Source organism: Nicotiana sylvestris, chromosome 2 (genome assembly GCF_000393655.2).
Source record: "Nicotiana sylvestris chromosome 2, ASM39365v2, whole genome shotgun sequence".
Lineage (NCBI taxonomy): Eukaryota > Viridiplantae > Streptophyta > Magnoliopsida > Solanales > Solanaceae > Nicotiana > Nicotiana sylvestris.
In genome coordinates, this window is record NC_091058.1 from 59,595,120 (window position 1) to 59,667,208 (window position 72,089).

At 37.4% G+C, this 72,089-nt stretch overlaps 1 protein-coding gene across 1 annotated transcript; it reads left to right on the forward strand.

Moving 5' to 3' along the window:
- Positions 1–27,465: 27,465 nt before the first annotated feature.
- LOC104245953 (vacuolar protein sorting-associated protein 54, chloroplastic-like) lies at positions 27,466–43,756 on the forward strand. The gene is made up of 20 exons (XM_070167919.1): positions 27,466–28,539; positions 29,775–29,837; positions 30,213–30,292; positions 31,646–31,763; positions 33,193–33,267; positions 34,002–34,158; positions 34,307–34,395; positions 35,117–35,373; positions 35,957–36,128; positions 36,237–36,320; positions 36,398–36,661; positions 36,731–36,816; positions 37,207–37,360; positions 37,937–38,018; positions 38,607–38,686; positions 39,738–39,899; positions 40,799–40,866; positions 41,642–41,722; positions 42,648–42,886; positions 43,399–43,756. Exons 1-19 carry the CDS (start codon positions 27,748–27,750, stop codon positions 42,778–42,780), a joined length of 2,997 nt encoding a protein of 998 aa, XP_070024020.1. The 5' UTR covers positions 27,466–27,747; the 3' UTR covers positions 42,781–42,886; positions 43,399–43,756.
- The last annotated feature ends 28,333 nt before the right edge of the window (positions 43,757–72,089 follow it).

Consider the following 72,089-nt stretch of genomic DNA (forward strand, 5'->3'; position numbering starts at 1 on the left):
AAAGATAAATTTTATACATTCAGATGTTAAAAATCAAACAGTCTTAATTATTTCTATTGAGATCTTAATACACATCTTAATATATTCAGATGTGTATTCAGATTTAGATGTCTTAATCTTAATACACATCTTGATATTCAGATGTGTATTCAGACTCGGACGTCTTAATCTTAAAAAAACAAATTAGGCCTTCGAGTTATATATAGTGACATGGTGCAAAGACTTTTTGCACTATCAATGTAGCTTAATTAACTTATGATAATATGTTACTCTTACTATTTTACCAAGTTACTAATTAATATTTATTGTAAAAATTTACTTATAATTACCTTATAAGTGACAGGATTGTCTAAATACTTTCTAAATCATAGGACTGTAAGCACGTGATTTTTGCCCTATGAAAGAATTACTCCCAAAAATTCAAAATAAAATGATTTTCATTGGTGTGCAATTTTGAGAATTTTTGTGACATTTTTGTATAATTATTTGTATTTTTGTCTGTGCATGTTTATTTGTTTAAATTAATAAAAATATAAAATATGTTGCATTTTCATTTAGTATTTAAGTTTGTTTTACAAAAAATGAGAAAATCATAAAAAAATAATGTAAGTTGCATTTTAGCATTTAACGTCTAAATTGTGCGATTTTATTGTTAATTGCTATTTAAATGTGCGATAATAGTTATTGAGAATTATTTAGTATTTTAATAAGTTAATTTAGTTTATAACTTAATTTAGAATTTTAGTTTTATTAATTAGAAAATAAAAGAAAATAGAGAAAAAATAAAGAAAATCAGAATTGGGTTCTTCTTCAAATTCAAGCCACAGGCCCAAAAAAAACCATCCCTACGACCCGGTCCATTCCAAACCGGGTCGACCCAGTCCATTAACCCAAATACCCAACACCCCTATCTTCCTACCTTACACTTCACAAAACAAAAAAAAAGGAAAAAAAAAACCCTAAACCTAACACTAACCATCTGCCCCCTCCGTCCATCTTCTTCTTCTCCAAAACCAAACCACCCCAAGCTCCCCTCCCATGGCTGCTGCCCTTCTCCCTCACACGACCTCCCCCTCCCCATCGACAACACACACACACACACACAACACAAATACACAACAGAACACACACACACACACACACACACAGCAGCCCGTCCATGGCTGCTGCTTCTTCTTCTCCTTCCAGCTTCACCATAACCATGGTGCTGCGTTGATCCGTCTTCTGCTTCTTCTTCTTCATTGTCCTCACGATATCCCAAACCACCACCACCACCACCCCTCTCCGTCGAACGAGCTCCAAACGATCCCAGTTGTTTCTTCCTCTTCGTTTCAGCTGCGCCGAGCTCGAGCTCAAGCTGCCATGGATGTCCCTTTGCTACTGGGTCTTCTTCCTCACCTTCAGTCAAGCTCCAAGCATCTGCTTCAGCTGCTACTTCTGCGTGGCTGCGTCTTCTGCTTTACCTCCAGCTGCTTCAACTGCTTGTGCTTCACCTCGACGATGGCAGCAACGAGACTCCTGCTACGTCCAAACAGACTGTTGCGTCTCTGTCTTCTTCAGCTCGTGCTGCTGCTGTTTCTTCTCCTCTGTTGTTGCTGTTGTCCGCTAATTCTTTCTTCAAGTTCTTCGTTTGTCCGTTCGTGATCGTCTTCGGCGTCAAATGGTTTTGGTGCGATATTTGTTTCCGGGCAGATTTGTTTTCGTTCGAGTTCATCATCGTTCCGATCCGGTTAGTTGGTTTAAGTTTCGTCCCCGTCCGTAATTTGTTTGATATTTTTCGATTTTGAAATCAAATATGTTTGATATTAATTTCATGTTCATCGTTTTTTTTTATTTTTCAGTTTGTTTTCATTCATTTTTCTTGTTTATTTTTAGGTAGAAATTGATTAGCTTAATCTTAATGTTGCTAATTTTTCAGTTTGTTTTATTAATTTAAAAGGATTTAAATTTAATATAGAAGAGTGTTAGTTTAAATCGCTTGAATCCGTTGTTTGTTGTTTAAAATAGATTTAATTCGTGTTCATTTTGTTTAAAGTTCGTTTTTAATTCAGTGATTTAATGTGAAGTTATGTTTTGGTTTTTAATTTTTTTTAATTCAATGTATCTTTGTTATAATTTTGTTGGAATTAAAAGATCAATTGATTATTTAAAGTTTAGTGATTTGAATATGTTTATTTGTTTTGTTTAAGCCTAATTCGAGTTTAATTCGAATTTGAATAAAACTTGCTTGTTATTGTTGTTGAATCTTTTCATTTATGTCCATACTTTGTTTGATTGTTCTTGAATCCGAAATTAGTATAAGTTTGATCTTCTTGTTTGTTGATTATCATTTTTGATTATTTCTTCAGTTTGTTTCATGATCTTGTTTAGTTTTAATATAGAAATTGTTGGTTGTAATGTTGTTAGATTTAATTTTAAGTTCAAATGATTATTGAATTTAGAAATCTGAATATACTTGTTTGTTGTTGTTGTTGTTGAATCTGAAGTAGGTTTGTTTGTTGTTAAAAAATATTGTTCAATCAAAATAATTTTAGTTGTTTCTTTGTTGTTCATCATTTAGTTTGAATTTGTTGTTGAAAATTGTTTAGAAATTGGTTGTATTTGTTGTATTTTGGTTGGAATTGATTAGGTGAATTGGTTATATATGATGGGGGTAGATTGGTCAATTGCAATATTTTTAGGGGTAAAATGGTAATTTCAGTAAAGTCAAAGGGGTATTTTTGGAATTAAAATTCTGAACAATTATTTATTTTGAGTGCTCTGTCCATTAAAATTAAATAATTTGTTAATATTAAAATAATGTAGACATTGGGGACAAGACATAATGGTGGTGAATAATGTACTTGTTTAATCAAAAGTGGGGAACAAGACATAGTGGGATTGTGGGGCTCAAGAAAAGTTTGTTTAAATAAATAATAATTGTATTTTTTAACTAGTAGTGGGTTTGGTAGGAGAAAGTGGTTGTTTTATTAATTGATTAAAGGGTTTGGGATGGGATATAAATGAAAGGACTTGATCAAATTTTTGGAAGGGAGAGAATACAGAAGAGAAAAAATTTGAAGAGAGGAGACAGAAAAAAAAAAGATAGAGAAGAAGGGAAGAGAGAAAAAAAAAAGAGTTGGATATTAAAGAGAGAGAAAATTCCGAAAATACTAAGACTCCGAAAATAAAAAGAAAAACATTCTGGAAATTCAAAAGAAGAATAGTATACACCTGATATACAATCCAAATATTCTGATATACGGATTCAGAGATTAAGGGTTAAACACTAACTAGTCTTTCAAAATCTGAAAAGATTCCCTTTGCTTCTGTCCGTTGATTGTTGTTGGTGTTTCTGGATTTTTGTCTTGATTTTAAAATCTGTCACTAAGTTTCTCGTTGCTGGTTGTTACTGGTTGTTGGGGTTGCTGTTGTTGTATGCTACTGAATTTCTGCTGATCTCCCATTCTTTTGCTTCCAATATCAGGTACACAACTGATACGTTGATTATTGTAAACTGAAACATGTAGCATGAATACGAAAATGAAGAGTTGAAGTTCCAGATTTATTTTAATTATATTCTGAATTTTATTTGTAGATATAAATTATTTAGCTTAATCTAATCAGAATCATGTAGCTGTTTAATATATATAGTGAAACATCTGACGATAGCTTAACGGACGAACTATCTATATATTGCCTAAATATAAATAAATGATGTAGTAACTTCGTCTAGTTAATTCGTTATTGTTGGATGATTACCATGTCTCAAAAAACACGTTAATTCATCAAGCGAATAGACCATTTTGGAACTTGTAGGAATGTTGTTTAGTTAAATACTATTGGTTAATTTCAGCATGTAAATGGTTTAGAATTAAAATTAGATTGCTAAGTTATTTTTTTTAATTTGATAAACTGTAAACATGCCTAGTATAATGTAACTAGGTAGTAACATGTGAATAAGATGGCCCAGGTCTAGTTTTATGCCATACATGTTGGGTCTGGGCCCGCATTGGCAACGGACTGTCCTGTTTGCATCATTTTTAGATTTTATGAATCATATTCGAAACCCAACTATAATAACTCAAGCATGTAAATAAATTAAGACATTTTCTCTTTTATTTTGTAGAGACAAATTTAATAGAGAAAAATGTAGGTATTTTAGGATTGTCCTTTAAAAAATAAATGAGATGAGTCTCGCCCAATAAAACGCACCAAATGTGGGGCCCTCAATAAACTTTTAATTGAATATTTAGAATTTGGGATGGACTATTTAGTGAATTTCACTGTCTTCCCCAAAGATAATAACGTGTTAGACTCTTTAGGCGCATTTTAATAATCTTACCTTCTTAAACTCGGGTGTGCATTTCATGCGACCCAAATCCAAATTCCAAAACATTGAATAAAATATGTTCCGGATTGCGGGTGCATTTCATGTGACGCAATCCAAAGACATGTTTTTTAAACGATGTTCACATTCCTTTAAAAATATAATAAAAGCGGTAAAGAGTTAAAATTTGCACATGAGCTCATAATTGTATAAAATCAGATAAACAAGCCTAATATGACAGTTGAGCGACCGTGCTAGAACCACGGAACTCGGGAATGCCTAACATTCTCCCGGGTTAATAGAATTCCTTATCCGGATTTCTGGTCCGCGGACTGTAATACAGAGTCATTCTTTTCCTCGATTCGGGATTAAATTGGTGACTTGGGACACCCTAAATCTCCCAAGTGGCGACTCTGAAATAAATAAACAAATCCCGTTTCAATTGTTCTTTAATTGGAAAAACTCCTTCGCCCCTCGCGGGGGCGGAAAAAGGAGGTGTGACTGCTCTGGCGACTCCGCTGGGGAATTGAGAGTGTGACCCAGAACCACTGGTTCAGGGTTAGAAATTCGAGCTTATATAAATTGTTATATTTGGTTTTATCTGATTTTGTTACATGTTTTGGCTCAATGTGCTAATTGGTTGCCTTTTATCGCTTTGATATTACGTGAACTATATATAAACTGTGCCGAAACCCAGCTCCTCTCTGAGTCTTCTGAATCATGAAGAAGGGTGTACTTCGTACGACTTCTTTTCTGTATAGTGTCAAATCCCAATTTAGAACGAGGTTCGGACAAGTTGCTAAGCCGGTGAAGCTTCTGTATTCCCGGTACGCTGCCCCCCCTCGGCTCGAGCTGTCCGCTCGGGTAAGCCAGGTCTAGAACAAACACCCAGGTTCTGAACCTAGAATAACTCAACTTCATGTCGGATCCCTAGTAGGAACGCTTATCTGCATCATGTGCATTTTTGACTTATGGGACTCAACACAGGGGTTGGGTCCCTCTAGGAATAGCAACCTGAAACAGAAAAGACCATCCTGATGCATCCTACTTACTGCTTGTGCATGTTATTTGCTTTGGACTTGCATGTTGACCGGTTTTGAATATTGGAAAATTTTGAAGAAAAAAAAAAGAAGAAAAAAAAAAGCAGAAAAAATAACAGTGTATAGGGTTAATCTTCTGCTTTGAAAAAATAACAATGTCCAAATAGTGTCGAAACTCTAAAAAAAATATTTTATTCTTAATAGTTTGTTTTACTAAAAGCAAAGGAAAAATCAAAAGAGTCTTTATTTTTGGAAATTGTTCGTAGAAAAAAAGAAAAAGAAAAGAGTCTTTATTTTAGTTTGGGAATATGTTGTTTTATTATTTGTTGAAGATGAAAAAAAAAAGAGAAAAGGAGAAAAATAGCAAGTGGAGAGTTAGATGATTAATTTAGAAAAAAACCAGTGTCCAAGTACTGTCGGAACACTACCGAAATTTTGAAAAGATATATATTTTTACTTTTAAAATTGTTTGTTTGCCTAAAAAAGCAGAAAGTGTGTAGGAATGAGTCTTTTATTTTAATTTGTTTTGTTTTCAAAAAAGAATAAAAATGAAAAAGAAAAATAGTTTTTTTTTGCTACAAAAGAAAAAAAGAAAAATATGTTTGTTTTCAAAAAATTAGTTAGTTTATTTACCGAACTACGTGGGTTTGATTCTCACCGGATGTGAGATACGTAGGCAACCCTCATCGGGTCCAACCTCCCTTTTTGCTAAATAGCCAAAAACAAATAAATAATAAAAAAAAAACATGTCAAAATTTTAATTTTGTCATAAATAAGTTATGTGATGTCCAACCTCCCCTTTTGCAAAAAAAAAGTATATATATGTCAAATTTTAGTTTCATCATAAAGAAGTTGGGTGACGCTGTTTTGTCAAGACATAGCCGAATGTCCCGAAAGGAACGCCGGAAGGTTGACTTTGCATAAATAGCCACCTTTTGGGTCATGTTTAAGATTTGGTCCAGTTGACCCACACTGCCTCAAAAATCTTCGTCCCCGAGGTGTTGAAAGGCCGTGTTTGCAATATTGAGTTTTCTATTTTGAAAAATGATAAAAAGAGTCATAAATAAGTTGGGTGATGCTGTTTTGTCAAAAATAGCTGAATGTTCCCGAAAGGGACGCCGGAGGGATGACTTTGTATAAACAGCCACCTTGGGTCATTTTTTTAGATTTTTTTGGCCTAGTTGACCCACACAGCCTTAAAAATCTTCGTCCCCGAGGCGCTGTAAAAGAACGGACGAGTTTGTAAAGTGTCATAAAATAATCTCCCCCGACCTCAAAATTCATGTGAGATTTGGAAGGGGCCACATTTGCAAAAATAGCCATTTGGTTGCATTTGTCAAACGAGGAAAGGAAGCTGGCCGTTTGTTTTTGAGTTTGTAAATCTTTTGATTAGAATATGCGGGTTGTTTGGTTTCAAGTTTGTTGGTCATCTTTAAACCTTTGAAACCTAGTTTGTTTTACTATGAAAATTGATAATTCCAAAAAAAAATGTTTCATTGTTGTTACCTTTCGTTTTGTCCGAACTACGCAAGGTCTGATTCATGCGGGGTCATGATATGTAGGAAATCTCCATAAGATTCGACCACGACAAAAAAAATGAAAAAGAATGAAAAAAAATGAAAAAAGAATGGAAAAAAATGAAAAAAGGAAAAAAAATATTGTTAATAATGAGGACCGACTGAGTCCATTCTAACCTGTTTTGCTTTGAATCACAAAGAAAGTTAAGGTGGTTGGTTTGTGGTAAGCCGGTACAAGACCCAGAAGCACACTTTGCGGGGATCAGGCCTGATAACAGAAGCACTCGAATCCTATTGGGACTTGTTGACTAAAGTTGATGATATTGAAGTTGGCAATGGTCTGGGCAATACTGATGCGAAGCTCAATGGCTAAGATGCCAGTTTTGATAAAGTGGGAGGATGCTCCGTTCCTTGGTTAGCAAGAGAGAAGTTTTTGGTGGTTTATTTTGTTGTTATTTCTGTTGTCCGGATTGTTAGGGTTGTAATTCGGATGTTGTCTTGTGTCAAACTTTCTTATCTTTCCATTTTGTCATAGCGGTTTGTTTAAGTTTTGTCCAGGTTGTTTTAGGATTTTATTCTGGTTTGTTTTTACCATTTCACCGGTAGTCTAATGCAAAATTCGGTCTTTTATTATTTCCAGTCATCTTTTTGTTTAGTCCTTTTATCATTTTTGTTCAGCGCCGATTCTCGTGACATGACATACGCACACAGTTTGGGCCTAATCTTAAAAGTTAATCATAAAATCTCGGAAAGATGATCAGAACGTTTAAAGGAAATAAGAACGGTTTGAGATTATTCGGAGCTCGAGTCATGTGGAACTAGGGAAAGTAAAACACAAAGAAAACCGTTAAAAGAAAGATTCGCCAAATTGGCATGAGGGTCGTTCATGATAATGAGAGTGAGAGTGTCTCCCAACGGTGATTTAGAATTGACAAATGAAAAAGCAAATGTAAATATAATTGTCAAGTCCAGCACCATCAGAAGAGGCTACAAATCTTTGTTTAATTGTGTTGTTTGCACTTGGCACGTTTTGAAGACTGGAATGACGAAGGCATTTTGTTCTGCTACCTAAACACTTTATCCTTCGTTACCCCTTTTGAGCCTTATTTATTTTTCTTTCGTACCCCTCTTTCAGAATCAGTAGCAAAGAGTAGAAATACAAACATAAAAAGATAAGAAAAGAAAAAGGAAAAAAAACACAAAAAGAAAAAGAAAAAAAAACAACACAAAGAGAAAAGAAAAACAAAAAACAACAAAAAAACAAAACAAAAAAAGAAGAAAAGAAATGAGAAAAATGATAACAGAAAACAAAAGAAAGTCAGAAGAAAACAGAGGAAGTGGGAACTACGTTCGACCTGATTCCTCAAAGAGGATACGTAGGCGCCTCACGGCTCGGTCATGGTGTAATAAAAATTAAAAAAATAAATAAATAATCCCCAAGCAAAAAATTGGGGAAGGGTTGCGCTTGTTGTAAACAAATATGGTTCTGAAGGTTGTAATTTTGAACCTCAAATTGATTTGTTTTTGAGCCTTTAATACCCGTTCTTTCTAGCATGTCCAAAAACCCACATTACGGTCCAAAGAAAGACCTTCTGATCAGTCTTCAAAAGATGCCAAGTCAGACAAATGAGAGTCTTACCGATGAACATAACACTTTGATCCACAGCAGAAAAGACTCTAATCCCTAGCAGAGAGAGAGTCATATCGGCAACACTCCAAATCCCCAGCTGGAAAGTGATACAAATGAGAGAGTCTTATCGGTGAAAATCTTTACGGACACCATAAGGCGATGAAAGCTGAGAGAAAAACCAAAATGAGAGAGGCTTGATAGTGAAAACCCTTCGGGCACTACAAGTCGAATAAGATTGAGAATCAGATGGGGAATCTCCAAGTGAAGATCTTGAAAGACGATTGATGGTAGAGGATAGGCCACATGCGCATGTCATGACCATTAGAGTCGGTATCTGCGTTTGATAGGTTTTTATTTATAGTTTCTCTTGTTAAAGAGTCATCTTTTTCCTTTGTCTTTTATTCGGTTCCCTTTTTGTTTATCTTTCTCCTTTCATAGAAAAATTCCCCAGTAGAGTCTGTTTGGTCAGAACAAGTGAGAAATGACTTCAAAATCTGCCATCAGCTTTCCAATTATGCAAGATGAGATCTGACTAGTACATCCAAGGGGTATAGTCAGCAAGGAACAAGCGCGAGGCCAATGTCAAGAAAGATATCCCCAGCAAAAGGGAATTGACAAAAGGAATGACGAATGTCAAGAGGGATATCCTTGCCGAAATCAAAGGTTATAAAACCTCAAGGCCAAGGCCCGGGGACAAATCAAGAAGAGTAATGGGCATGATTTGGGAAATTCATACGAGACTAAAAGGTCGGGAAAATGACAGTTTCCGAACTATGCCACAAAAGAAAAGGGATATCCCCAGCAGAAAGGGATCATTCCCAGCAAATAATATCGTCCCCAGCAAGTTTTTGGAACGCAGAGCAGGGAAGGAGAAAGGGAAAAGCCATCCCCAATAGGAGTATCCCAACCAACCACCACAGTCGAATCTTAAAAAGAAATGGCATTGATGGCGGAAAGGCATGCCATAAGGAAGATTGTCAAACTGGGGCAGAAAATTTTCCTTTTATTTAGAAAATTTTCTGGAAGTCAAATACCCATTCGGGGAAGAATAAAGATAGCACCAGTCTCAAGGGAAGTGGTCTTTGAACCAGTTTTACCCCCAGCGTAACAAGTTTTAATAAAGGAAGTTGTTCCCCAGAGGACAAAACAAAAGGATGAAACTTGTGCTCGGAAAAAGCAAAAGGCCAGTATCATTCCCAGCAGCCTTCAGAAGAGTGAAGAACTATTTTTGAAAGAATCAAAATCTCCCAGTAGTGTTATCCTCAACAGCGTTATCCCCGGCTGATAACATTTTATCCCCAGCGATGTTGAGAGAGAAAAGTTTTAAAGGAAGTAGAGAAAAGGGGAAGAAAGGAGACTCCCCAAAGATATCATTCCCCAACAGGTAAGTAAATAATTCCCCAACAGTGTTATCCCCAGCAGTCTCGGGGAAAGACAACACGAGCTTTTGAAGGAGATAACCATCCCCCAGCAAGGCCACAAATCGGCCACCATAAAATAAAAAAATAAAAAAAAACTGATAAAATTTTCTTTGCTTGAGAGTTGAAACAGGAACAAAGCAGCGCAAGAGAAAAAGAAAAGAAAAGAAGGAATTACGAAGGTAAGTTTCTCAAACCTTTGATCTTTACATTTTCCTCCTAGGATAAAAGTCCTAGTCTGATGAAATTTTCTCCTGAGATATCAAATCTTAGTCCAATGAATCTTTCTCCAAAGCTCAAAAGAAGCTTGATTTATTTTTAAAATATTAGAGTTGAAGTCAGGAGCCCGCCTGGAGAATGGAGGTGTTAAAATTTAAGAAATTGTTGAAGTCAGGAGCCCGCCTGAAGAGAGGAAAGGCGTTTTGTTTTTTGAAATATCGCTAGCCTGAAGAAAGGAATGACATTTTATTTTCAAAGTTGTTGTTGAAGTCAGGAGCCCGCCTGAAGAGAGGAAGACGTTTTATTTTTCAAAGTTGTTTGTTGAAGTCAGGAGCCCGCCTGAAGAGAGGGAATACATTTCTGTCTTTTCATTTCATGTTCTAGGTCGCCCACCAGTATAATGCGGGAATACATTTCTGTCTTTTCATTTCATGTTCTAGGTCGCCCACCAGTATAATGCGGGAATACATTTCTGTCTTTTCATTTCATGTTCTAGGTCGCCCACCAGTATAATGCGGGAATACATTTCTGTCTTTTCATTTCATGTTCTAGGTCGCCCACCAGTATAATGCGGGAATACATTTCTGTCTTTTCATTTCATGTTCTAGGTCGCCCACCAGTATAATGCGGGAATACATTTCTGTCTTTTCATTTCATGTTCTAGGTCGCCCACCAGTATAATGCGGGAATACATTTCTGTCTTTTCATTTCATGTTCTAGGTCGCCCACCAGTATAATGCGGGAATACATTTCTGTCTTTTCATTTCATGTTCTAGGTCGCCCACCAGTATAATGCGGGAATACATTTCTGTCTTTTCATTTCATGTTCTAGGTCGCCCACCAGTATAATGCGGGAATACATTTCTGTCTTTTCATTTCATGTTCTAGGTCGCCCACCAGTATAATGCGGGAATACATTTCTGTCTTTTCATTTCATGTTCTAGGTCGCCCACCAGTATAATGCGGGAATACATTTCTGTCTTTTCATTTCATGTTCTAGGTCGCCCACCAGTATAATGCGGGAATACATTTCTGTCTTTTCATTTCATGTTCTAGGTCGCCCACCAGTATAATGCGGGAATACATTTCTGTCTTTTCATTTCATGTTCTAGGTCGCCCACCAGTATAATGCGGGAATACATTTCTGTCTTTTCATTTCATGTTCTAGGTCGCCCACCAGTATAATGCGGGAATACATTTCTGTCTTTTCATTTCATGTTCTAGGTCGCCCACCAGTATAATGCGGGAATACATTTCTGTCTTTTCATTTCATGTTCTAGGTCGCCCACCAGTATAATGCGGGAATACATTTCTGTCTTTTCATTTCATGTTCTAGGTCGCCCACCAGTATAATGCGGGAATACATTTCTGTCTTTTCATTTCATGTTCTAGGTCGCCCACCAGTATAATGCGGGAATACATTTCTGTCTTTTCATTTCATGTTCTAGGTCGCCCACCAGTATAATGCGGGAATACATTTCTGTCTTTTCATTTCATGTTCTAGGTCGCCCACCAGTATAATGCGGGAATACATTTCTGTCTTTTCATTTCATGTTCTAGGTCGCCCACCAGTATAATGCGGGAATACATTTCTGTCTTTTCATTTCATGTTCTAGGTCGCCCACCAGTATAATGCGGGAATACATTTCTGTCTTTTCATTTCATGTTCTAGGTCGCCCACCAGTATAATGCGGGAATACATTTCTGTCTTTTCATTTCATGTTCTAGGTCGCCCACCAGTATAATGCGGGAATACATTTCTGTCTTTTCATTTCATGTTCTAGGTCGCCCACCAGTATAATGCGGGAATACATTTCTGTCTTTTCATTTCATGTTCTAGGTCGCCCACCAGTATAATGCGGGAATACATTTCTGTCTTATTTAGTATTTTGATAAGTTAATTTAGTTTATAACTTAATTTAGAATTTTAGTTTTATTAATTAGAAAATAAAAGAAAATAGAGAAAAAATAAAAAAATCGAAATTGGGCTCTTCTTCAAATTCAAGCCACAGGCCCAAAAAAATATCCAACCATCCCTACGACCCGGTCCATTCCAAACCGGGTCGACCCAGTCCATTAACCCAAATACCCAACACCCCTATCTTCCTACCTTACACTTCACAAAAAAAAAAAAAAAAAAAAACCTAAACCTAACACTAACCATTCGCCCCCTCCTTCCCTCTTCTTCTTCTCCAAAACCAAACCACCCCAAGCTCCCCTCCCATGTCTGCTGCCCTTCTCCCTCACACGACCTCCCCCTCCCCATCGACAACACACACACATACACAACACAAATACACAACAAAACACACACACACGCAGCAGCCCGTCCATGGCTGCTTCTTCTTCTCCTTCCAGCTTCACCATAACCATGGTGTTGCATTGATCCGTCTTCTGCTTCTTCTTCTTCATTGTCCTCACGACTCCCAAACCACCCCCCTCTCCGTCGAATGAGCTCCAAACGATCCCAGCTGTTTCTTCCTCTTCGTTTCAGCTGCGCCGAGCTCGAGCTCAAGCTGCCATGGCTGTCCCCTCGCTACTGCGTCTTCTTCCTCACCTTCAGTCAAGCTCCAAGCTTCTGCTTCAGCTGCTACTGCTGCGTGGCTGCATCTTCTGCTTTACCTCCAGTTGCTTCAACTGCTTGTGCTTCACCTCGACGATGGCAGCAACGAGACTCCTGCTACGTCCAAACAGACTACTGCGTCTCCGTCTTCTTCAGCTCGTGTTGTTGCTGTGTCTTCTTCAGCTTCGTGCTGCTGCTGTTTCTTCTCCTCCATTGTTGCTGTTGTCCGCTACTTCTTTCTTCAAGTTCTTCGTTTGTCCGTTCGTGATCATCTTCGGCGTCAAATGGTTTTGGTGCGATATTTGTTTCCGGGCAGATTTGTTTTCGTTTGAGTTCATCATCGTTCTGATCCGGTTAGTTGGTTTAAGTTTCGTTCCCGTCCGTAATTTGTTTGATATTTTTCAGTTTTGAAATCAAATATGTTTGATATTAATTTCATGTTCATCGTTTTTTTTTATTTTTCAGTTTGTTTTCATTTATTTTTCTTGTTTATTTTTAGGTAGAAATTGATTAGCTTAATTTTAATGTTGCTAATTTTTTAGTTTGTTTTATTAATTTAAAAGAATTTAAATTTAATATAGAAGAGTGTTAGTTTAAATCGCTTGAATCCGTTGTTTGTTGTTTAAAATAGTTTAATTCGTGTTCATTTTGTTTAAAGATCATTTTTAATTCAGTGATTTAATGTGAAGTTATGTTTTGGTTTTTAATTTTTTTTGATTCAATGTATCTTTGTTATAATTTTGTTGGATTTAATTTAAAAAGATCAATTGATTATTTGAAGTTTAGTGATTTGAATATGTTTATTTGTTTTGTTTAAGCTTAATTCGAATTTGAATAAAACTTGCTTGTTATTGTTGTTGAATCTTTTCATTTATGTCCATACTTTGTTTGATTGTTCTTGAATCCGAAATTAGTATAAGTTTGATCTTCTTGTTTGTTGATTATCATTTTTGATTATTTCTTCAGTTTGTTTCATGATCTTGTTTAGTTTTAATATAGAAATTGTTGGTTGTAATGTTGTTAGATTTAATTTTAAGTTCAAATGATTATTGAATTTAGAAATCTGAATATACTTGTTTGTTGTTGTTGTTGTTGAATCTGAAAGTAGGTTTGTTTGTTGTTAAAAAATATTGTTCAATCAAAATAATTTTAGTTGTTTCTTTGTTGTTCATCATTTAGTTTGAATTTGTTGTTGAAAATTATTTAGAAATTGGTTGTATTTGTTGTATTTTGGTTGGAATTGATTAGGTGAATTGGTTATAGCTGATGGGGGTAGATTGGTCAATTGCAATATTTTTAGGGGTAAAATGGTAATTTCAATAAAAACAAAGGGGTATTTTTGGAATTAAAATTCTGAACAATTATTTATTTTGAGTGCTCTGTCCATTAAAATTAAATAATTTGTTAATATTAAAATAATGTAGGCATGGGGGACAAGACATAATGGCGGTAAATAATGTACTTGTTTAATCAAAAGTGGGGAATAAGACATAGTGGGATTGCGGGGCTCAAGAAAAGTTTGTTTAAATAAATAATAATTGTATTTTTTAACTAGTAGTGAGTTTGGTAGGAGAAAGTGGTTGTTTTATTAATTGATTAAAAGGTTTGGGATGGGATATAAATGAAGGGACTTGATCAGATTTTTGGAAGGGAGAGAATACAGAAGAGAAAAATTTTGAAGAGAGGAGACAGAAAAAAAAAGATAGAGAAGAAGGGAAGAGAGAGAAAAAAAGAGAATTGGATATTAAAGAGAGAGAAAATTTCGAAAATACTAAGACTCCGAAAATAAAAAGAAAAACATTCTGGAAATTCAAAAGAAGAATAGTATACACCTGATATACAATCCAAATATTCTGATATACGGATTCAGAGATTAAGGGTTAAACACTAACTAGTCTTTCAAAATCTGAAAAGATTCCCTTTGCTTCTGTCCGTTGATTGTTGTTGGTGTTTCTGGATTTTTGTCTTGATTTTAAAATCTGTCACTAAGTTTCTCGTTGCTGGTTGTTACTGGTTGCTGGGGTTGCTGTTGTTGTATGCTACTGAATTTCTGTTGATCTCCCTTTCTTTTGCTTCCAATATTAGGTACACAACTGACACGTTGATTATTGTAAACTGAAACATGTAGCATGAATACGAAAATGAAGAGTTGAAGTTCCAGATTTATTTTAATTATATTCTGAATTTTATTTGTATATATAAATTATTTAGCTTAATCTAATCAGAATCATATAGTTGTTTAATATATATAGTGAAACATCTGACGATAGCTTAACGGACGAACTATCTATATATTGCCTAAAAATAAATAAATGATGTAGTAACTTCGTCTAGTTAATTTGTTATTGTTGGATGATTACCATGTCTCAAAAAGCACGTTAGTTCATCAAGCGAATAGACCATTTTGGAACTTGTAGGAATGTTATTTAGTTAAATATCATTGGTTAATTTCAGCATGTAAATGGTTTAGAATTAAAATTAGATTGCTAAGTTTTTTTTTAATTTTATAAACTGTAAACATGCCTAGTATAATGTAACTAGGTAGTAACATGTGAATAAGATGGCCCAGATCTAGTTTTATGCCATACATGTTGGGTCTGGGCCCGCATTGGCAACGGACTATCCTGTTTGCATCATTTTTAGATTTTATGAATCATATTCGAAACCCAACTATAATAACTCAAGCATGTAAATAAATTAAGACATTTTCTCTTTCATTTTGTAGAGACAAATTTAATAGAGAAAAATGTAGGTATTTTAGGATTGTCCTTTAAAAATAAATGAGATGAGCCTCGCCCAATAAAATGCACCAATTGTGGGGCCCTCAATAAACGTTTAATTGAATATTTAGAATTCGGGATGGACTGTTTAGTGAATTTCACTGTCTTCCCCAAAGATAATAACGCGTTAGACTCTTTAGGTGCATTTTAATAATCTTACCTTCTTAAACTCGGGTGTGCATTTCATGCGACTCAAATCCAAATCCCAAAACATTGAATAAAATATGTTCCGGATTGCGGGTGCATTTCATGTGACGCAATCCAAAGACATGTTTTTTAAACGATGTTCACATTCCTTTAAAAATTTAATAAAAGCGGTAAAGAGTTAAAATTTGCACATGAGCTCATAATTGTATAAAATCAGATAAACAAGCCTAATATGACAGTTGAGCGACCGTGCTAGAACCACGGAACTCGGGAATGCCTAACACCTTCTCCCGGGTTAACAGAATTCCTTATCCGGATTTCTGGTTCGCGGACTGTAATACAGAGTCATTCTTTTCCTCGATTCGGGATTAAATTGGTGACTTGGGACACCCTAAATCTCCCAAGTGGCGACTCTGAAATAAATAAACCAATACCGTTTCGATTGTCCTTTAATTGAAAAAACTCTTTCGCCCCTAGCGGGGGCGGAAAAAGGAGGTGTGACAAGGACTACTAATCACCCACGACTTATGTGGCTCACTAGTGCCATAAAGGTATTCGGTGGTCTTATTGGCGCATATTTTAGTGGGGTCTTCATGAAAATGCACTCTACCCCTAACTTTCCAACACCATTGTGCTTGTTTGCTTCATAAAACTTTAGCTCTTTAACAAAATATTCTTTAGGTCTTATTGGCGCATACCATGATACTCAGCTACGATAGGTATGAGCTAGACTTTTGTGTAACTATTTTCTATTAAAAAGCTTAACACTAGTGTTATTTGTAAATGAATTTTGTGAATACGCAATTATCTTAGCTGTAGTGGCAGTGATTCTTTTGTCTTGCCATGGTAGCATTGAATTGTTTCAGGCTGTTTCAGATTTATGAATTGGCTAAGCAGTAGTTTTTGTCTTTTGAAAATGGAAGAAATCCTTCATTTCGTTGCTTGTTGCCCAAGATTAGTTTTGGAATAATTGAGAATGTTTATACTGATTGTTGTTCTGGTCCTTCATTTCACTTAGACCACACTAACTCTTCGACTAAACTAAAAGAAATAGAAAAGCCTAACAAAAGTCCAAGATTATAATTGTAAACAAAATTTTATATTGTTTTCAAACCAAAAACAAGTTAAACTTATATATTGATGTTCAATTTTCAATACAATGAACCAAACACTTGTATAGGGTAAAATCGGTTCGTATTAAATACTTGAATAATAGAGCGACACATGAAACCGGAAACAGACGGAAAACGAGGTAAGTGGAAACCAAGATCGGGAACAACAACTTCAGTTGACACCGGGTAGAACCCGAAGGGAATATTGCTAACGAAGACAGACGAATGTTTGCCACCTAATGGCATTCAATGAAGAATATTCTTCAGTATTAAATACACAATCCGTTACAGAGAATTTTGGCATTCATAGACTGTTGCTACACATTCATCAATGACCCTCATAATTATCATTTAAGAGGGTTGATCTTAGGACCTTGTTCCCTAGGTGCAACGATAAATAATGACTTCAACAACCATTGCGAGGGACGAATTTTCGGACAAACTTATACTACACATTATTCTAAGCTCAATAATACTTTTTTTCCTTTCTATTGATATTTTTATTAATGCCATCGGAAGTTTTGCTCCCGGAACCAAGTTATTTGTTGTCTTATCTCGATTTCAACGTTAAGTCTTGCATTTTATTTAATTTATTTATTATTTTATGATCAAATCAATTCGCTTGTCTATAAATCACGTTACAAATTCAACTGTACCGTTTTACGGTTAAACAGGTTGGCGCTCACCATGAGACTTAGATAGTTGTATAATTGAGTTGATCCTTGCATCTATTACTAATCTGTTTAATTCTTTGTTTCTTAGCGAAAAATCGTAAAAAATGGCAGATAACGATGTCAACATCGCACACAACATTGAGGCCCAAGGAAATCTGCCTCAACACGAAGATTCGATCAGTGATACCAACAATAAGGAGGATGTAGCCACGCCAGTCCATGGCGGGCAATATCTCCACGACACATTTGGGAGGCAACTCCTGGTGATGCTGAAGACAAGCACATTGCGGAAACGGTGAGAATCCCGAGGAAACAACAAAAGGCTATTATGAGCCATCTCTCATCAGGCCATGAAAGAGTTGAGACAAGCATTGTCAAGTGTTTCCAACAACGCGAATGGAAGAGGTCCAGTTCCTCCCAATGCTCTCGCAAACCAAACACACACAAACGGTTGATAACAACACCCCGAGGGGTGAGGTCGGCTTCGATGGGGCCATGGGAAACGACAACGGATCTGGTAAAAATAATGGGAATGATCCCTTTAAAACCGAACTTATGCGGTTTATGAGGGAAATAAACGCTCGAATGGACCAAATCTCGGGCACACTGCCAGTGCTGAAAGGGCCTGACTCAAAGAAATACACATAGTTATAGTTCAAATCGAGCGTTGCACTAGAGTTAATCCCAAAGCGGTTCAAAATGCCAGACGTGCCAAAATATGATGAGGCTTCAAATCCTCAGGAGCACATTACCACCTACACAATAGCGGTGAAAGGAAACGACTTAGCTCCGTACGAGATTGAGTCAGTCTTGCTAAAGAATTTTGGGGAGACCCTCACGAAGGGGGGCCTGACATGGTATTCACTTCTACTCGAGCACTCAATAGATTCCTTTGAGATGCTCACAGATTCTTTTATCAAGGCCCATGTCGGGGCCAAGAAGGTGTAGGCCCAAAATACCGATATATTCATAATTGCGCAAGGGAAATCCGAATTGCTGTGAGAGTTCGTGACCAGATTTCAGAAGGAAAGGATGCTGCTACTAGCCGTGCCAGATGAATGGGTGGCTAAGGCATTTACTAAGGGGCTGAACTCGAGGAGCTCAGACGCTTCCCGGAAACTGAAAGAAAGTCTGCCCGAGTTCTAGAAAATAACAGTGGCAGATGTCCACAACCGCTATGAATCAAAGATAAGAATAGAGGATGACCAGCTCAGTTTTTCGGCATCAAATAAGGGTCAGGATCAAGAGAAGAATAAGGAAAAGCTGAAGGATGATTTCGACACAGATCGACGATCTTATCAATGTTGGTTTTTGCCCTGCGAAAGGGTCGAAGGACGCGATAGAGGTTTCTGGTAGATGGATAGGTTCGCTACCGATGGGAGAGTTGATCATGGCCGGAATAACATATCGTTGCAGGACAAAGAGATATCAGGCTCTCGAGATTCCACCTATCCCAGATTGTCCGAGTATAATTTAAATGTCAGCATGGTGGAACTGGTATCGACAATGAGGAATATTAAGGAAGCACTATTCTTGAGGCCGATGAGATCCGATCCCAGTCATAGGGATCCCAATCTATGGTGTGAGTATCATGGGATTAACGGCCACCAGACTGGGGACTGCCGACATCTACGCGAGGAGGTAGCGATAATGCTGAAAAACAGCCATCTTAGAGAGTTTTTAAGCGGCTGGACTAAAAATAACTACGGTTGCAACTGGGATAATATGGAGCCCTCGAAGATAGAAGAAGATACTGCTTGTCTCACGATCAACATGATTTTTAGAGGGAACGAGATTAATGGTGTAACCTTTTCAGAAGCAAAAAAAACAAAAGTATCGGTGACCCATAGCAAAAGACGTCGGAAAATCGCCGAGGACGATATCACCTTCACGAAAGAGGACACTGATGGAATCCTACTACCACACAACGATGCCCTGGTAATTTCCCTTAATGTTTTAGATTTTAAAATTAAATGTATTTTAGTGGACCTAGGGAGTTCAGCCAATATTATCAAATGGAGAGTGCTAGAACATGCCAAGCTAACCGAAAGCATCATTGCAGTCACAAAGCTCCTCGTCAGGTTCAACTTAGCAAGTATGACAACCCGAGGGAAAATCTCGTTGCCCACAAACGCCGAAGGGGTCATGAAGACGACCCTGTTTGAAGTAGTAGACGGCGACATGGGCTACAACATTATTTTGGAAGACTATGGATACACGAGATGAAGGTTATGCCATCAACATACCACCAACATCTGAAATTCCCAACTCTAGAGGGAATTAAACAAATAGGAGGAGATTAACCGGCTGTAAGGGAGATGACGATCTCGGTTTCCAGTAGTAAAGGAAAAGAACATGAGGCATAGCAATTATAGGAACCAACGCTTGCTCTCGAGACAAACAAAGTCAACAAAGGGGAGGAGTCGTCGGAATCATATTAGGTACCAAGATATTTCCAGGCACCAGAAGAAACAGGCGCAACCAAATCCACATCGGAAGAATCGAACAAGTACCATTGTTCGAGAAGTTCTTAGAGTGGAAGTTCCACTTGGGGACAGGATTAAACCCCGAGCTCAGGTCAAGATTTATAGAATTTTTTAATTATTTAATTTTGATTGTTTTTCATGGTCGTATGCAGACATGACATGTATTCCGCTATAGGTGGTCGTGCACAAATTAAGCCTGGATCCCAATATCCCTCCTGTAAGGAAAAAGAAATGCCCTATTGTCAAGGTCAGAAACAGGTTTGTCAAAGAAGGGGTAACTCAATTGCTTGATACCGGTTCAATCTGGGAGGTAAAATATCTCGACTGGCTAGCTAACATAGTTGTAGTTCCAAAAAAGTATAATAAATTTCGTATGTGCATAGATTATAAGGATCTGAATAAGGCGTGCCCAAAAGACTCGTTCCCATTGCCAAACATTGATCAAATGATTGATGCCACAGCCGTCCACGAGTTAATGAGTTTCCTCGATGCCTATTCTGGGTACAACCAAATCAGAATGAACCCGGAGGATCAGGAAAAGACTTCGTTCATAACGAACTTTGGCACATATTGCTACAATGTGATGCCTTTCGGGCTTAAGAACACTGGAGCCACTTACTAGAGGCTTGTGAACAAATGTTCGAAAAACAAATAAGGAAAACAATGGAAGTTTACATAGATGATATGTTGGTTAAGACTTTGAATGTAGGTGATCATATGAAGCACCTCCAAGAAACCTTTGACATCCTAAGGTAGCATAACATGAAGCCTAACCCCGAAAAGTGCGCATTCGGTAAGTTCTTGTGTTTCCTAGTGTCACATAGGGGGATTGAAGTCAATCTCGATAAAATTAAAGCCATCAAAGACATTCCCGACCAGCTATAAAATGTGAAAGATGTTCATAGGTTGACTAGAAGATTGGCTGCTTTAAGCAAGTTCATTTCCTGGTCTTCAGAAAAATGCCATTATTTATGAAAAAGAACGTCAACAACTTTAAATGGATGTCGTAATGCCAGTAGGCCTTGAAAGATTTGAAAAGGTATTTATCAAGTCCTATGTTACTATCGAAACCAGAGAAAGGCGGACAATTGCTAATTTACTTAGCGGTCTTGGAGGTAGTGGTAAGTGCCTTGTTAGTCCGCGAAGACGAAGGACTTGAACTGGCCCGAAGACTAGACTCTGATGTCATTGAAATCAAATGTGATCCCCAACTAGTAGTAAATCAGGTATATGTTATCTTCTACACCTAAAAGGAACATATGCAAAAATATATAGTAAAAGTCCAGACTCTGCTTGCACGATTCAGGGAATGGTCAATCACCCACATCCCGAAAGAAGAAAATGCAGAAGCAGACGCACTGGCCAATCTAGGCTCGTCCACGAAAATGAAGGGATCAGACTCCAGTACGATCATACAGCTCATGCATTGGGTATTGGATGTGGACGGTTATTATAAAGTAAATGCAACCAATTTGGCCTGGGACTGGAGAAATGAGACCATATCGACTATCTTGAGCACGACAAACTACCCGAAGATCCAAAGGCATCCCGAGCACTCGCACCAAAGTAGCTCGTTATAGCTTTTGGGAATGCCAGTTGTATAGAAAATCTTTCCAAGGCCCGTTGGACCGATGTTTAGGAGCCTCCGAGGCTAATTATGTCATGAGAGTAGTTCATGAAGGAATCTGTGGAAATCACTCAGGTGAAGACTCATTAGTATTAAAGATAATTAGGGCAAGATATTACTGGCCCCGGATGGAACAAGACGCTAAGGTATTTGTTCATAAATGCGACAAATGTCAACACCACGTGCTACAGTGCATCAACAGGTAGAACTACTGCATTCGGTATTGTCACCTTGTCCATTCATGAAATGGGGGATGGACATAGTTGGTCCACTGTCACTGGCTCCCAGTAAGGTAAGATTTCTTTTGATTTAACTTATTAATTTTCTAAATAGGTTGAAGCAGGTCATTACCAGAAAATCGACGAGCGCGAAATGCTCGATTTCCTATGGGAGAACATAATTTGCAGGTTCGGAATACCAAAGGAAATAACATGTGAAAATGTGCCACAATTTATAGGCGCCAAGGTCACAAAATTCCTTGAAGACTTGAAAATCAAAAGAATCAAAAAAAGATATTGGAAGCAGCCAAAGGCAAATGGCCCGAAGAGTTACCGAGAGTGCTATGGGCATACCGAAAGACTGCCAAATCAACCACATGAGAGGCACCTTTCTCTCTTGTATACAGAGCAAAAGCCCTTATCCCGGTAGAAGTAGGAGAACTTACCATGAGATACTTTTGGGCAGAAGAAGATGCAAACAACGAAGCATTGCTGGTTAGATTGGAGCTTCTTGACGAATGTAGGGACTTGGCGCATATAAGGATGGAGGCCCATAAACAAATAATGGAAAGATACTATAATGGAAGAGCCAATTGGCATTATTTTAAAGTGGGAGACTTGGTTTTAATAAAAGTGACTCAAAATACCAGAATAGATCCACGCAGAGAAGTTGGGTCCGACGTGGGAAGGCCCCTACCGGGTTTCAGCTGTCACTGGGAAAGGATCATATGAACTGGAAAATCAAAACGGAGTAAAATTGCCGAGCAACTAGAATGTGTTACACTTCAAAAGGTATTATTGCTGATGAGCACTGCCTATACTGAAAGTATGTGCTACACTCTTTTTCCCTTCATTCAGTTTTTGTCCCAATTGGATTTTTTGGCAAGGTTTTTAACGAGGCAACAATGGAAAGCATACTACGAAGGAAGCGCCATCTGCAGAAATAAGACCTTTAAACGTCTAGGCATGGAAACAACAAACCAGTACGGGATGTTTAGGTAGCCTTTGGCTCGATAGCAAAGATCCTAACGGGAAACAAATCTTGCTATCAGACCAAAAGCTACTCGACCATTCACGAGTGCCCCTTCACCACAAGCCACTGGGGGTGGTTAGATAATCTTTTGCTCGGTAACAAAGTTCCTAATGGGAAATGAAGCTTGCTAACGGACCAATGATTATCTAATCATTCACCAAGTGGAATCTTCAAAGGAGCAAGACTTCCAGTGTTCCAATTAGCATTAGAACACTAGTGGTGGGATGATATGAGAATATAACAACCCGATTGCCATAGAAATCGGGACTATAAAATCCGAGAACAAGAATATATCATCAGGACCGGGGACTATACGGTAAACCCCGTAGAAACAAGTTGTACAAATTAGCCATAAGTAATGGCAATTTTTTTCAACACAACGAATGCTTATGTACTTTTAAAAATGGGAGGAATAAAGTAGAGTCCTTTTATTTTTATCTTGTTTCTTGTCCAAACGATGAATTAATTTATCATTTGAAAGTTAATCAAGTACTTCAAATGCTAGTGTTAGAATGAATAGGAGATGTCCTCTTCAAGAGCACCATAAACATAAGGGGGCCCTCTATTGTGAAACCCTCACAGTAAAGGCTTGGTTCCGGAAGAATGTATGCCCAGAACCCAAATGTTATCGGGGAAAAATTCACCAGAAGCCTTGCATAATTCAATGCAAAAAAGTAAACTTTGTCCAATGCTTAAACGAAAAGCACTTTTATATAACAAATGTGCCAAGCAACACAAATACAAAGTATGAAAAGAAAACAACAAAGGAAAAAAGAAAGAAAAAAAGTAAACTACTGCATCCCCAAAACTTGGGGGAAAAGAAGCGTATGCACCCCCAGGAAAAGTAGGTGAATATGCCGTCGACTTGGGATCTTGGCCTTCATCATCATCCCATTCAAGTTCCTCCCCAGTTCCAGAGAACTCATAACCAGAACCAGTTTTATGTTTGGTTTTGAATTAGAGTAACCGGAAGAGTTAGTTGCATCGGGTCGAACCGGGAGGCACCTCCGAGCGGTAAATTCCAGCTCACGGGACTTGGCGATATAGGCATCAAAATCGATGACGCCTGCTTTGGCCTTTTCCAAGATTTTTCTCCTCATGCTATACATAGAATGTGTTTTCTCCACAGTGAGGGAATCAGCTCAGTACTGAAGCTCTGATTTAAGTTGATCAACCTCGGTTGAAAGGCTATAACGCTTAGATATGTGGACCTAAGGCTGAGATCAATGTCACATATAGTAGAGATATGAACCTTATTGTGTTCCGTGACCCTCTTATACTTCTCCTCCATCTGGGAACGCTTATCCTCAGCAGCAACAACTTCTTCAGCTTTGGAGTTTAAGGCTGCTTCCAAGTTATTCAGTCTCTCAATAGAGACAGCCTCACGCTCGGCAGCAACAAGAACAACACTTTAGACCTCAGACCATTTAGCCTTGGCTTCATGAAATTGTACATTTAACTTAGAGGCTTTTTGGTTAAGGGCCATCACTTCCTGCTTGCTCTGCTGCAACCGAGCCTCCAACTCTCCTTTCGGGCATCTACGACTGGTAGGGGTGATGTAGCAATTGTTGGTGACGAAGATATGACCAGCGTGGAAGGAGATGAAACTGATGGTGTTGTAGGTTGAGAAGCATATGCGGCAAAGGCAGTGCTGGTTGTAGGTTGCTAATCATCCAAGGACATAAGAGGCCCGATTTGGGTTCGAAAGCGAGAATTTACATTCTTCACTATATCACACTCTCCTAGAGTTCTTAGACGTCGTCCTCGGTTGGTGTTGTAAACTCCTTCAGATTGAGTATTCTGTTGAGCTGATGAAGGTCGTTGTCTCATCTGTAGGGAAGCCCCTTCATCAGTGGCTTCCCCATCATCATTAATCACTATAGTAGCGCGATTGGCTCGGGAGTGGCATTCTTCACCTTTTTACTTTTGCTCTCAGCCAAGGAGAAACGCCTCCTTTTTGGTTGCTTGATCTCCGTCCGGGGACTCTGATAGGAAGCACTTGCACTGGAAGGTAATCTGATGGCACCTATTTGGATGAATGACTCCTTTAGAAACCTCGCAGCCTCTGCGGGATCAGCCAAAACGTCCTCCCCGGGGACGGTAACAGAGCCATGTGGAAGACTTGAATTCAACAGAAAGAGAAGTTAACTAACCTTCTTATACACAAACACAAAAACGAGATAAAGATAAGATTAGTTTTGCGAATCAACTTACCATGATTTTTGGCCTTCCACCGTATTTCGGGGCCAGTTCATTCCACCAACGAGTCTCAGGCGTGGTAATATCTATAATCTTCTGGACCCACTGGTCCAAGCCTTTAACCTTTGGTAGTATCCATCGAGTTGCTAAAATAATAAAAGAGAAGGATCAGTAACATCATGAAACAACCTTTTATCAGAGAAAAAGCAAACGTTGAACTTAAGCGTACGAGTTCGTGACTTAGGAAAAGATGCAGTTGTGGCCGGGATGATATACCTCGTGGCAACAACAACGAACCGCTCCATCCATCCACGGTCGTTATCATCATCCATGTTGGTGAGCAACATATGGTGGCCACGTTTTCTAAAGATTGTTACTCCCCCACAGAAAATCTTGGGGAGTAAAGGTTTATCAAACGAGCCAAGGTGAGCTCTTTCCCTGTCTCATGGCAGAGCCGTTGTAGACAGGCTACCGTTTGCCACACAGAGGGGCCTACTTGGGCCAAGAACACTTGATACAGATGATAGAACTCTAAGATCATGGAGTCAAGTCCCCCGTTCAATGAGAATGAGTCCAAAGTGAAAGGGTACGTGTGAACATACGTAAAACCCTTCTTAGGAAAGGTTACTCGCTCTACTAGAACGGGAGGAATGATCTTCAGGTAATGGCAACCACAATCCTCCTTCACAATAGGAATGCTAGAAGGACGGATGAAAGAAGGGTACACGCCAACAACCTATGTACGAGAGCTTGTAGAAGAAAACTTCTCTTTGAAGTCCTTGGCTGTGCTGAGTCTTCTGAGAATGATGGTGCTCACCGTAAGAGGTGCAACATGATCAATGCTTTCTTTGTTTTTAGAGAACTTGAGTCCTTGGATGAGGAAGCCATGCTTAGCAGAAGGTAATAAGAATTCTTTGGAGAAGAAGATTAAAGAATAATGAAGGCAAGAAAGAGTTGAATGCAAAGAAGTTGAGAGAGTTTGAAAAACTGTGAAGTGTAAAAGAAGAAGAATGAGGCGTATAAGTAAAGGAATAGACGGCTAAAATCGTGGCCATGATTACCTCGAGAACCGGTAAAAGTATTGCTAAATCGCAGAGTGACACATGTTCGGGGCATTAAATGCGGGACGTGTGTCTAATCAAGCGTCAGTAACTTTTTAGAAGAGATCAGAAAATTTCCCGCCGAGAAAGGTATCTTCACCAACTTCTCGATGACACAAAGATGTGCCACCGGAAAGTAGGGAGAATATCTGTATAGGGTAAAATTGGTTCGTATCAAACACTCAGATAATAGAACGACACGTGGAATTGGAGACAGATGGAAAGCAAGGCAAGTGAAAACCAAGACCAGGAACATCAACTTAAGTTGACACCGGGTAGACTCCGGAGGGAATATTGCTAATGAAAACAAACAGATGTTTGTCACCGATGACCTTCAATGGAGAATATTCTTCAGTATTAAATATACAATCCGTCATAGAGAATTTTGGCATTCATAGCCTGCTGTTACACATTCATCAATGACCCCCATAATTGCCATTTAAGAGAGGCTTGATCCTAGGACCTTGTTCACTAGGTGCAGCTATAAGTAGTAACTTCAACAACCATTGTGGGGAACGGATTTTCGGACAAACTTATACTACACATTATTTTAAGCTCAATAATACCTTATTTCCTGTCTATTGATATTCTTATTACTGCCCTCGGAAGCTTTGCTCCCGGAACCAAGCTATTTGTTGTCTTATCTCAATTTCAACACTAAGTCTTGCATTTTATTTAATTTATTTATTATTTTGGGATCAAATTGATTCGTTTGTCTATAAACTACGTTACAAATTCAACTGTTGTTTTATAGGTAAACAACACCCAGTTAAAAAAGAATACATTACTAATCCTTGTGTAATTTATTTATATACCAAACAACTTATGGCACCAAAATATTTGTCACCTTTTGATCACCAAATATAAATGTTAAGAGTCTTGAGAGAGTTCAGGCAACATACATTTGCTTGTAAATCGTAGTTAGTACATATTGACTTGTAATAAACGGGATTTAAAAATACATTTATTAGTAGCAACTGGTAAATTGCATTTAGTGAATGCGACTTGTAAATGCATATACTTAATTGAACTTGTAAACTCCATTTACAGAATGTGACTTGAAAACCAGGATTTGCTAAGACTTGTCAATCACATTTCGTAATGCAGACTAATAAATCGAATTTAGTGCATAAGGCTTAAACATTGCAGTTAGTGAACATGGCTTAAAAATTATAATGATTGAAGACGGGCTATAATCAGAATTACCGAATGCGAGTTATAAATCGAACTAGCAAATGGGAATTATAAATCGCAATTATCAATGAGACATAAATTGAATGCAATACTAAATGAGACTTATAAAGAGTTAACTTGGTAAATCGGGGAATTGGACGTATAAATTGCAATTTGAATGCGATATCCATTAAACTAATGCTAATCTCACTATCTTATGCGACTTATGTATCTTTATTTCTTATTGTGAATCCGGTTTGTTTGCGTCTTATTTCGTAGTTCTCACTTTCCCGTTCCCCCATTGCTGTTGGCACTTTCCTTCTCACTTCTCAGTCATCTTGCAGAGAGCGCAAGATCCACCTCCATCTCTCTCACCTTTGGCCTCAACACAAGTCCTAATTCTCTTCGCTTGTTTCTCTCTTTTGAGTATCACCACACGCTTTCACACTACAATTACACACACATATGGTCCGGAAATCTTCTTCTTTAGAGAGAAATAATAATGGATTCACAGCCTTCCCGATCTTCGGGAAGGTTCGAAACCAGTCCTACTAACATCACCAGTAATAATTTCTTAACCAAATCAAATTCCGATACCAGCAGCAGCAGCACCCATAATACCCAAAGCTTAGCTTCAATTCTTAACAACCCACATGCCGGAAAATCCGACGGGTTTTGGTGGTGGTCCACGTCACCTTCTCTTCCTACTCCCGACTTCCTCCCTCTATCCATCGTACCCAAACCCGGATCCAATATCCGGCAGCCCGACTTCAAATCCTACCTCTCACCAATTTCCGACCCGTATGCTCGTTTCCACGACATTCAACAGCACACGAGATTCGAGTCCCTCGACAATCAAAATGACCAAAATGCTCTCGTTGCTTGCTTAAAGGAAGTCCCCGCGCTATACTTCAAAGAGGATTTTGAGTTAGAGGATGGTGCTACGTTTAAAGCTGCCTGCCCGTTTAGGACCACTGCTGAAAATTCAGTTATGCAGGAGAAGCTGTCACAGTATTTGGATGTAGTGGAATTGCACTTGGTGAGGGAGATTTCCTTGCGTTCGAGTTCATTTTTCGAGGCGCAAGGGCAGTTAGAGGATTTGAATTCGAAGATTGTTGAAGGGTGTGACAGGATAAGGGAATTGAAGGAGACTATAAGGCTCTTGGATGACAATTTGGTGGGGTCTGCTAGAAAGGTACAGGAGTTGAATGTACGGAGGAGGGAGTTGATTTCACTACAGGACAAGTTGAAGCTTATACTATATGTTGATCAAGCTCTATCAACTCTCAACCTGGTATGTATGATACTTAATATTTTTTCCCATTATTATGTAGTGTATCTTATGATGGTTTCTTGACTAAATGCTGTGAACTAATGATATAAGAACTTGGGGAACATTAGTTGGAATTACAATGAATTAAGTAAGGAATGTGAATAGACCCAAATACAGCAGAAGGTTAGAGTGAAGTTGTTGCAACTCATGCTTTGTGACAAAATTAGCTGGTTATACGAGGCTGATAGAAATAGGTATTGAATGAATCTTTGTTTTGCTTTTTTATAGAAAATACTACGGATCCTGAAAAGCTGAGATGACGGTGTAATCACAGCAAGCAAGTTATTAGGTCTTATTTTTCAATAACCACCTGGTAGAAAAGTTAAGGAGTCTTCTGGCAATTTGAATTCTTATGATGGTGATAACTTCAGTCTACTCTGCTATTTTTAGAATTAAATGTCCTTAGGACGAGAAAGTAGATTAAGTAATATATGGAAGAGAGCTAAGATCGAAAATATTGGGCTTTTACATAAAATCTTATAATTTTTGAACAGTGGCCCTATTAGAGTATTTTTTTTTTTCTGGATGAAATGACCCTATTAGAGTATTTAGGCAGACACATGTAATTCATCTTGATATCCTTTCCACAATAGTATATAAGACTATACAAAACCTTTGTTCTTTCATTTTACGATCAAGAGGAATATTGCCTACTTAGTACCCTATTTCTTAGCTTAATAAATACAATTCTTTTGAGAAGCCGGGATAGAATGATAATACATTGATAAGCACCAAATCCCTTGGACGATTATATTTAAATGCTTGATCAGTCAATAATAATTGGAAGGCGGAGCAAAGGCGACTTGTTGATGGAAGAACAATAAAGTAAAAAGGTCTTTAACACATGTGCTAAGGCCTCAAATATTTTCCACCTCACCAACTGGAATGATCTCAAATGTTCTGAGATTGATCTTTAAACCCAACTCCAGTTGGAACTGTCAAAAGTGGTCTTAGATACATACTCCAACAAAGCCCTTTCTGTATCACAAAACACTAGAGTGTCATCAGTGATTAGTAGTAGGTACTTGTGTATGTCGGGTATCTGGGTTCACCGAGATGTAATCTGCCTAGATAATCATGAGGAACTTAAATTTTCTTACTGCAATTATTGATTTTTCATATTTTATCCTACGTATTGACAAGTCACTGGTTATTGAATTGTATTGATCTGACACATATTCACATATTTTATACAGCTTGTTGCATCTGCAGATTGTGCTGGAGCTTTAGATGTTATAGATGATTTACAAAATTTATTGGTATGTTATAAAAGTCTTATAATTTCTCCGCTCATATTTTCATTTTTAGTTCCTTCTAGCCGTTTAACACCACCTGACTAGTTTTTACTTTGATCAACCTCTGTGTTCATCGAGGCTAAACCTGTCACCATCCTTCTTCTGTAACTTGAAGTTGGAATATATCGAACTTCTTTGTGATTAAGTTGGGTACTATTTTTTTCTTCAGGATAAATAGATATTTGTTTAATATGCTTCAATTTTTATTCTTGGTTTGATGGCTTCAATGAAAAATATTTCGTACAACTATGTGGATTGTCTGTTGCAAAAGTCTAGAAGATGAAGCTGTTATGACCATTGTACTTACTGCAGTGTCAATGCTTAATCTATGCTTAACAGGATGGAGATGAATTAGCTGGTCTACATTGTTTCCGCCACGTTCGAGACCAGTTAACCGCTTCAATTGATTCCATTAACAGGTTAGACTATTCGGATTGGATTTTTGTCTAGGTTCACTCACATTATTGCAAGAATGATATTGCCTTTAAGGTGTTTGAATTTTGATAATGCTAAGTGAATTAAAGCTTTAGCATAGTTTCCATTTGCTGTAGCAAAACGTGATGGCTTATGTTTTTTTTGATAAGGTAAATTGTATTAATCAAAAGGGAGAGAACTCCTGTATACAGGAAGTATACCAAAAAGTAGAGAATTTACATCAGAACATGATTCTCTACAAAAGACGCCCACTCTTCTATACAAGTACGGGCTATATGAGTGCACCAAAAAACGATCAAAGATAAAAGACTATTCTTAAGATGTGAAAAAGGAGACTCAATCCCCTCAAAAGCTCTCCTATTTCTCTCCCCCCAAAACTATCCACATGAGAGCTAACTGGGCAAACTTCCACGCCTTTTGCTTTCTTCTTCTACGGAAACCGCCCCAGCTATATAACATTTCCTTTACAGTGCTTGACATCACCCATTGAACACCAAAAACATTCAGGATTGCCCTCCACAAAGCCGAGGACACAGGGCAATGCAACAAAAGATGATCAACTTCTTCCCTGAGCTTTTACACATGTAGCACCAACTAACAAGTGTGATTCCTCTCTTTCGCAGATTTTGAGCAGTCAAAATCACTCCCCTCGCCGCTAGCCATGCATGATGGCTTATGTTTGCTAATATCTTTAGCGGTTTTGCTAGTAATATCCGTTTCTGAGTTAGTTGGATCAATGGTAACTACCAGAACAAACTATTATCTCAGGGTATTATGGAGTGACCAAACTAGTTGTTTTTTCGTTTTCTTTGAGCTAAGGAGCAACCAAAATTTCCTGTTTGCATATTGCGCAAGGAGTAACCAAGCCTTCCAGTTAGCATGGATGATTGTTTGGGATTTGTGGATGATTTTCTCGTATGATACTTATTTTGTACTGCTTGAGTTTTATACAGGGGTACAAACCGTTTTCCATCAATGAATCTTTCTGGTATAGAAAAATAAGTAATTGAACTTTTGTTTCTGTTTTCATTCTTGAGTTTGTGTATATATAATTCACACAACTAGTAACATGTAAGATTTATCTGATCAGCTAAGATACCTATTTTAGGGCATAGCCATCCAGTGCACGAGCTTGTTGCTAGTTTATTCCACTCTATTGATTGCAAGTTCTATTCCACGTTTTGGCAGCAAAATATTACCATTCTACTTAAACAATGTTCCAGTATTTTGTATTTGCTTAATACATCTTTGGATCCAAGGATCTATATTACCACTGTTTTTTTAAAGTAAACTTTAGTATATATTGGTATTGTTACTTACCGGATCCATTCTTGTAGCATTCTTTCAGCAGAATTTATGCGTATATCTATACACGAAACTGGCGACCTGGATGCTTCAATTACATCAGAATTTAAAGTGGGGGCGACAATTTCCATGAATGGAGAAGGCCATGAAGTAAGCATGTTTTTCTGTATTTGTATATTGATGTACTTGGTCTTAGATAATATATGTCAAACTGAGAAACTTTCTGCACTTCTGGTAGAAGATAGTGGCCACTGGCCCTAGACAGTTTAGATGAAAAACAGTTTTAGAACTGGATATCTCCGGTTGAAAAATGATGATTGGAACACAATATTGAGTTTAAAATTTTAGAAGTTCTTTCTGGGTACTGGTACTTTGGTATTCTCTTTCTATTAGCAGTAGGAGGTTTTCTTGAAAAGGTTTACTGGAATTTACCAAGTAGAAATGTGAAGGAATGTATATGATTATCAGAAACAGAAAAAGAAAGAAAGAAATGTGAAGGTATGCGTGTAGTTTCGCATAGATAGCTGGTGGTTTTGTCTAATTTATTCTCCGCATAAACTATATTTTCAAAATGTCTTTTATAAAGCCCTTGTCCACTGCAACAGGCGAAAATCCTATTCTAATCTTATGACGCCTACAAAATTATGATTTGCCAAAGTTGTATCGGAGTACAGCCATCAAAACCTGAGATAACTCCTTATTTGTTGAGGTGCACACAAGCTGCCATGATCACCACTGTTATAAAAACTAAAAATAGTAGTTCCCTAGTTGTCTTTGCCAACACCAACTTCAGTCATTCCCTTTTACTGCAAATTTCCTTTCTTTTTGATGAGTTTAGTTACCTTCAATCTGCTGGATCCTTCAAACTAATGCTTATTTTCGACTTCAATTCCCTTCCTGAAACAAAAGAAAAAAAAGGAGCTATCAATTAGCGCAGAAGGGGATAAGAGGCTTGTACTGCTTGAAGTAGGCCATTTCCATTTACATGGAGGAAGGTGGACAGGTCATCAGTAACTAAGGATGACATCTCTAAAGCTAAAAATAAGATAGCAGCTTCAATGCCTGATAATCTGCTTATCATCAAAGGCTCGTGGTTTAATACACTTAAGTAATGCTCTGAGTTGTATCACCATATTGTTTTGTGAAAAACATTAAAGTAACAAATAATCTCTGCTATCTGTTTTGCATATACGTGACTTGTGGCACTTGTCTGGTGGAAGTTCTCCTGTTAGTGGTATCTCTCCTATTAGGTTCATGGGTTTTGAAGGTCTAGGAAGATAACGGGTGATATAAGTGTCTGAATCTTTCAAGTTGTATCTTCTTCTGGTTGACCTTGCAGTATATACTTTTCTGCTGATATGGTAATAAGTTCCATGCTTGATTCTAAATGTAATTTATGTATTTTCTGTTGCTCAGTGTTCTAATTGTTGTGGGCCTCTCCCTTTCATATCACCCTTTAGTTCACTGTGCCTATGAAGTGCATCTTGTCATGTGCATGCTTAGTGTAACAATATCTTTGTGGCTAGTCATCGTGCAACTCAATGACCAATCGTCTGAACATGACATTGATGTATTGCAGGTTAAATTGGATGAAGAAGAAACCTCCAATTTGCGAGACCGGCTACTTCCTTTTGTTATTGGGTTACTTAGAACCGTGAGTATCTCTCTTTTGTTACTGAGTAACAATTGTTACACACCTGTGTTGTAAAATGTTGGTGGTATAATGATTTTCTTTGGGTAGTAAATAATGATTGCTCAATGCCATATCATGATCATGATCATGCTCCCTGTGTAAACAAAACAGCACACCTACGAAAAGATGCAGAGTCACTCTTTCTTATAGTTAGGTGAACAAAACTATTCGAGCTAAATACGTGAAGCTTTGGGTGGGATTATACTCTAAAGTATAAATAAAAAATTGAATGATTTCAAGAGCTGAATTATCGAGCCTACACGTGTCATTATCTAAATAGAGCAATATCTTGTCAAGAGAATTTGGCTTGGCGCTGATTTTATTCCAAATTCTTCAGTTTTGTGTGTATACGATTTGATGTAATGAGCTGGCCATGGTTTAATCACTTACAGGGGTGCTACAATGCTAAATAGAGTATATGGGGCCAAGAGGAGATCTATTATGTGGAAACAGGTGATGGTGAAGATAGGCTTGATTAATTATTTGAATCCTTTAGTTTAGAAGAGAATAATGCAGGTGGAAGATTGACTAAACATCGGTCCCATCCAGCTGCACACTATACAAATGAAACAAACTCTATTCTGGGTTGTTTTGTAGTCTATGGATATTGTTTCTGTGAACATTGTTCTGAGTGTTTGGAAGTTACTTGATGTTTGTACTGAAACATCTGTTCATGGTTCACTTTTGATATCCAGGCAAAACTCCCTGCGGTATTGAGAATATATCGTGACACTCTTACGTCCGATATGAAAACTGCCATTAAGATGGCAGTTGAAGAACTACTACGGGTGCTTGGTGCCCAACCTATGGATTCGGATTTTGTTGCAGGAGAGCGAGCAGTTGATGCTGATGGTGGGTTTACGTCATTAAGTTCATCTCATTTTCAAAAGAAAGTGCTTCAGATGCAAATGAATTGGTGATGCAACTTCATCGTTCAAGCAAAAGGGTGGGCTGGCGCATTCATGCTATGGTTTCTGATATCACGTATATGCTGACACAGGTGGAAGCTCATCCCTTGCCGGTAGATTGAGAAGCCTGTTGCCTGAAAGTTTTGTTCATCTTTTGAAGGCTGTTTTCCTGATAGTGCAGGTAATGTGTACCTCAACAAATTCAATATTATCTTTGTTGGTTCTCTGTTGAAGATTCATTTGGTGGATGCACATGAAGTAGATGCTATGTTAGATTTCCTCTTGTTCATTATAGAAATGGTAAAGGAACTGCTTTTTGCCCCTCTTTGTGTTGTATATATCCAGCACACACTTGGTGCCAGACATCTCTTCCAAACTAATCACTAACGAAGGATATTTGGTGGGGCACTAATATTTTTCTATTAAAAGATGTTTAGTTTGTCACTGATAAAAAAGGTGTTCAGCTTGTTGTGAAATGTTGAAAAAAATAAAACGTTTTAAACTAAAGATGAGAAGCCAAATGTATGTGCCGCTAAAGACACCAGTCATTTACTACTTCAGTGGTACCTACTGGCCAGGGTGTCAGTATTTACTGTTTTCATCTATCAATATCATGACTGTCCACAACTCTCCACCAGTGTTAGAGCTGCAAAAGTAGAGTTTTTGCTAAGCACCAGAACTGAAGATAGAACATATATTCCATGGGAAATGTTGCATTTGCATGCATAACCAAACGGAGATAGTTTTGGTCAGGAATCCTGGTTGTTTTGAATATTTTGTTACCCATCCTTGTTGCAGCTGTCTGGAAAAGTGCTTTGTGTAAAATTGTCTTAGTGATTTCTGTCTTTGTTCCATCTAATTTTGGTATGATATGACTTGATTATGTCTTTTAGTGAATGCAGGCACACTTAGCACAGGCATCCCAAGTTAAAAAAGCCATTGAGTGGATTTTGTGCAATCTTGATGGCCATTATGCTGCTGACTCGGTTGCTGCTGCAATTGCACTTGGAGCAGCGGCTTCAGAAACAGCTCATGAAACAGATGATCAGGTGAATTCCTTGCTGCAACTTTCTGCGAAGAGGAACTCTGCCAAGGCTTCTTCTGTTCATGGGAAGGGAAATGATGGTACAATGACGTCGACTTTATCGAGAAATTTCAGGTTATTCACATTTCTGTTGCTTTTTCAATTTTTTGTCTTTTGGGTTTCTCTTTATTTACCAGAAATTTCGTGTCATTGTGTAAAATATTCGCGTCAGAGTTGATGTGGTATAGACAGTGTTTATTACTAGAAGTTCTGCAGCAAGGTGGTTTTCATTACTTTTTAACAAGCCCATGTTGGTAAAACATCAGGACTATTCTGAAAAACATCTTAGGTGATTGACGAGAGACTTTATCTGTACTGGGTGCAATTTCTTGCATGGGGTTAGAGGAGCAGAGGCTTTGCTGAGTTTTAGGTTTTTTACTTTTTCTAACTTGACTAGAAAAGATCTTTATCTGGTTGGGTTCTTTAAATGGTTGGTTTAAAGCGGCTGCATAGCAAGATTATTTGAATCTTGAATGCTGGTTTCTATAATTGCATTTTAGAACTTTTACTAAAAGTGGAAAAAAGTTTCACATTCTAATCTGTAAAAGGCGAAATGCTCTGTCCTGTGTTTTCAATTGTTGGCTTCTATTTATAGGGTCTGCTCAAGTTTTATTCAAAAAATTTCCAGATGTTCATCCCACTATTTTTTCTTTGACAGAGCTGATGTATTGAGAGAGAATGCAGAAGCTGTTTTTGCAGCTTGTGATGCTGCTCATGGCAGATGGGCAAAGGTCCTTGGAGTGCGTGCTCCTATCCACCCTAGATTGAGGTTGCAGGAGTTTCTAAATATATATAACATCACTCAAGAATTTATAACTGCCACTGAGAAGGTGAAATGCTCTGTGTTTTTGTTTTGTTTTTGGGGTTAAAATACATACTGTACTGGTTGTGTATCTGTATTACAGTTGTACTGATCCCTGTTTTGCCAATATATACAGATTGGTGGAAGATTGGGTTATAGTATTCGTGGAACACTGCAATCACAGGCCAAGGCCTTTATTGATTTCCAACACGAATCCAGGGTTAGTTTGTGTACCAGTTGAGCGTTGTATCATTGTGTCTTGCCTTCACAGGCTAAATGTATTGCTGGTTGATTCAGATGGCAAGGATGAGGGCCATTCTTGACCAGGAAAAATGGGCTGAGATTGATGTCCCTGAGGAGTTTCAGGCAATTGTCACATCACTGTTCTGCTCAGAATCTGAGACCCGTGAACTTGCTGATGAGGTTTCAGCTGATATTGCACCAAGCAGCCCCGAGACGTTCCTGAGCAGCGATGGTTCCCCTATGACAGAATCTGGACTTCAAAAGATAGCACGAAATACACAGCACACTGATTCTGTTCCATCAGATAGCACAGCACAGGTTAGTTCTTCATGATTCAGCTTACAAACTGAAAGTACTAATGCTGATTTTGAAGCTAATTCTTCTCAGATTAATGAAACTAACTCAAGAGAGCGTGGAAGATCTTCTCCTAAACTGATTTTCTTCAGGGGCATTGGGTATCATATGGTGAACTGGTTAGTAATTCCTTTTAACTTGTTAACTCATCTGTTCTTTTTTGGTAGAGGTGGCACTCTCAGATTTTCTTATTCATTTCTTAACTGTCGTTTTCTCTCAATTCCTTCTCTTCTCTGTCGTTGGTGGATCGGTTGCTGAAGTACTTGGAAGTTAGAACTACTGGTTTAAAGCTATTTCTTATGTAAATTTTCCTTGGTTGTCTCGACATGTTGCATTTTCTTTTCCCTAGTCAGAAAAGAAAACTTATCACATGGCATGACTTCTTAATCCTGTTTGGTGCTTTTTACATGGGACTTCTCCAAGAGTGCTGGATTGTACTTCCTATTTTTTTCCTTTTCTTACATTAAAATACACCCTTCAAAGATGACAATTCTCCTGTTATGTTTCAGCGGCTTGATTTTGGTAAAGATGTTGTCGGAATATATTGATATGAATAATAGTTTGCCGGGCCTATCTTCGGAAGTAGTTCACCGTGTTGTCGAAATCCTGAAATTGTTCAATACAAGGACTTGTCAGCTTGTCCTGGGTGCTGGAGCGATGCAGGTCTGTGTTGGTTTTCTTAATTATATTTTCTCTAGCTTATTGCTGATATTTTTTTTTGTGTACACAGTATTTTTATTTTTTAACAAAAGATTAGTAGGCTAAGGGTGCTCATGCCACCAAATATGTTCTTGATTTGAATCCCGCCTTCACCCCACACAGTGTAGAAGTTTAACCTTCCTTATCCCTAAGTTCTGATCCTCCTTTTACTAATCATCATCCAAATACCCTGGACTATGGGGTGAGAAAGGAGGTGAAAGAAATGCTAGAAGAGGATTGGTTTTTTATTTCCATATTTGTGGACTGCAGGAATAATTGGGTTTCTTTGAGGTGATAAACTTGCCAGAAAATGTATGGTGGTAGATGTTTGGGCATTAAAAGGTTTATTCTTCTGAAATCATTGTCAAAGATTGGAAGGCAGCTGTAATTATATTTTATAGTTTACTGTTGATCTGACATTGACTTTTTGGTGCATTTTTTACTCACTATTTTACCCCAGTTTACTCTCTCTACTAACATTATTTCCCTAGCCGATGGTGGATGCAATATCATTATTTTTAATTGAGATAAGTTTTACAGGTGTCAGGTTTGAAGTCTATTACTTCTAAACACTTGGCCTTGGCAAGTCAAGTCATCAGTTTGACATACACCATAATTCCCGGTATGTTAAGGATGATAAAGCTGTCAGTTATGGAGTGTCTTAATTATTTGGCTCGGCCGTTTATCCAATTCCTAGTCTACTATTGCATTTCATCCTTTAATGTGGCTGGAGAGACAAAAATTCATGCTTGGACATTCTTCCTTCAGTAACTCCATGTTAAGGTTACTATTTGTGTTGTTTTCAACCTATTGTTCAGGTTTTAGAATTCAAAGGGATTATCATGTGATGATATTGTGCTAATTGACGAAACCAGCAAGGGTGTCCGCCAAAAGCTTGAACTATGAGCACTCTAAAGAATAAGGGGTTTAAAATAAGTAGAAGAAAACTGCATATATAAACTGCAAGCTTAGTCAACATAAGAAGAATGATGTTAAGGTGTGATTAGATAGAATTGTGGTGCCTAAATGCAAGACCAAGACCGCTAAACTAATAAACTAAATTTGTTGATATAGCATGGGCATAAGGAGCCTTCACATAACAAATCTCATCATACTCATCAATGAAAATGGGCCAAAATTTACCTTAATGTAAATACCTTGTGATTTTAAAACTGTACTTTTTCCTGACAAGTTTTGTATTTGTTAAAAGAAATCAAGAGGATTCTGTTCTTGAAAGTTCCTGAGACACGCAAGGGACTTCTGATTCTGGAGGTTGATCGTGTAGCACAGGTATTGGAAATTTTAAATTCTATTATTGGTGCATTTTGCTTAAATCCGCTTCTAACAGAATGAATAATTTTTTTTTGGGGTCTATTTCATGCGATTCTTTTTTTTCCTTCCGTGAAGCATGCTCCTTTTCAAAATAGTTTCCTCCCTGTGTACGGATCTGTTATTTATGCTATGCATTTTTCTCCGCGCTAGTACTCACAAGACGTGTTGTGATGAAAAGAAAAAAAAGCAAATCCTATTGGTGAATCTTTTGAGAAATCACTCTATTGATGTCTCCTAATTGACCATATCGAGTTACAACTGTTATAAGATTAGCTGGAAACCGAAAACAGAATAAGAAGTTCAGGATCTCTTGCACTATCTTCAGTGGCACTTGAACACCAGGTGGAGAGAGATGGCTGTGATTAGTTTCTTCCTTGTGTATTTATCTCATGAATGCATCTTACAAGCTCTCATGACTTAAGAACATCTATAAAAAGTATAGGATGAAATGGAGGATAATGTGGCCCTTCTATTGTTAAAATTCAGGCTTGGAGTATGTTTCATCAAATGCTATTTCCTTATACTATTGCAATATATGGCCAAAAACGAAAAGTTGACGAAAAATAGAGTGCTTAGAAACATTAGTTTTAGCTTTGACCTCAAAAGCATTCAGCCTTGGTGTAGTCTGCTTATATAATAGACTGTATCTAATTCTTAGAAAAATAATAGGATGTAATATTGTAATGTTTTGCTTCTAATAACCACCGGCTTCCTTTTATCCCCAATCATGCATTTTCCAGTTACATGCCATTTTTCATATTTACAGTTTCTCGTATTTCATGAATTTTATTTCCTTTTTATCTCTCACATGGAAGTTGCATTTTGCTCTTTCTCATCCTTACAGATAATCTTAGAAGACTGTTGTTTGCTAGTTCTGTATATAAAGCCAATCAATCTTACATAGTATGCCCCAGTCAAAACATTCGGTGCTGAGATTATCAGACTTTCATAATCCAAGGTTTTGATAAGGAAATGTTGTTTTAACTCTAGATGTTTTCATGAAATGTAGGACTATAAAGTGCATCGAGATGAGATACACTCAAAGCTGGTACAGATAATGAGGGAAAGGTTGCTGGTCCACCTCCGTGGGTTGCCACAGATTGTTGAGAGTTGGAATAGGCCAGAAGATAGTGACACACAGCCAAGTCAAATTGCTCGTTCCATTACTAAGGTACAAGCTATAAGTATTGAGCCTGACTCTTGCTCCCCATTTTCTGCTCCACTTCTTCCTTATGTTTGTGTCCTAAAATGAGAAAAGGGATGGGATGAGGGTGGGTTTGTCACACCTGAACCACCTTTAATTAGCATTTAATGGTCATTCAATGTCAATTTGTGACTTTATTTTCTGGAAACCTAAAATGCTGAAAATGCTCTCGAAAAATATTTAACTGGATCAATAATTAAGCTACATAGTCATACGAGCGTCATTGAGAAAGATACAAGATAGCTTAAGAATCAGATCTTCCAATGCATCTAACAACACACAATTGCACCAAAGAATTTCTTCCTTGGATCAAAATGGCCTATCAAATTCTTCTAACTTATGTATTGGTTCTCTCTTTAAGTGCTATTCTATTTCTTTCCTTCCATATATATTAACCATATGAGATACTGCTTGTATACAGGAGAATTTTCCTATTCTTAATAAAATAATCAACCTTATAAAAAACGTAGATGTGCGATGTGCAACTTGTCATGCTTTACTCCAGCCCTTCTTGATTGTAAAACATGGGGGGTTGCCAAATTATGATTGACCTGAAATATTAACGACTACAAGTTCGAACCCCGTTTGAAATTTACTGGGAATTGGTTGTTGCTGAGTTAGTCAACTAATTCCAGAGATGATATTTCTCTGATACTTGATGCAATTTAACATATGCAAGTTTGCTCTCATTTTCAATTGTTTCTCTTGATGTTCCCATCTTCGCCTGGAGGTTATGCTTTACTTCGGTTCTTTGTTTAGTTGTTGCATGCAAGTTACTTTCTTTTGTTCTTTCCTACGGCAGAGCTTTTTCCAAATTTTACCTGGAACTTGTATCTAACTGATTTGCATTCTTAATCTGTTTGAAGGAAGTTGGCCTTCTTCAACGTGTCTTATCTCGAACCCTGCATGAGTTAGATGTTCAAGCTATTTTCAGGTGAACGTTTAAACTTTCTCCTCAACTTGTCTGTGGCAGAGCATAAAAGAGCTTTGTCTTTTTGGGAAACTCTAGAGAATCAATTATTGTTGCAGCATCAATGTCCTTTGCTTTCTTCAATTTTCAACTGTAACATATTTATTTGCTTAACACACCCATACCTTTAGGCTTTAGTTTTATCTTTGTATCTGATATATTTCCCCCGTCCCATTTTACGTGTTAATGTTTGAATGGGCACGAAGTTTAAGAATGAGAAAGGTTTTTGAAACTTGTGATCTAAAACAAGCCATAGATATTTGTGTGTTTAAATGATCTCATTAAGGATAAAATGGGAAGTTTAGAGTTCAATTGTTTCTTAGTGTAGAATAGTGTCATTCTTTTTGAGGCAACCTAAAAAGGAAAGTGTATCACCTAAAATGGGACATAGGCAGTAACTCTTTTTGATGTCCTATATTGTTGTTGCTATTATTATATATGTTGTTATGATTATTATTACCATTATAATAATAATAATAATTATTATATTTGTTGTTGTTATTATTATTTTTATTATATTAGTTGTTATTATCATTTCTTTTAGAAGATAAATAATTTCATTGATGTGGTCGTCATTTTATTTCATAAGGTTGTCCTTGTTTTTGTATCATTGGGAACACTGTACTTGTATATTGGGTGTTGGGATGAAATAATTTTTCTATTATAACCCTTGCTTTAATTAACATGTGGTATATTAGTTGCTTTTTTTGGTCCACTAAAATGAATGTGATACTTGCAGGCAAGTGGTTGCTATCTTCCATTCTCAAATTTCAGAAGCATTTTCGCACTTGGATATTAGCAGTCCACAAGCTAAAAAGAAGTATGGCTTCATTTTAGTGTATAATATGTGAACGTTTTTGCTCATTTAGATAATGTACGGCAGTATCATTCGATGAATTGTTATTTTCTTTTCTGAAGGGCTAATTTATTCATTGTTTTCAAGCCTTAGTTCTTAGTTGTCTTATCAAAATAACTAGTTCCTAGAATGCCTACATATTGTACTGTAGTACCATGTAAGTTCTTTAACCTATGATACATCATACAATGGGCGAGTAAGAGCACCAGAGCATCAACTTAACATGATGTCATCCAGATAATGGTCTGGAGAGAGTCTGCGTATATGTGTGCCTGCATGTGCACACACGCTTACAAAGTGGTGTTTTAAAGTATCTAACTGTAGCCAAATAGCTAGGTGCATAAAATCTATCGAAACTATGTTCCTCGGTGTTTTATATATTACTTTAAGGTTATATTGGAGAATAGACCAGTGAAATAATACAAGGCAAAATAGAGAATTTTGAACAGAAGTAGTAGAAGAAGAGGCATTACAAACTCAAGAAGCATGAAAAAGAAGACAATGACAACAATGAGAATTTTGAATACGTGTAGAGGATCCTAGTAGTCAGTAGTCGCATAGCAAAATGCCTATTTTTGTCCTCCTTTTTCCTTTGTTTTCTAAATCTTACTCAAACTATCGATCGCTTCTGGTTAGATTACTTTGCGCCTCCCTATCTAGAGTGCCCTCATTTCATGGAACTGCATTGCTTAACACAATAGATGATTACCTCTTGATTTGTATTACACTGTTGCTTTACAAAGTGATGGCTTTTAATTACACAAATATATCCTAAAGGGGAAGGCTGATAAGTTTCTTTTTTGTGGGTTCTTTTTTCTTCTTGTGTGTTACATTCATTTCTTTATTTGTTATTTGTTTATGAGTATTAACTTATTTTCTCTTGCAACAGAATGTATTGCGATGTTCAGCATATTCTTGGATGTATCAGATCATTGCCTTCAGATAGCAAATCCAGTCCTCCTAATTGGGGGCAACTTGATGAATTTGTGGCAAAAAAATTTGGCGAGGAAGTTAGCCAATAGCCTTGTAAAGTAGCCCATATTTTGTAAGATCAAATAGGTTTGATTTGACGGAGGCCATCTGACAATGCATGAAGACTATGCATCAGCATTGTATAATTGACTTGAGGTAAGTCTGGATTTACCAAAATCTTTATATGCATCAAACTGAAGCTGCATAAACTAGTGATAATGTAATTTTGGAAACTACTACCACTGTGTGATACAATGGAGGTATTTCTGTCTCTATTAATAACTAGACAAACTGTACCATGAGGGTAGATAAGTCTAGCAAACTTTGTTGTGGAAAGTGTGTTTATGAATCTTAAATCTTTAGCAATCATGGATGCCATAAATTACCGAAGTTCATTGGTTTGAGGCTTCTCCCAAAAATATATTTCATTGTTCTTGTTTTTATCTTCACATGTCATCCGAGTTTTCTTGTTTTACCTTCATATGAGACCTGAATTTCAGTATGAAATTTGCTCAGTAATATAATCTTGTACATGTTCAATTTTCTCAATTACTGGCATTTATAATCACTAAAGTTAGAATGTCTAAGATCTATGTTCCTTTTCTTAAGATTAATATCATTTGGAATTTTATCTTGTTGATTATTCTCATGTTCTTGATGTTTTGCAGATGTGCAGTCTACCACGGGGGAATGAAGTTTTGAGGAGAGGAGTCCAAAACAATTTTATGTTTGTCATACAAAAATTTTGTGATCAGTCAGATGCTTGAGTTTCATTATGATTGTATTCTTTCGCCCTGGAAATTAGAAATCCTTTTTCCTTTCTTTTGTTTTATATTTTTAGAGGAAAAAGGCACTAGCTTCTCAAAAGGGTAAGCATTTTTCTGCAGTAGATATAGAGATCAGTGGTAGTGTATGCTAATGAAAGCAACTGTATGTACCAAGGCCTTAACTCCGGTACCTTCTCCTGTATTGATATCAAATATCATAGAGAACGTTCTCGTTGTCGTTCTCCTCTCCTGATGAGAATAGATTGATTCTGGGCTCCTTTGTTTTGTAAAAATAGCACGGTATAACCAGTTTTCGGACTGGTCATTCAAAAATAGCCAGTGTTTACGAAGTCAATGAAAAATAGCCACTATTTTATTGCAACAGAGACCGGTTCAGCATAATATACTGGAGTTCGGTGCACCTGTGTATGAAGTCCAACATATTATGCTGGACCGGTATACTTTGCTGACTCCAGTAAAATATACTGGAGTTTGGAACACGGACCGGTATACTTTGCTGACTCCAGTATAATATACTGGAGACTGGAGCACCGGTGCTCCAAACTCCAGTATATTATACTGGACAATTATACTTGCTGGAATTCCAGTATATTATACTGGGGTTCTAGTGTACTTATGCTGGAACTCCATCATATTATGCTGGAGTTTCAACATACTTATCCTGGAACTCCAGTATAATATGCTGGAGTTCAAACATACTTATGCTGGAATTCCAGTATAATATATTGGCGTATTTTCCGGGTTTTGAATAGTGTTTTCGCTCAGTTTTATCTTTACAATGAAAAGTGGTTAAATTTCGATTACTTTTGAAATTGAGCTATTTTTGAACGACCAGTTGTAAATCTGGCTATTTTTGAATTTCTCCCATTGTTTTCCCCTCGTTAATCATTTATTTTGAGTTTGCTAATTGAATCCTTTTAGTAACGAGTCTTCTTGGATTACGTTTGAGATTGCGTCAGTTTCCTCTGAAGTGCAGAGAAAATGATATCCCTATTACCAGTTAGAATTTGTATAGAAGAAAAAAAAAATGATTCTATATAGATTTATTGTGTTTTACAGATCGATCTCCTGTGTTATATTTTGCGGCTAATCGGCTATCATGTGATGAGGGCCATAGAGTTCTCGCCCACTGAACTGAGGAAATGCTGGTTACTTGTAAAGTCAAATTTCTGGGATCTGTGGTACTTGAGTTTTTTACAACCCAATATATATATATATATATATATATATACAGAGAGAGAGAACAATATAGTAATAGATGCAAGATGTATAGGAGGAGAATGTAGAAGCTATCTTATTCAAGTGTGTTTCTTGTGTGTTCTTCCATAGGCAAAAAATGTCCTATTTATGCTATACAAGATACACTCAAAACTCACTAGATACATCAAGGAATTAATAGGTGCATCTATCCAAGTAGCACATTGTATAGAATGTATGGATGGATTAAATGAACATCCATATACACTCACTTTGTTTATAACACTCCCCCTTGGATGTTCATTTGAAAGATAATGTGCCTCGTTAAAACCTTACTAGAAAAAACCTAGTGGAAAAAAGCCCAGTGAAGGAAAAAGAGTACACATCTTGTAATACGCATTGAGTGCTCATTAAAAACCTTACCAGGAAAACACACTTGGGACAAAACCTTGATTAAGGAAAAAAGAGTACAACGCGTATTATACTCCCCCTGATGAAAGCTTTATTTGATATCTCGGAGACGACGCATTCCAATCTTATGTCTCAGCTTCTCGAATGTTGATGTTGGCAATGCCTTGGTGAATAAATATGCTAGATTGTCACTTGAACGGATTTGTTGAACATCTATCTCACCATTTTGCTAAAGATCGTGTGTGAAAAAGAACTTTGGTGAATTGTGCTTTGTTCTGTCTCCTTTGATATATCCTCCTTTAAAGCAGCATTGTCTAATATCGTTGGAATCTTCGTTTTTAAAGAAAGATCACATAATTATTGAATATGTTGAGTCGCTGATCTCAACCATACACATTCTCGACTAGTTTCATGAATAGCTATTATCTCTACATGATTGGAAGATGTAGCAGCTAAAGTTTGTTTTGTTGAACGCCATGAAATAGCTGTACTCTCACAAGTAAATAAATAGTCTGTTTGAGATTGGGCTTTATGTGGGTCAGACAAATAACATGCATCTGCATAACCAATCAACTGTGAATCGGATTCATAAGAATAAAATAATCCCATATCAATAGTCCCTCCGAGATATATAAAAATATGCTTAACACCATTCTAGTGTCTTGTTGTTGGAAAGGAACTAAATCTTGCTAATAAACTTACTGTAAAAGTTATATCTTGCCGAGTATTATTTGCAAGATATATTAGTGCCCCAATTGCACTAAGATATGGGGTTTCATCACCAAGAAGCTCTCCATCATTTTCATGAGGTCGGAATGGATCTTTATTTATATCAAGTGATCTCACAACCATCGGGGTACTCAATGGATGTGCTTTATCCATATAAAAACGCTCTAGGATCTTTTCGGTATAGGTTGATTGATGGACAAAAATTTCATCTTTCATATGCTCGATTTGTAGACCAAGATAAAATTTTATCTTTCCAAGATCTTTCATTTCAAACTCTTTCTTCAAACAGTCTACTGCTTTTGGAAGTTCCCTAGGAGATCCAATGATATTTAGATCATCAACATATACAGCGATTATAACAAATTCAGATTCAGACCTTCTTATAAATACACAAGGACAAATTGGATCATTCTTATACCATTCTTTCAACAAATACTCACTCAGGCGATTATACCACATTCGTCCTGATTGTTTCAATCCATATAAGGATTTTGAAGCTTTATTGAACAAGTTTCTCGAAAACTTTTATTAGTTTCAGGAACTTTGAGCCCTTTAGGAATTTTCATATAAATTTCGTAGTCTAATGTGCCATACAAATAGGCTGTAACAACATCCATTAGACGCATATCAATTTTTTCACGGACTACCAAATTTATAAGATACTTGAAAGTGATTGCATCCACCACAGGAGAATATGTCTCCATATAATCAATGCCAGGTCTTTGCGAAAATCCTTGTTCCACAAGTTGTGCTTTATATTTAACGACTTCATTTTTATCATTTCGTTTTCGCACAAAAACCCTTTTGTATCCCACTAGCTTTATTCCTTTGGGTGTTCGGACTATACGTCCGAATACTTCACGTTTTTCAAGTGACGATGATTCTGCCTGGATAGCGTCTTTTCATTTTTGCCAATCATTTCTCTGTCTACATTCATCAACAGATCTTGGTTCAAGATCCTCATCTTGTTTCATTGTTTCAACAACAACATTATAAGCTAAAATATTGTCAACAATAATATTATTTCGGTTCCGCCTTTTTGCCGTAGAGACATAACTTATTGAGATCTCTTCTTTCTTATTATTTTCAGGTACCTGGATCTCCTCTGAGGTCTTATCATTTATTATGTCATAGGGCTCTTTTTGAGCAATTACCTCCATATTATGATCTTCTAGATCATTTGCTCCTTTTTTCTTTCGAGGATTTTTATCTTTGGAACCAATTGGTCTACCACGTTCAAGCGTGGCTTAGACTCATTTGCATTTATAGATTGTCCAACTGGGACATCAATTCGAATAGGAGCATTAGCAGTTGGAATATTGACTTAGTCACCCTTGGTAGGTTAGTGAATGCATCAGGTAGTTAATTTGCAATATTTTGCAAATAAATTATCTTTTGAATCTCGTGTTCACATTGATTTGTTCAAGGATCTAAATGAAATAGTGATAATGCATTCCAATATATCTCCTTTTGCAGCAACTTATTTTCTCCCCCTAATATTAGGTATACTGATTCATCAAAATGGCAATCAACAAATCTTGCCGTAAATAAATCTCCAGTTATAGGTTCCAAATAATTTATAATAGAAGGAGATTCATACCCAATATATATCCCCAATCTTCTTTAGGGTCCCATCTTTGTGCATTATGGTGGAGTAATTGGAACATATACTGCACATCCGAATATTCTAAGATGGAAAATATTTGGCTCCTGACCAAAAGCCAATTGTATTGGGGAGACTTTATGATAACTTGTGGGTCTGATCCGCACAAGAGCTGCTGCATGCAAAATAACATGGCCCCATGCCGAAATGGGAAGTTTTGTTCTCATAAGCATTGGTCTAGCAATTAATTGGAGGCTTTTGATCAATGATTCCGCTAGACCATTTTGAGTATGAACATGAGCAACTGGATGCTCAATTGTTATCGCAGTTGATATGCAATAATCATTAAAGGCCTGAGACGTAAATTCACCACCATTATCAAGACAAAGTGTCTTAATTGCATAATTTGGACACTGTGCTCTTAATCTTATTAATTGAGCTAGTAACCCCGCAAAGGCCAAATTGCGGGTTGCTAACAAGCACACATGTGACCATCTTGTAGATGTATCTATCAAAACCATATAATATCTGAATGGTCTACATGGAGGGTGTATGAGCCCACATATATCACCCTGTATACATTCCAAAAATGCAGGAGATTCAACTCCAACTTTAATTACTGATGGTCTAATAATCAATTTTCCTTGAGAACATGCAGCACAAGAGAATTCTTTAGTTTGAAGAATCTTCTGGTTCTTCAATAAATGACCATGTGAATTCTCAATTATTGTGCGTATCATATTATAACCGGGATGTCCCAACCGGTCATGCCAAATAATAAAATCATTAGTAAACTCCTTGTTTACTGTGGCATGTGATTCAACTACACTAATATTAGTGTAGTATAATCCAGAGGAAAATGCGGGAAGCTTTTCAAGAACATACTTCTTTTCCATTTTTATTGTAGTAATGTAAAGGTATTCAACCTTTCCTTCATTGGTGGTCTCAATATGATAGCCGTTTTGGCAAATATCTTTGAAACTCAACAAGTTTCTTTGAGATCTACTACAATATAATGCATCATTAACAACCAATATAGTTCCTCCTAGTAGTAATATAGTCACTCTTCCAGAGCCCTCAATTAATTTTGTACTACCAGATATTGTTATGATTGACTTCTTTCATAATTAAATAAGAGAAATATCTCTTATCTTTTAATATGGTGTGCGTCGTAGCACTATCCAGAAGACATATTTCTTCTTTATTATTCATACGACCAACTGAAGACTGGGAAGTTTTCATATTATTCAAGAAGAAGAAAAATACATCTTAAGTAATATTGAAAAATTTAAGAACAAAAGAAACTACATTCATAATGACAATATAAAAGTTCTATTCAAAATATGAACTTTATAAGAAATACATTTATTCTTATAATTTTTCCCAATAATAAGTCTTCAGTTATGATGCTCAAAGAAGTCTCTAGCTTCTAAATGAGTAATATCTGCAAGACTTTCAAAAATATCATCTTTATAGGCAAGGTTTGCTTCAACTTTATCATACGGCCTACCTCAACATCATTTTGAAAAGTCAAGTGAGTCTCAACTTTATTTTGTTTCCCTTTTATAGATGCTTGATAAAGTTTGACAAAATATTCAGGTGTACGACAAATTTGTGCCCAATGATTTTTCATACCACATCGGTGGCAAACATTACCTTTGCCTTTTGAAAGATTATTTTGAGAACCCTTATTGTTCTCTTGTTTATAACGACCACCACCATGTGGATTATTATTTCGCCCCTTGCCACACCCACGTATATTTGATGGGTTTTCAATGTCTTTGCCGTATGCTTCTTATATTTTGATGATCTAACAAACTTACTGTTAAGAACCAAATAGAGAACCTGACTCACTTGATACACATTTCAAATGAACGAAGTTCAGTCTGAACTCTAGCTAATGAACTGCTACAAAGAGGAACACAATAGGGACCTGATCCCTTGGTGTTCTCTGATAGAAATACAAGTCAACTATACAATTGGAATGCAAATGCAGAAAGTGACTGCCTGCAACTGTACATGCGACAGTGCAACAGACAGTGCCACAGTCACTTCCCATTGGGAAAAAGCTTGTACCAAGAATTAACATCACCATTGTGATATCTTTTGTAGTATAACAACCTGGTGCAAGGAAAAAGGTATTCACTTGAGCATTTAGTGATATTCTCTCAAGCATTAAAGTGTTGATCCACCATTGAAGTCACAAGTGTGTCAAGAACAAGAAGACAACTCCACTAAAGGATCATTTTCACAATGAGTCTATGTGTATCCGTAGTTGAGTTGTAATATTGTTATTTGTTCTTCATTGTAACTCCTATCTTACTTTCTTAGAAGATGTGTTTTAGGAAATCCAAAATCACAAACCTTCTAAGTTTGTGTTGTGACTAGAGTTAGTCATAAGTTAAAGTCTTTGTAACTAGAGAGTGACAAAGTGGCTTGTGATAAGAGTATCACAAGTTAGTTAAGTTTTGAAGTCTTTGTAATAGAGTCATTACAAAGTGGCTTGTAATAGTGTGGTTACAAGTTAGTGAAGTTGAAAGCCTGAAAGTGTAGGTCATGGTTTTTGTCCCCTTGAGTGGGATTTTGCCACGTAAAAATCCCGTGTCTCTTTTACTTACTGCTTCATAAGTATTCTCAGTGGAAACTCATAGAGGATTAAGTACTCTATTGTTTGGTGGACTCATATAAAGTAACAATTGGTATCAGAGCAGGTTCTTTCTAAAAGGTTAACACCTAGAAAGGATCTCAATGGCTGCCCCACCCAACTTTGAGGAAGGACAATCAACCTACAGACCTCCTAGATTCAATGGTCAGTACTACGGCTGTTGTAAGACTCATGTGCATGATTTTATAATAGCCGAAGACTCAGAACTATGGGACATCATCTATGATGGTCCACATGTTCCTATGAAGAATCTTGGAGAAACTGGACCAATGGTGCCGAAAGACAGAAAAGAGTATAATGATATTGACAGGAAAGCCGTAGAAAAGAATTATCGTGCCAAGAAAATCTTGGTATGTGGTATAGGACCCGATGAGTACAACAAAGTCTTAGCTTGTGATTCTGCCAATGAAATATGGGAAGCATTGCAAACCGCACGCGAAGGAACTACTCAGAATAAACAGTCCAAGATTGACATGCTCACCACTGAGTATGAGCTCTTCAGGATGAAGGATGATGAGTCTATACAGGATATGCACACTAGATTCACATCCATCATAAATGAGCTTCATTCACTTGGAGATATTATTCCCAGAAACAAGCTTGTAAGGAAAATTATCAGTGTTCTACCTAGTTCTTGGGAGAGTAAGGTGAATGCCATCACTGAAGCTAAATATCTACAAACTCTAACCATGGATGAGCTGATTGGTAATCTGAAGACATACGAGATGAAAAGAAAGAAAGATAGTGAAATGAGAGAGCCAAAAAAGGAAAAGAACCTGGCGCTCAAGGTAGAAAATACTGACTCAATTGAAGAAGATAGTGATATGGCCTATCTTACTAAAAGGTTTCAAAGATGGTTCGAAGAAAGGATGGTATACCAAAGAGGGGCAGTTCAAGTAAGGCAAGGAACAATGATCTTTATCACAGGTGTGGAAAGCCAGGGCATTTCATCAAAGAATATTCACTTCTGAAATAGGAGCAATACAAACAAAACCCTGACAAAGTAGAAAAAGGAACCCGGTTCCACACAAAAAATTTAATCGAAAAAGTGCAGCTGACAATTTGTGAAGAAGGCTCTTGCTGCTTGTGGAGACTACTCCAGTGAATCAGAAAGGGAACCAGATGCAGAAAACAACTCCATGATGGAAGTGGAAACTGAAGCAATGAAATATGACTCACTGTTTACGCTTGTCACACCTCCTTTTTACCTACACCCTCGTAAAGGTGTATAAGGGAGTTTTTCCCAACTTAAAGTGACAATCGAAATGAGATTATTTTATTTAAAATTCAGAGTCACCACTTGGGATAATTTATGGTGTCCCAAGTCACCGGTTTTAACTCCCGAATCGAGGAAAGATTGACTCTGTTTTATAGTCCGCGAACACAGAAATTCGGGTAAGGAATTCTGTTAATCCGGGAGAAGGTGTTAGGCATTCCTGAGTTTCGTAGTTCTAGCACGGTCGCTCAACTATTATTATTGGCCTATTATCTGATTTTAAAACATTTTGAACCTACGTGCATTTTAACTTAAAACCGCTTTTATTTATTTTAAATAAAATTTAACGTCATATAAAACATGTCTTTGGACTGCGCCACATGAAATGCACCCGCAATCCGAAACACATTTTATTCAACGCTATCACAATTTGGATTTGGGTCACATGAAATGCACACCCGAGTTTAGGAAAGTAATATTATTAAAATAATGCGCCTAAAGCAACTACGCGTTTTTAACTTTGCGAGGTCCATGGAAATTTGACTAATGACACACCTCGATTCTAATTTCAAAAGGTTTTATTATTCGAAGTTGTTATGCTCGGGCTGCATGAAATGTACCCCCGGGTTTAGGAAGGTAAATTATTAACTAGCTTGCATAAAGCAAGCCACGCATTTGAATTATTTTCCTAATCTTTGAGATTGTTATAAGGCCAAATTTATGAACAAGATATTATTGGGGCCAAAGACTGGCTAACATGATCTACTACTTGGCCTAGATTCTTTATAGTTCAAGACACACCTTATGGCCCATTCTTGTTCCTTGTCAAGAAAGAAACAACTTCAATTTTCATCCGCCCAATTAAAAGTATTTATTCAAGAACCCAAGACTACATGCATCACAATCGAAATAAAAATTAATTAAAATAATTTAAATGAAAACTAAGACATTCTAATCATAAATCAACCAACACGCGCACCGAGCTATCATAACACAATAAAATGAGAACGAAAATTAAGAAATGGACCTTTTATTGATGAACCAAGCTGAAAATTGCAAATCAATCGGGCTAAGTAAGGCAACAATCCTTGGACAAAAATACCGAAATTACAAAATGGAACCTCGAATCGACACCAGAACACTTGGCACCCAAACTCGATCAATCAATTATCACAGTTTGCAATTCCTCCTTGTAGCGAGTCTCACAGTTTGCAATCAAATGCGGGTAAAATTTCCAGAAGACAGAATATTGACCGAAAAAGGGCAAAGCCTGAAAATTCCATCGAAGTTAATTAAGGGTATTGTTTTTCTCTCCCCAATTATATCCTCCTTTCGAAAGTATATTGGCGAGTATCGCCTGTTTCTCCTTTTCACAATTAGGATGTCAGATTGTCATTATTCCATATTGTTTTGTGCAAGAATTCTTGTTCGAGTATACTATCAGGTAAGCAAGGCAAATCAATGGAGCTTTTTCATTACATGTTGCCGTTTCTTAGTATAGGTAAAGGGATTTTTCTTTGGGAAATGGGAAATTGGGGTGCTGCCCCTATTTTGATGAAGGCTGCTGTTCTCTTTTAGAGTTGTAGGAATTAAAAGCTTAGAGTAGGGTTTCTACAATTGGGTATTTTATATGAAAGTGGGAAAGGATGATGGCCATTGGATTAGAAGAAAATAGAAGGCTAGGATTAAATCTTGCACTTAAATGGGCTAATAGGTTGGGAAGAATGAGCTAAAGGTAATTGGGTTGGACCATGTCTTTTTGTGTCTCAATTTTTGGGCTAAGAAGACTTCAAAAATTATTCAAAACCATAGCTAAATTCCCTTAATATAAGATAACTATACTACATGATGCAAAAATAAATTCTAATTAATAAACTAAACTATATAAAACATGAAACTATTACATATATTTTTGTATTTTTCAAGATTATATAAAGATAAAAATAAGGTACTATTTTTTGTATATCTTTTTTACTTTATGAAAGGTACATAAAATATTTTTTTTTTGTATTTTTCATTTTCTTGTAATAAAATAAAGTAAAAGAGTAAAAATGAGTTGAAATAGCTATATTGGGTCTAAATTAAATATTTATGTGCTAAAATATGAAAAATCTTGGGGAGGGTAAAAAATCACATATCTACAACTGCCCCTCTTTGACTGGAAAGACGAAGTATTTTCAGACAAAGAACGACTAGACAGGTTTTTTGACCCGACCCTTATTTGGAGAGACTAAAACTAAGAGAGAGGGGGAATATGACCGAGCCCTGGTATCTGAGCTGCCTACATATCCTTGTCTATAAAGGAATCAGGCCACGTATAGTTCAGAGGTGAGTGAGATGACGGAGTGTGCCGAGGTGGAGAGCCGGTCGAGGTGCCGTTCCATCGAGGTTCCGGTCCGCAGTCCCGTTATTACATCAAAATCAAAACTGAAAAAGATTAACTAAGCCTATCAGCTATGAGTTACAAAATTCCTATCTATGAGTCTTCTGAAGCTTGATCTTGAGTCTTGGTTGGTTCTTCATGCGGACCCTGATCTGAATCTTGATGCTTGTTAGCTGCAGGTGTTGGTTCAATCTTCTTCAGCTTTTCAAATCAAAACAGGACATGCAGAGCTTGTGACCTCAGCCATGTCTTGAGCAGCTCACATCTTTCATTAACTTCTGCATTTGGATTCACTTCTTGTCTTTCTTTTTGTTTTTTTTCTTTTTATTCTGGATTGTGACTAACTTCTGTTGATCATCTAGGACTGCTGACTCGCATTCTTGACGCGAGCTTCTTTTGTTGCTGACCCGAATTGCATTCTGAATTGAATTCCCTCTTTTTTTCCAGGTGGGCGCCTGATTGCTGAACTTGAACTGTCTTCTCTTGTTACTTGACACTGTTTTCCCTTGCACCTTGAACCATTTTCCCTTGAAACTTGAACTGTCTTCCTTCGAAACTACTTTCCCTTGAAACTTGAGTTGTCTTCCTTCGAAACTGCTTTCCCTTGTTCTCCAGGTGGGCGCCTGATTGCTGAACTTGACCTGTCTTCCTTCGAAACTTGAACCGTTTTCCCTTGTTCTCCAGGTGGGCACCTGATTGCTAAAACTTTCTGTGTTCCCTTGTTTTCCATGTGGCTGCCTGCAATCAAAACCAACAAAACAAACGAAATTTTCTGCCCCAGTTTGCACTAGGAAGATTTGTGAGTTGTTAGCAATATTGTAAACTACTTATACTATTGATGCAATGATGAGAGTAAACTAAAGAATAGACTAGGAAAACTATAAACTAAGCCTGATTAAAGTAAAAACTGACCCTATTCTCCAGGCGGGGCCCCCTGATTTGAAGAAAACCAAACATTGATAACTTAAGAAAACTAAAAATTGACCCATTTTTTTCAAATCCAGACTTCCTCTTTTTTCAAAATATCCTAGGAGAAAATTCGTCAGACTAGGTTTTCTATCTTAGGAGAAAGATTCATCAGACTAAGACGTTAATCCTAGGAGAAAATTCATCAGACTAGGCATTTTTTCTCTTTTTTTTGGGTATCTTAGGAGAAAGATTCATCCGACTAAGACATTTATCCTAGGAGAAAATTCATCAGACTAGGTTTTTTTATCTTAGGAGAAAGATTCATCAGACTAAGATTTCTATCCTAGGAGAAAGTTCATCAGACTAGGTTTTCTATCTTAGGAGAAAAATTCATCAGACTAAGATTTTGATCCTAGGAGAAAGTTCATCAGACTATGTCACTTTTTTTTGTATCTCAGGAGAAAGATTCATCAGACTAAGATTTTGATCCTAGGAGAAGGTTCATCAGATTAGGTCTTCTAATTTATTATCTTAGGAGAAAGATTCATCCGACTAAGATTCTGATCCTAGGAGAAAATTCATCAGACTAGGTCCTCTATCATAGGAGAAAAATTCATCAGACTAAGATTGTGATCCTAGGAGAAAGTTCATCAGACTAGGTTTTCTATCTTAGGAGAAAAATTCATCAGATTAAGATTCTGATCCTAGGAGAAAATTCATCAGACTAGGTTTTCTATCTTAGGAGAAAAAATCATCAGACTAAGATTTATATTGGGAGGAAAATCCATCAGACTAGGACTTTTTATCCTAGGAGGAAAAATGTAAAGATCGATGGCAAGATTTTATGCACAATAGCAAGACAAATAAAGGCAAAGATTTGAGAAACTTCCCTTTGTTGTCTCTTCTCTTCTTTTCTTTTCCTTCTCTTTTTTTTTTGTTTTTTTTTTCTTTTCTTTTCTTTTCTTTTTCTTTTTTCTTTTTCTGAACCACTTTCCTTGCACTGCTTTGTTCCTGTATCACACAAAGAAAATTGGTCAGTTTTGAAAATGGTGGTCGGTTTGTGGCCTTGAGTCTTTGGGCAGCTTGGCTTCTGCTCAATCAGCTTGAGTCGGCTTCAGTAGACTTTTGCTCTGCATCAACCCTAATTGCTTCACACCCAGTACCATTTGTATTTGCGACTCGATCTATCTTATCTCAACTAGAGATCTTTTCTTAGACGACCCTTTCTGATATCTTGAATAACTTCCTGCTTTTGAGCAATTTGTCTGTCAGAGAGAATCACAAGTTATCTTTTTTGCGCCAAATAGGCTGACAAGAGTCTTTTTGGGGAAGCCTTTGCATGAATCCTCAAGGTATATTGACAGTAACTACTGAGTGTGCTGGCCAAATTCACTTTGTGCAACTGAAAAGCTAGTAGCAGGTTTTGAAATCTTTTCTTGCTTGTTTTGACAAGGACTGACTCGGAGTGGAGGATACAATGATGCAAAAATAAGTATTAACAAGAAATGCCCCCTGTTAGAAGGACAGAAGGAAGAGTTTTTTTTATATAACTAGCCTTAATGATCATGACACGCATTTTGGACTCAATGGCCTGATCGATCAAACTAATCCAATCTTCCCTTTTACCATTCTTATGACCCTTGAGGTCGAGCTTGTTCGTACCAATCCTTTGTATCAGCTTCAAGACTCACCTTCGACTAGTGGTGCCCCGAGGAGTTTTAACCACCAAGTCTCTCTCATTTATTCATCTCTGCTTACCGTCGCCTTACAGTGCCCGTGAGGGTTTTCACTAGTAAGACTCTCTCATTTTTCTTTTTCTTACTTTTTGTGAGTAACTTGACAGTATTATATGTTGTGTGACAACCATTGCTCATTGCATGCTTCTCTTGGCATTCTTGAAGGCATATCGAGAGGTCTTTATTGGGACGATTTTTGGATAGGGTTGGAAAGAAAGGTCGGCATGAAGGCTTCAAATAAACTCAAAATGAGGGGTTGTGGATTACAACTCTTGGAATCGACTCTTTCAAAAGTGAAATAAAATTTCTGCTCCAGTTTCAGCTATTGGGGTTTTTTTTTGGGATTTTTCTTTTTTTTTTTGAATTCTTTTTTGGCTGGACCGAACCGTGAGGCTGCCTACGTATCCTTAAAAGGAATCAGGTCGAACGTAGTTCCAACATCTTACATAAATAATTTTTTTCATTTTTCTTTCTGTTGTTTTTTCTTTCCTTTCTTTTCTTTTTTTCTTTCTTTTTTTCTTTTTGTTTTCAAAACAAGTTGCCCCAGCTTCTATTTTTTTTTTAAAAGGCATGGACCTTTGACAAATCTTTTTTTTTTCACTTGAACTTTCTAAGAATTGCCCCAGTTTGTACTCTTGGAACATGGATTTTTTCCCTTTTTTTTTGACTCTGAACTTGATTCCAAAAGAGGGTAGTCAAAGAAAATAACACAGGCTCAAAAGGGGTAGCAAAAGATATAAAGTGTTTGGGTAGCAGAAAAAGGGCCTCCCAACCTCGAGAATGTCAAACATGGTATATTTTCACGATTATAGCATTGACGAACATGTCTGTCTTCTTGGTGTGCCGTGGTCACAAGACATTTTTTCATCCTTTAGTGACAAACTTTCAAACAAACTTCAATTGTTTAAACATCCTCAAGCCCGATCTTCACAATGATTTGAAAGTGAATTTTACTCGACCTTAACTCCAAAATATTTCAACTCTTTATTCATCCTCAAAGTGTTTTTTTTCCAGTTATCCAATTCCACATCAAATCAGTTTCTAATATCTGGCAAAAATTTCCGCATGCATGTCATGTTATTAGAACTAACAAGAAAAGAACTAGGAATAGAATGACGCGAAAGGACAAATTGTATTTTATTGAATAAACAACAAGACAAACAACCTAAAATCCGAGTTACAACCCTAAATAACCCGGCTAATGAAAATAGCAAAAGAACAGAAAGACAAGACTCACACAAACGAAATGGAGGGATAGAAGGGCTTGACTCAATAAAACAAATAAAATCTGGATCACAACCCTGAAATAACCTAGATAATAGAAAAAACATCAAAATAAACTACCAAGATTCCTTCCTAGTGAGGAGGGAATGACTTTACAATTGCTAAGCTTGACATTTAGCCATAAATTTGCTCATCAGGATCAACACAGCCTTCTCCAATTTCAAAATCATTAACTTCAGTTAGCAAATTCCCGAGAGGATTCTCATACTCCTTGTCACCACGCATCATCCCCACAAAGTGTGCATCATCATGTGCAGGTAAAGGATTCTGCACGATATTCTGGGCACCACTGTCTTGGATCACAATAAGTTTTTCCTAGATCATCCTTTCTATTTCTATTTTCAAATCCCGACAGCTTTCAACATTGTGCCCCTGGGCATTGGAATGGTATTCACACCTTTTAGAAGGGTCAAAGATTCTTGCACGTGGGTCCACATGATTTGGAGGAATAAGTGCAATCATGTCATAATGCTTTAATTTCTCAAACAAGCTTGCATAGGACTCTCCTATTGGTGTAAAATTATCTTTCAACTTTTGTTCCCCTCTATACCTCTGGTCTGGATGTGGGTTATAGGGTACCTAAAAATTTTGTGATGCTCGTGCTCACCTTCTGGGGTGTTTTGGTGATTGGACAACATACTGATGTGGAGCGACAAAGTATCGTGGGTTCTGAGGTAGATAGCAATGCTCAAGGGAGTGATGGAAAACTTGAGGAGACTGCTCATACCTTCGAGATGTTCTCCTGGGACCTCTTCTCGACCCTGATGTCATCATGATTTCTTCAACCTTCTCAATTGTGTCGCTAAAATTATCAGATTCAACCCGTACAGCCTGAGTTGCGGCTTTAAAAACTGCTTGACTTATAATTTTGCCTGTCTTAAGACCATTCTCTACCATTTCTCCTATTTTGATTGCTTCCGAGAAGGATTTGCCAACTGCGGACATCATGTTTTGAAAGTAATCTGGCTCTTGCGCTTGAAGGAAGACAATGACTAGCTCGTGGTCATCCATGGGTGGCTTAACTCAAGCTGCTTGCTCTCTCCATTTAATGGCATATTCCTTGAAACTTTCATTTAGTTTCTACTTCAGGTTTGAAAGGGAAATGCGGTCTGGGACAATGTCGATATTGTATTGGAACTGTTTGACAAAGGCCTGTGCAATGTCATCCCAGACATACCAGCACGCTGTGTCTTGATCCATAAACCATTCGGAGGCTACTCCCGTAAGGCTTTCCACAAAATAAGCCATCAACAATTCTTCATTTCTTCCCACACCTCTCAGTTGATTGCAATACCTTTTCAGGTGGGCTGTGGGATCTCCATGTCCATCATACTTTTCAAATTTGGGAGTCTTGAAACCAGGCGTCAAGTGGACATCGGGGAACATAAATAGATCTTTAAAGGCAACACTCTTTTGACCTACCAACCCTTGCATGTTTTTCAACCGTTGTTCTAAGCTTTTCACTCTTTGGGTCATTTCTTTCTGTACCATCTTTCGAGCAGGCTTCTCAATCTTTGCAGGAAGATCAAACGAGTACGAGTGGTACTCAGGAGAGTGGTACTGCTCTTGCTGTGTCACAATTGTGACTCATGACGAGGCTGTCCTTGACCACTGACCCATGCTTGACTCATTTCGGTCATTTGCTGTTTCTGTATTCTATTTTTCTCCAACACAATAGACTCTTGTTGAACCCTCTGACCCTGAGTCTCTTGAGCACTTGTAACAGCTTCGTTGTCAGTTATCATTTTTCCTTGGATCTTGTGTTTCCAGCTTACCACAAATCGACCACCTCAACTTTCTTCACAATTCAAAACAAAACATGTTAGAATGGACTCAGTCGGTCCTTATTATTATCAATATTTTCCATTTTGTTTTTCATTTTTCTTTTTCATTTTTTTCTCATTTTCTTTTCAATGGTTGATCGAACCTGATGTGGGTTGCCTACGTATCATGTGGGAATATGAATCAGATCTTGCGTAGTTCAGGAAGATCATGAATAAAGTAAATAAACTAACTCTTTTTTTTATTTTATTTTTTCGAAAGGAAGACTTATAAAAAAGAAAGAGAATATTTTTGGATTTTGATTTTTCTTCAGCATTTTTGCAAAGAAAGATTTTTAAAGAAGAAAGATTTTTTTTTTGAATTTTTTCTGGAATTTCGAAAGAAAAACTTCTAAAGAAGAAAGAAAATATTTTTTGGAATTTTATTTTGAATTTATGAAAGAAATGCTTCTAAAAAAAGAAAATATTTTTGAATTTTCAATTTTCTTTTCAATTTTAAAAAAAAAATGGAAATATGTTTGGATTTTTGGAAGAAATTAAAAGAAAATATTTTTTGTATTTTTTTTAAAAAACAATTAGGGTCTTAAAGAAAGGCTTTTTAAAGAAGCAACGGAAAATATTTTTGGATTTTTTGAAAAGTAAGGGTCTAAAAAAAAAGACTTTTCTAGAGAGGAAGTAAAAGAAAATATTTTTGGATATTTTTGAAAATTATGGGCTGGAACCAATGAGGTTTGCCTACGTATCTCACATCCGGTGAGAATCAGACCCGCGTAGTTCGCCCAGTTTTGACGGAACAGGAGAACATGACACTTGAAAATTTTGGCTCGTTTTGAAATGACTTTTTTTTCTCCAGAATTTTGGCAGATTTTCAGAATTTTCTAAATACCTACCTCTTACTTTTTGTTTATTTTTTCTTTTTTCTCCTCTTTTTGATTTTCTTTTTTTTCCTTTTTTTTCATTTTCTTTCCCTATTATAGAAGCCAGTCAACATGTAAGCCGAAACAGACAGATACACAAGTAGCACGTAAGATGCATCAGTATGGTCTTTTAATTTGGGTACACCTGTCCTAGACGGACCCAACCCCCGTGTTGAGTCCCCACAGTCAAATGCAAGTGATGCAAACAAGCGTTCCTACTAGGGATCCGACATGAGGCTATGTTATTCTAGGTTTAAAAACCTGGGTGTATTGTTCTAGATCTGACTTACTCGAGCGGATAGCTCGAGCCGGGGGAGGGGGGGAGGGGTAGCGTACCGGAATACAGAAGTTTCACCGGCTTTGCAACTTGTCCGAACCTTGTTCAAAAATTGGGATATGACTCTAACAGAAAAGAAGTCACACGAAGTGCACACTTCCCAAATGATTTAGAAGACTCAGAGAGAAGAGGGTTTCGTAACAATTTTTATACAGTTCAAACAATATTATAGCGGTAAAAAGCAGCATTTAGCACATTAGGCTCAAACATGTAAAAAAATCAGATAATAAATAAAAGCCAAGTATAACAGTTATTCTAAACTTGAATTCTTGAACCCTGAACTAGAAGTTCTGGGATCGGTCCCCAACAGAGTCGCCAGAGCTGTCACACCTCCTTTTTACCTACACCCTCGTAAAGGTGTATAAGGGAGTTTTTCCCAACTTAAAGTGACAATCGAAACGGGATTATTTTATTTAAAATTCAGAGTCGCCACTTGGGATAATTTATGATGTCCCAAGTCACCGGTTTTAACTCCCGAATCGAGGAAAGATTGACTCTGTTTTATAGTCCGCGAACACAGAAATCCGGGTAAGGAATTTTGTTAATCCGGGAGAAGGTGTTAGGCATTCCCGAGTTCCGTGGTTCTAGCACGGTCGCTCAACTATTATTATTGGCCTATTATCTGATTTTAAAACATTTTGAACCTATGTGCATTTTAACTTAAAACCGCTTTTATTTATTTTAAATAAAATTTAATGTCGTATAAAACATGTCTTTGGACCGTGCCACATGAAATGCACCCGCAATCCGAAACACATTTTATTCAACGCTATTACAATTTGGATTTGGGTCACATGAAATACACATCCGAGTTTAGGAAAGTAATATTATTAAAATAACACGCCTAAAGCAACTACGTGTTTTTAACTAATGGCACACCTCGATTCTAATTTCTAAAGGTTTTATTATTCGAAGTTGTTATGCTCGGGCTGCATGAAATGTACCCCCGGGTTTAAGAAGGTAAATTATTAACTAGCGCGCCTAAAGCAAGCCACACATTTGAATTATTTTCCTAATCTTTGAGATTGTTATAAGGCCAAATTTATGAACAAGATATTATTGGGGCCAAGGACTGGCTAACATGATCTACTACTTGGCCTAGATTCTTATAGTTCAAGACACACCTTATGGCCCATTCTTGTTCCTTGTCAAGAAAGAAACAACTTCAATTTTCATCAGCCCAATTAAAAGTATTTATCCAAGAACCCAAGACTACATGCATCACAATCGAAATAAAAACTAATTAAAATAATTTAAATGAAAACTAAGATATGCTAATCACAAATCAACCAACACGCGCACCGAGCTATCGTAACACAATAAAATGAGAACAAAAATTAAGAAATGGACCTTTTATTGATGAACCAAGCTGAAAATTGCAAATCAACCGGGCTAAGTAAGGCAACAATCCTTGGATAGAAATACCGAAATTACAAAACGGAACCTCGAATCGACACCGGAACACTTGGCACCCAAACTTGATCAATCAATTATCACAGTTTGCAATTCCTCCCTGTAGCGAGTCTCACAGTTTGCAATCAAACACGGTCAATCAAACGCGGGTAAAATTTCTAGAAGACAGAATATTGACCGAAAAAGGGCAAAGCCTGAAAATTCCATCGAAGTTAATTAAGGGTTTTGTTTTTATCTCCCCAATTATATCCTCCTTTCGAAAGTATATTGGAGAGTATCGCCTGTTTCTCCTTTTCACAATTAGGATGTCTGATTGTCATTATTCCATCTTGTTTTGTGCAAGAATTCTTGTTCAAGTATACTGTCAGGTAAGCAAGGCAAATCAAGGGAGCTTTTTCATTACATGTTGCCGTTTCTTAGTATAGGTAAAGGGATTTTTCTTTGGGAAATGGGAAATTGGAGTGCTGCCCCTATTTTGATGAAGGCCGCCTTTTTCTTTTAGAGTTGTAGGAATTGAAAGCTTAGAGTAGGGTTTCTATAATTGGGTATTTTATATGAAAGTGGGAAAGGATGATGGCCATTGGATTAGAAGGAAATAGAAGGCTAGGATTAAATCTTGCACTTAAATGGGCTAATGGGTTGGGAAGAATGAGCTAAGGGTAATTGGGTTGGACCATGCCTTTTTGTGTCTCAATTTTGGGCCAAGAAGACTTCAAAAATTATTCAAAACCATAGCTAAATTCCCTAAATATAAGATAACTAAACTACATGATGCAAAAATAAATTCTAATTAATTAAACTAAACTATATTAAAACATGAAACTATTACATATATTTTTGTATTTTTCAAGATTATATAAAGATAAAAATAAGGTACTATTTTTTTGTATATATTTGTTTTACTTTATGAAAGGTACATAATATATTTTTTTTTTTGTAATTTTAATTTTCTTGTAATAAAATAAAGTAAAAGAGTAAAAATGAGTTGAAATAGCTATTTGGGCCTAAGTTAAATATTTACGTGCTAAAATATGAAAAATCTTGGGGAGGGTCAAAAATCACATGTCTACAGCGCTGATGGCTCAGTCTGACGATGATGAAGAGGATGAAAATGGTGAGGTAAATTTCAGGAATGTTCAGAGAAATCTGAAATCCTACTCTTCTAAGAAGTTAAGGTCATTAGCAAATGTTCTAATTGATGCATATTATAGCCTTGTTAATGATAAGGAGATCTTGACCATAAAGTTAGGAGATGCTGAACAATCTAGAGATGATCTTGTGGTCTGTGTAGTGGATCTAAATGAGACCATAGCTAATCTTGAAAAAAGAAAAGGAAGTTTTGAATGAAAAAATAAATAGTGTAGAAAATGAGAGAGATGACGTGATGGTAGTGGTTGTTGATTTGAAGGAAATCATAGAAGGCTTTAGCAATGAAAAACACACTCTAAAAGAGAAAATTGCAGCTACTGAGCAAGAGAGGGATGACTTTTTAGTGATAATCATTGACCTAGAGGAAACCTTTGAGGGACTCAAATCAGAACATAGGACTGTGAGTATTGGGAAAGGGAAGGAAGTAGCTAGTGAGACACACATCAAGCTTGAGAAGGAATTAACTGATGTGAAAACTAGTCTATATGGTGAATTTGAGAAAAATAGGCAACTTCACGCTGAATTGGAGAAAGTAAAAATTGATCTTGAGAAATCTCTGAAGTGGACCTGGTTCTCAGACACTGTCACTACCATGTACTTAAACAATATTGGAAACAGGCAGGGAATCGGGTTCCAAAAGGAGAAAACTCCTTACAACCCTCACAGCAAGTACGTCACTATTCCTGATAACTGGCTTTGTACCCACTGTGGGAACAATGGACACTTCAAAGAAAATTTCTAAGCCAGGGTTCAATCTGTTCAGAAAAACAAAGTGTTTGCTGAAAAGGTGACTACTAAAGAGGGACCAGGTACCACTCGCAAGAAACAAATATTGCTTGCATGGACTAGAAAAGCTCTTATCCATCCCCTTTCTCATAACAAGGGACCCAAACTAGTTTGGGTTCCTAAATCTAACCCATGATTTATATGTTCAGGGAACAATAAGAGGAAATAGACTTCAATGGTTAATGAATAGTGGATGCTAAAAGCACATGACTAGAAACACCATGGTTTGTCTTTCACTGAAAGCCCTACAGGAAAGGGAATGTATCCTATGGAAATAAAAAGGTAGGGGGGGGGGAGGGGTGCATTGTCGGTGATTGAAAAGTTGGAAAGTATCTGTTACACTCGATTGAGAACGCGTACTATGTGGATTGCCTGAAGTACAGTCTCTTGAGTGTTTCTCAAATCTGTGTTAAAGAAAGCAAAGTAGAGTTATTATAAAAAATAAGCACAATTACGATCTAGTAACTAGTGAAGTGGTCTTAGTCTCCAAAAGAACAAGAACATCTACTTCACTGACCTTAAATCCCTATAAGCTGGTGATATGAGTTGCTTGAAGGTAGTTGACAATGATGCAAAACCTTGGCATAAAAGATTGGGACATGTGAGGTTCTCACTTCTGAATAAACTGATATAGAAGAACCTGGTTCGTGGTCTGCCAAATCCAAGATCCACCTAGACACTGTTGTTAGGGAAAATAAAGAAAGAGACTTTTTGAGGCATTTGCGACACTTGTTAGGAAGATCCAAGTAGAGATGGAACTGAAGGAAACACGTATCAGATCTGACCACAGGATAAAATATGTCAACGCCAAAATTTGATGAGTCTTGTCATGAAGATGGGATCACTCACAACTTCTCATCACTAAGGACTCCACAACTAAATGGTGTTGTTGAAAGGAAGAACAAAACTCTAGAAGACATGGAATAGACAATGCTCTCGATAGGGGAATTGCCAAAGAATTCTGGGCAGAAGCAACAAACACTGCTTACTACTTGGTGAACAGGATTATGATCATGTCCCTCCTAAAATCCCCAAGAGTTGCTCAATGAAATAAAACCAAATATAACTCTTCTAAGAATCTTTGGATGAAAATGCTATGATCTCAATAATGGAAGAACCATCTTGGGAAGCCTAATGTAAAAAGTGATGAAGAAATCCTTCTGAGATATTCCTCTTAAAGCAAAAGTCTACAAAGTCTGCAATAAAAGAACACAATGTGTGGAACAAAGTGGTCATAAGCTATTCAACAAGACTCATTCTTCTAACAAGGGAGGAAACAGTAACGATAAAGATAATGAATCTCTTTTGGTTCCTGGGAAATGTCTGATGTTTCAAATGGAAAAAGTAATATGATAAGTCAGATGAAGGAGACAAGTAAAGACAATGCAACATCTTCTTTCACTTCTCAAGAGGAACCTAGTACTTCAATTATTATCAACTGAAGCTGAAGAAAGAGTTAGAAATGTATTGCAAGAGACTCCAAAAGTAGCAGAACAAGGAGTGCAGGGAAATCCACTTAATTTACTCAGTTCTCCTACTAATCAAAATTTCAGTTCCCATGAGGAAATGCATCATTTTGAAGGAAACAAAGTTATCTAGGTAGTCAAGAAGAGCATCTGGAATGATTCACTCTATTGGATCATCTCATGGGATGCGAGGAAATACAATCCAGTGGTTCTCTCAAACAACTGAAGTAGACGCTCTTAACATGGAAAAAACCCAGTCTAGCAAGAGGACCAAACTTGTTGATGTCAAATACATTTGTCTCAAAAATAATAAAAAAAATATGAGACTCTACTGCTCAAGAATATCAAATTGTAGATATCTTCTCCAAAGGGATTGAGCGAGGAACATTTTCAAAGAAACATGGTAAAGCTGAGGCAGTTGAAGCTTAATTGAGAACCTGATACCTCTTCAATTGGCTATGCAAATCCTCTTCAAGTAAAACTAGCTAAAGTGTTTTTTGGCCAAGCCTAACTCACATTGATACCATTGCAAGTAAACACACATGAAGATCATAGAAGCTAAAGGTATAATTATGAACTGCGAAAGAAGAGCTGCTAAAATCTTTTTCAAAACCGGTCGGGCATCAGGTTCCTGTACCACATATTAGTAGTAATGTGTTGTTTTGCATGCTTTCTCAAAAAGTTTAACAAAATTAATTCAACTTCCATATCATCCGACTTTTCAAAGTGTGCATGTCATGTCTTATCTTTCAAATCCCTTCATCTCCTCTGCACGATAACATTTTCCCATAAACCTACCGCTGTTTTCAGGACTGTTCAGAACCCATTTCTCTCTTTTCTCATCATTAGCCCTTCTTCCCATAAAACTCTCTTTCTCCCTCACAACAAGTCATGAACCTTCATCTCTTTTGTATCTTGTGATCTTCTCTTCACTTCTCTTTCACTCAACTTCCCTATCTAATCCTCCTATAATGGAAATCGAACGATCGCTTCCTTCTCCCACTATTAACACCACTCCCACTTCCCTATCATCCCTAAAGGTATCTCCAGAAATTCACTCTTCCACTCTTTCCAATTCTACTACACCCACACCTATTTCCTCCTCATTTCCTATTGTTTTTCCTTTTCTGTCAAACTCTATCTCCTTTCCATGTGTTGAAAACCCCATGTCTCCTTATTCATATGATCTCACCAAAGAACACTTAGGAATGGTTATTTCTCAGGTGTCAGAGGTCTTAGAGGATGATCCTGATCAGTAGCTGAACTCCTCCCTTTTGGACTTATAGGCTCTCATAGAGTCACCAGAGAAGGAAGCAGCGCACAATATCATGGCTATCACTGCTGAGAGTCTGTTGAATGAAAGAACCTATATATTGTCTGATTATCAGGGGGAAGAAACTCCATTCCTAGGCGATGAAAGAACCATTTTACACTTCGAGTCTTTAATCCATGGAACTGTCCCAAAAAAACCTGCTGGAGGACCTGATTCTCTTCCAGATAAATCCACTCCTGATCCTCTTGATTATCTTAAGTCCTTAGAATCCTCTTCCAAGTCACTCCCTATCAGGTTGCAGCAGAAAGAGGGCTTTGAGTCTACCTTGCAGAAAAGTAAGAGGAGTGTCAAGACAAGGAAGAAGAGGTTGATGAATCAAGGGGAATTTGTGTCTGACAAGAGCATTCAAGTGGTAGAGGTTGACAAGATGCTCTAAAGGAACCCATTTCCTTAGTAGAACGATCTATAAAAGTCCAGAAGTCTGTGGATGAAGCTTCCAATGAAGCTATTGAAAAACAAAGCGGAGCATTTGTGAAGGGTAGCGGTAAGTCTAAGAGAGTATAGTTGAGCAAGCTATGTCTGAAGGAGATACTGTGGGGATTGTAAGTTTGAAAGGGAAGTCTATTGAAGGATCTAGAAAATGAAAAGGGGAAACTGTAGGGGAACCTGGTTCTGTAAAGACCATGCCTAGTGACAGTGGTCTTTGGCAGGAGAGATTGAGAACTCAGAAAGTCTTATGGGGTCGTATGTTTGATCCGGCAATTTTAGAGATGGCAGGTATGAGGCAAATTCTGGAGATAGTAGAATTTCAGCAATGGGAGCACTTATTTAGGAGAACATTCCTATAGTGTACGAAGATACGGTACAAAATTTCTACGCATCTCTTTACTGTTAAGGGGATCATATCTGTGTGCTAGTAAATGGAGTAGACATTGTACTTGAAGCTTTAGCATTGTGGAAGGTTCTCCAAATTCCATGTGATGGAATGTCCTCAATCAAAGGTGTCTGTGGTGCCAACTTTAGGAGAGCTATCATAAAAGAGCAAGCTATTCAGCAGGAGGAGTAGGTGCATAAGAAGGTACTACTTCCTGAGTATCAACTTCTCTTTGAGCTGGTTAATAAGGTGATTTTACCTCATTCTGAGAGGCGGTCTATTGCTACAAAGTATGATATGGTCTTAATGGAGGCTCTTGATGAGTTTGTCCTGATCAATCTGCCAGCAATCATGATAGATCATATGCAAAAGGTGGGAATCATGGGCTTCCATATGGCTTTCTTCTCACTCAAGTGTTTAAGTTTTACAAGGTTCCTTTGGGTAATCCCAAAGTGGACACACACAAGCAAACCTTATCTAAAACTATTTTGGAGGAATGTGAGTGCGTAGAAAAGGTTGATGGAAGCATCTCGACCATTTCTCAACTGATAAATGCTCAAAATGTTGCCTCTGAAGAGATCAGAAGGTTGAGAGCTCAGAATGCCATACTCAAAACTCAACTCAGTCAAGCAGTTAAAGGACCAGTTCAGTTAATAAAGAAGTTGCCCACCTGACAAAGGAAAATGATAAGCTTCACGCAAAAATGCTTGAAAAACAGCTGTCTACTAATGCCCAGCTGGACTTGGTTCTCAAGACCCTTGCTACCTCTCTCTCTCTCTCTCTCTCTCTCTCTCCTAGTCCCCCTCTTCTAGTGCCTCTTACATACCTCCTAGTGACCAGTTGTCTTCTATTATGATGTGTTGTGGCTGCTGTTTCTATTTTTGTTTGTCGTTTTGCTGATGGCATGCTAGATTTCACCATTATTGCTCCCATTTTGCTAAGTCCATTGTTCATATCAATGAAACAACTCCTCCTTTTGCTTGTACAATGCTGTTTTCCTCTGGCTTCTCTTTTCTGTCATATTGTGTGCACATATGTGGCATGAGTTGGCTGTGCTAGACTTCTTTATATTGTTTGCCTGCTTGTGTATATTTAATGATGCCAAAAAGGGTAAGATAGTAACATATAGTATTGTGAAACGAGGGAGGTCAGGGGGAACTTGTGAAAAAGTTGATTTAAAATAGGGGATCTGATTAAGGGGGAATCAAAAGAAAAAGGTCAGGGGGAACTTGTAAAGTTCCTGGTACCTCATCTGGGTATTTCTGATCTAAACAAATACTATCAATGCCTAAGTTTGTCATCATCAAAAAGGGGGAAATTGATGGGTTTTCATTGTCTTTGCCGTATACTTCTTATGTTTGTTGATCTAACAAACTTACTATTAAGAATCAGATAGAGAACCTGCAACGACTCAGCCAGTCGTCTCATGAGTTATCGCTCCATTTCCCTTATTTATGCTTCTTATTGCTTTGTTTATCGGTTCTATATGTGATCGGGTTGGTTGGTTCGGGTTCGGAGAGGTTTGGTAAGGTTTGAGACACTTAGTCTCTTTTGAAGAAGCTTAAGTTGGAAAAGCCAACAAGATATTGACTTATGTGTTAGAGGGCTCGGATGTGAGTTCCGATGGTTCATATAGCTTCGGGGGGTGATTTGGGACTTAGGAGTGTGATCGGATTGTGTTTTGGAGGTCCGGAGTAGATTTAGGCTTGAATTGGTAAAATTGGAATTTTGGCATTTTCTGGTTGATAGGTGAGATTTTGATATAGGGGTTGGAATGGAATTCCTGGAGTTGCAGTAGTTTTGTTGTGTCATTTGGGATGTGCGTGCAAAATTTCAGGCTATTCGGACGTGGTTTGATAGACTTTTTGATCGAAAGCGGAATTTAGAAGATTTTGGAATTCTTAGTCTTGAATCCGATGCAAATTTGGTGTTTTGATGTTGTTTGGAGCGTTCCAAAGGTTGAAAAAAGTTTGAATGATGTTATGGGATATGTTGGCATGTTTGGTTGAGGTCCCGGGGGCCTCGGGTGAGTGTCGGGTGGTCAATCAGACCATTTCTAGTTGTTGAAAGTTGCAGAAAATCTGCTGAAATGTTGCAGGCATTTGGCCTTTGCGTTTGCGAGTGGGACATCGCGTTCGCGAAGGGTTAACAGGTGAGGCTGAGGATTTAGCCTTTGCGTTCGTGAGGGAGGCTCCGCATTCACGAAGGTCTGGGATCTTGTGCATCGTGTTCGCGAGGTATGAGACGCGTTCGCGTAGAGGAAAGTTGAGCAACTGAGGTTTAGGTTGATTTGTTCTTCGCGTTCGCGGAAGGGGAGTCTCATTTGCGGTGAGTAAGGGAGCTAGGTTTTCATGTTCTCGAGCTGGGAGTTGCGGTCAAAGTTAGTTTGTGCGTCGCAAACGTGAGGCGTTGACCGCGTTCACGAAGAAGGATTGGATGCATGGGTAGAATGTTTAAATAGCCATTTGATCCGCGATTTTAGGGCTAACTTCCACCATTTTTGAGCGATTTTGGAGCTTTTTGAAGAGGATTGAAGAGGGATTCAAGGGGAAACGCTTGGAGGTAAGATTTATGGACTTAATACTTGACTTTTATGTGAATTCTACCTAATTAATCATGGAATTTAAGCCTAATATTGAAGAACTAGGGCTTGTAATTGGGGACCTAGAATTTGGGATTTGAGGGGTCGTTTGTAGTTGGATTTTGATGCTTTTGGTATGAATGAACTCGGGGAGTGATAAGGAGTCTATTGATGTAATTTTTATCGAAATCCGAGATGTGGGCCCATAGGTCGGGTTTGGTTAATTTCGGGATTTGTGTTGTAATTTGATTTCCTTCAAGTGGGCTTTGTTCCCTTAGCATTTTTTGATGGTTTTGCACTGATTTTGGTTAGATTTGGAGCATCCAGAGGTCGATTCGAGGGGCAAAGGCATCGCAAGCTAGAGATTTGGATCGGGTAGAGGTGAGTAATGATTGTAAATGTTGTCTTGAGGGTATGAAACCCCAGATTGCACATCGTCATGCTATATTGAGGTGACGCACATGCTAGATGACGAGCGTGAGGTCGTGCACCATTGGGGATTGTAACTTAGTCCATCCCGTATGACTGTTTTAGCTCGTATTTGATTGAAAACTATTTGCTATCATCATGTTTTGGCTGAATGCCATATTTGGGCCTCGTGCCAACTATTTGAACTCTTAGGGGACTTTTCCTGATGTTTCCTCACTGTTTTGACTGTATACTTGTACTCAGTCATGCTATATTCTACTGTTTTTATAACTCATCCATGTTTACTCTATTTCAACACTTAAAATGATATTTTAATAATATTTTGGGTTGAGCATCATATTTTATTATGCCCGAGTGGCTTATGAGATTCTGACTAAGTAAGGCCGAGGGCCTGTGTTGTGAGGTATTTGAGCTAATTCATGATTATGAGGACGAGGGCCTAAGATTGTACGCCATGAGGTGGCTTGTTGATATAAGGCCGATAGCCTGTTGATTACGCCACAAGATGGCTTGATATTGCGTTTGGGCCTTAAGGGGCCCCTCTGTACACCCCCAGTGTGCGCGGGTACCCATTGTGATATGAGATATAGCCCGAGGGGCTGGTGTTGTTCCATGATATTGCCCGAGGGGCGGATTCTGTTGATATTGTGCCCGAGGGGCGGATTTATATGTGTTTTATCTATTCTAGCTGCTTCTCATTTAATTGTTTAGCTGTCAAAAAGGTGTTTTAAACAAGCTTCTTCTGAACTAAGTGTTTTTACATGTTTTCACTGTTTCATTATTTTTACTACTTCTTTATAGTATTTAGATGTGCCTTTACATGATTTCTTATCTATCATAACCCAAAATCCACTAAGGGTCATGATGGCGCCGGACACTGTTGTTAGGCAAGCCAACCAAGCTATTTAATTAAATTCTCGTTTTAATAATTTTGAAAACTATGATTTTCCTTCAATTTTACCAGTAAAAGATAATCGCTTCAAGTCAAATATAATTGTTAACAAGTTAATACAAGATACCCCGTTATCCTCCCAGAACCCGGTGTCACAAGTGCATGAGCATCTACCAGTGAATGAAATAAAATACAGTGACTGTCCGGAATACAAATGGACAGAAGTGAAAATACAATACAATACTCTGAAGGAGACTCTGCTGGCTGCGGGTCGTCTCGATAAATGAAACTCCCCCAAGTCTCCATATCAACCATGTCGCTATGCCACTAAACCACTAAGCCATTTATGAACATGTGCAACAAAAATGCACAACAAGTGTAGTATGAGTATAAAAACAACATGTACCCAATTAGTATCCCGTCTAATCTCGAAGAAGTAGAGATGAGAGGTCGACTTTGACACTTACTAGTAGTCCAATAGTAATATCTTATTAATACGATTAATCATGGATTTATTGGAAATGACAGTAAATTCAAATA

Excerpts from the sequence above, each read along its gene's own strand:
- LOC104245953 (XM_070167919.1), top strand. The coding sequence starts at position 27,748 with ATGGATTCACAGCCTTCCCGATCTTCGGGAAGGTTCGAAACCAGTCCT. Across the intron at positions 36,662-36,730 it reads CATCAGATAGCACAGCACAG|ATTAATGAAACTAACTCAAG; the intron begins GTTAGTTCTTCA and ends AATTCTTCTCAG. Across the intron at positions 39,900-40,798 it reads TTGCTCGTTCCATTACTAAG|GAAGTTGGCCTTCTTCAACG; the intron begins GTACAAGCTATA and ends ATCTGTTTGAAG.